We start from the raw sequence: 72,089 nt of genomic DNA, 5'->3' as shown, positions 1-72,089 counted from the left end.
GAAGGGAGGGGATCATGCTCTGCTTCAGTATGTCACAGTACATGTTGGCATTCATGGTTCCCTCAATGAACTGTAGCTCCCCAGCACTCATGCAGCCCCAGACCATGACACCTCCACCACCATGCTTGACTGTAGGCAAGACACACTTGTCTTTGTAATCCCCACCTGGTTGCCGTCACACACGCTTGACACCATCTGAACCAAATAAGTTTATCTTGGTCTCATCAGACCACAGGACGTGGTTCCAGTAATCCATGTATTTAGTGTGCTTGTCTTCAGCAAACGGCAGGCTTTCTTGTGCATCATCTTTAGAAGAGGCTTCCTTCTGGGACGACAGCCATGCAGACCAATTTGATGCAATGTGCCGCGTGTGGTCTGAGCACTGACAGGCTGACCCCCCCCCTTCAACCTCTGCAGTAGGGATGAGCCGAACACCCCCCGGTTCGGTTCGCACCAGAACCTGCGAACCGAAAATTTGCACGAACGTTAGAAACCCATTGACGTCTATGGGACTTGAACGTTCGAAATCAAAAGTGCTCATTTTAAAGGCTAATTTGCATGGTATTGTCCTAAAAAGGGTTTGGGGACCCGGGTCCTGCCCCAGTGGACATGTATCAATGCAAAAAAAACTTTTAAAAACGGCCGTTTTTTCGGGAGCAGTGATTTTAATGATGCTTAAAGTTAAAAAAAAAAAAAAGTGAAATATTCCTTTAAATATCGTACCTGGGGGGTGTCTATAGTATGCCTGTAATGTGGCGTGTGTTTCCCGTGCTTAGAACAGTCCCTGCATAAAATGTCATTTTTAAAGGAAAAAAAGTCATTTAAAACTGCTTGCGGCTTTAATGTAATGTCGGGTCCTGGCAATATGGATGAAAATCAGTGAGACAAACAGCATGGGTACTCCCCAGTCCATTACCAGGCCCTTTGGGTCTTGTATGGATATTAAGGGGAACCCCACACCTAAATTAAAAAAAAGGAAAGGCGTGGGGCCACCAGGCCCTATATACTCTGAACAGCAGTATACAGGCGGTGCAAACAAGACAGGGACTGTAGGTTTGTTGTCAAGTAGAATCTGTTTGTAATTTTGAACTGGTACATTTTTAACGTGTTTAGCTCCAGCCAAAAAGTCTATTTTAAGCTTTTTGGAAAACATAGGGAAGGGTTATCATCCCTGTGACATTTGTTTTACTGTCTGTGCTCCTCTTCAGAAGATTTCACCTCATTTTTTGTCCCAATGATAAATGTTTTTTGAAAATTTGGGGTTTTTTATGAAACAAGGATTGGTGATAAAGCATCAGTGGAAAGGAGAAACGTTTTTCGCATATTAACTCTTACAGGAGAGAATTTCCCTTCCTAGGGGTAGATTTCATCTCACTTTCTGTTGTCTCCTTCCGTTTGCAAGTAGGAGTCATTTGTAAGTTGGATGTTTGAAAGTAGGGGCCTGCCCTATATACTCAGCAGAAATTTGGGCCTTAGGTGTTGTTGTGGCCACAACACTGTAAGCCCTCACAAGGCCCTGCTGTGAAATATTAGATCAAGAATTGTAATTACATGCCCCTGTTGAACAGGGGCAGAAAAATTGTGCCTTTGGTGGTGGTGGTGCTAGTGCCACAACACTGTAAGTCCTCACTCGCTCTTGGTGGGCGCAGAAATGGGCCCTGCTGTGAAATATTAGATCAAGAATTGTAATTACATGCCCCTGTTGAACAGGGGCTGAAAAATTGGGCCTTAGGCACTGGTGCTGGTGCCACAACACTGCAACCCCTTACAGATACTCTAGTTGGAACGCAGAAACGAGCCCTGCTGCAAAGTATTGCATCACAAATTGTAAGCGATGCCGCAGTGAATCATGAGCCGTGGCGCGCCACACGAATTTGGCGCGAACGGCCCATAACGTACACAATTCGGCGAACGTTCGAACAGCCGATGTTCGAGTCGAACATGGGTTCGACTCGAAAGCGAAGCTCATCCCTACTCTGCAGCAATGCTGGCAGCACTCATACGTCTATTTCCCAAAGACAGCCTGTGGATATGACGCTGAGCACGTGCACTCTACTTCTTTGGTCGACCATGGTGAGGCCTGTTCTAAGTGCAACCTGTCCTGTTAAACCGCTGTATGGTCTTGGCCACCGTGCTGCAGCTCAGTTTCAGGGTCTTGGCAATCTTCTTATAGCTTATGTCATCTTTATGTAGAGCAACAATTCTTTTTTCAGATCCTCAGAGAGTTCTTTGCTATGAGGTCCCATGTTAAACTTCCAGTGACCAGTGTGAGAGAGTGACAGCGATAACACCAAATTTAACACACCTGCTCCCCATTCACACCTGAGACCTTGTAACACTAACAAATCACATGGCACCGGGGAGGGAAAATGGCTAATTTGGCCCAATTTGGACATTTTCACTTAGGGGTGTACTCGCTTTTGTTGCCAGCAGTTTAGACATTAATGGCTGTGTGTTGAGTTATTTTCAGGGGACAGCAAATTTACACTGTTATACAAGCTGTACACTCACTACTTCAGAATGTAGTAAAGTGTAATTTCTTCAGTGTTGTCACATGAAAAGAAAAGTATGGGAGGTGTCCCGCCGACTGCTGTCTCTTGGCTGGGACAGCTGTTATATAGGCAAGGGCGGGGTGACATAACCGAGTGACACATAACGTCAGAGGGGGGCAGGGTCATCCAGTTACACCCACCCTTGCCTATATAACAGCTGTCACAGCGAAAAGACAGCAGTCGGCGGGACGCCTCCCATGGAGGTGGAGTATTTTCATTTTTTAAATATTTTTTGGGTCCGTCAGGTGGCGTGATTGACGATGGATGTACATCACTTTTTTTAATAAAGGGATTGTCAAAAATTGTCTATTGTGCTTTTTTCCCAATTTTTTATGCCAATTTTTTTCATTGATTTTTATCTATATTGCCATGAGCAATTTAAAAGACATTTTTCCCTTTAGAAATGTCATTTTGCTGCAGCACTGTTCTACCCATTGCACAGATGCCCCACCTTAGAGGCAGACCAAGGGGACCCCCAGGCACGATATTTAAAGGAATATTTAATTTTTATTGTTTTACCTTAAGCATTATTAAAATCATTGCTCCTGAAAACAATGATCGTTTTTAAAAACTTTTTTTGCATTAATACATGTCCCCTGGGGCATTACCCGGGCCCCTATACACTTTTTATGGCAATAACTTGCATATAAGCCTTTAAAATTAGCACTTTTGATTTTTCATGTTTGTGTCCCATAGACTTTAATAGGGTTCGCATGTTTGCACAAATTTTTTGCCTGTTCGCATTTTCTGGTGCGAACCGAACCGGTGGGTGTTCGGCCATCCAGTTTTCTCTATTGGCAAAAAAAAATGCCAAAGCTCAAAAACGTGTGGAAGTCGTGCATAAAAGAGCATCAAAATCTCATGAAAAAACGTGCATAAAAACGCAGAAAAAATGATCAGCACAAATTCCCCTCCCCCGATCCCCCATCCTAGAACAAGTCCCCCCACAAATTTCCCTCCTGGCACTAATCCCCGACCCCCCCAAAAAAATTTCCCCGCTACCATATTACTTTTATAGCACAAACCCCCCAAATCCCCCCCTCCTAGTACAAATCCTCTTCCCTCATCCCCCCCTACCAACACAAATCCCCCCAAATCACCACTCCTAGCACACCTCCCCAAATTTGCCCTCCTAGAACAGTTCTTACCCTTTGCCGCCCCTCAAATTCCCCTTCTCAAAACAATTCCCCTCCCCCCAATCTCCTTGTGGTGCCCCCTCTCTCCACCTCACATGATACCGCAGATCCCATGGCAGCTGACCCTCCTGCCCACCCCCTGTCCTGACCCTTTATGGGTCCCTTGATTCCAGATGACAATGACCCTTCTGGCAATGTCACACCTTCTGACACACCAAGGCTAAAGAAAGAATAAAAAAATAAAAAAGTAATGGCAGATAACAATTTTGTATAATACCACAAACACTGAGAGGACCTCGTATTGTGTCTTTGTACCTGAACCCTGAATCTAGGGAGGTCCTAAAAAAGGAAACTAAAAAGGCCTTCAGTCTGTAGCGCTGGTAGATTTCTAATCTACCGCTTATAGGTAAATTTAATGGATTATCTGTGCTATACATTGTTCAGGTTTAATCTAAGGTTAGTTTAGCCTCTGTTCCAGCTTGGCTGTGTTGCGTGGTGTTCCACATTGTGCCTGTGGGTGTCGTTGTCATCGGGAGTCAACGTTGGAACACAACAAGCTGAAGTGTATGAGTGCTCTTCTGTCCCGGAGATAACTCGGCGGAGGTGGTCCTCCGAGTTGCATTCTGGGAGAGGCTATTTATGGGGCAGACGCCATGTTTCGGGGAGCCTTTTGCCTCGTGGCCCTCCTGGCCTAGAGGTATGTGTCAGTGAGTGCTATCTCGTAGCCCTCCGGTTTGGAGGGTTACGCTGCTGCAGCCGGGCGGGTAGGCCCAGAAGTCTGTCTGGGGCCTGCTACTGCTGGGATGGTCCTGTGCTGTCTGTCCTGCGGGAAGAAGCCGGGCAATTGAGAAGAATCCAGGGGAGGACCCGTCTTGGAAGGGACCATGCGGAGTGCTGGTCTGGAGAGGGGCCTGGTGACTCAATTGGAGGACACATCCTAAATTACCCTACCACACAAGTACTGCCAGGTCGGCTTAAAGGTTCTGGTACTGTGTTTGCTGTTCATCGAAAACTACTACATCCTGTGGCAGAGGATCGTATGAGTTTGTCCCACCAAAGTCTGTGTCAGAGACTTTTTGTTCGTGCTGCGTTCCGGTTGCTAGGTCAGTGAGAGAAACCTATCGGGGCGGGCAAAGATTTAATCCTAAGCTGAGGATACATTCATCCTAAAGATTTAAATTCCTTGACGCTACGCCAAGAAAAGGTATTTGAACACCCCTGCAACTCTCCTTCTACCTCTTTCCTGCTACTTCTTCCAGTTATCCTCATTAAAGCATTGAAAAAGTACTTAAGTGACTGGTGCCTACATTGCCTCGCAGTAAGCTCAACGGAGACCCCTATATCTGATGTTGGTGAAATTACAGGTAACAAGGTGACGGTAACAGCCTGTTTTAATTCAGCAGCTCCACCGTGAGATAGTGTTTCAATTCTTTTAAAATTCTTCCCATTGGCCAGTGTACTTTTAAACGTTGGGGCCTAAAGTTTCTGCACTGGAGCACTCATGTTTTAGTAGATCCATAGCTCCAAACTGTCCCTTATTTCAAGAGACTGTCCCTGATTTGGAGCAATGTCCCTCTGTCCCTCATTCCATCTCATTTGTCCCTCATTTTGGTATGATCTATATAGTTGTATATAAAATGGACTTTCTATCAATCAAAAAGTGTTTCCCAGTGCTAAACCTTTCATCTGATTTCTAAATTGCTGCATTTGTAAAATCCAAAAGCCAATATAAAGGAATAGTAGTGGTAAAAAATGCACTTGTGGGTTTAACCAATCTTATTTTTTTGTACAATTCTCCTTTAAGGGGGCATGGCAAGGGGTGTGTCTTATGCCTGCATACTTTTGCTGATAGGTGTCTCTCATTCCCATCTCAAAAAGTTGGGAGGTATGGTAGATCCCATGGTAAATACCCAAAGGTATCTCAAGGTAAGGCTTACCTACTTCCCTTTAGGAAGTGGGTAAGAAACTTGTGGCCAGTAACCTCTCACCGCTATGCAGTCTGAACTGGATAATGAAGTTGTGGCCCGCGGCCTCTCACCACTTTGCTGTCACCACTAACCCTCCTCCCACTCTCTGGTGTCAGGAATCGATGTGTTGGTGACAACTCAGGACCCTGTAGTGACATTCTCTCATAGAGCAGGTGATGCCTCTTTCCTATAGGTCGCTGTATTTCTCTGACAGCTGTGCCCCCCACACAGAGGTGGCAGCCCCAGTCTCTCTCTGATACTTAGGAGAAAACTCTCAGCAGGTAACCCTCCAACTCAGGAGCTCAGTCTCTGGTCATCAATCACATCCCACGTGAGACTTCCCCTAGCCCTGGCTTTTGATTTTTTTCTCCTTCTACCACTCAGCTTCTGGGTCTTTAGTCCCACGCAGATCTACAACACTAAGGCAGGCAGGCAATACATTTTCTTTCTTTATGATTTTCTTTGCCTCAACCACTGTGGGAATCCCTTCCACAGCGCTATTATGTTCTGCCAGTGGAGAGCACTGGGAGCCTTCCCCACCAGCAGAATAAAATGATCACTGTTGGTGGTTTTAACTACCGGCAGTGATCAGGCAAAAAAAAAATCTGGCAAGCTGGTTGTGCTGAAGTCAATCAATGGATTGATTTTAGTACAGCCAGTCTGCCCAAAGGTTAATTGAAACTCATCTGATTCCTGCTGAACCAGCCAAACTTCATTCTGTCTATGACTGGCTTAAATCCAGTCTCTATGGGGACTACCTACCCCACAGCCTTCCACGGCACTATTATGTTCTGCCAGCGGAGAGCCTTCCCCACCAGCAGAATGAAATGATCACTGGTGCCTATAGCCGCCAGCAGCGATCAAACAAAAAAAAATCTGACAGGCTGGTTGTGCTGAAGTCAATCAATGGATTGATTTTAGTACAGCCAGTCTGCCCAAAGGTTAATTGAAACTCATCTGATTCCTGCTGAACCAGCCAAACTTCATTCTGTCTATGGCTGGCTTAAATCCAGTCTCTATGGGGACTACCTACCCCACAGCCTTCCGCGGCACTATTATGTTCTGCCAGCGGAGAGCCTTCCCCACCAGCAGAATGAAATGATCACTGGTGCCTATAGCCGCCAGCAGCGATCAAACAAAAAAAAATCTGACAGGCTGGTTGTGCTGAAGTCAGTCGATGGGTTGACTTTAGTACAACCAGCCTACCCATAGACTAATTGAAATTCATCCGATTCCTGCTGAACAGGCCAAATTTCAATCTGCTTATGGCTGGTTTAAATCCAGTCTCCCTGGGGACTATGTACCCCACAGTCCTCAGGTAAGGGGGGTGTAGCCATTCCTCCCCAGGCTGCATTGCAGCCAATCACAGTGTCCTCTGTATCCTGGACAGTGGGCAGGCTCTCCTCCAGTAGCTGTGGCTGGAAATGCAGCCATGTCAAAGCATCCTCTCTATCTCTTTCATCCTCCAACTCACTCTGACCTGTGTGTGGGTGACTGCAGCATTGAGATTACAGCCTGGCCTTTGCAGTGGTAAGCAGGAGCACTGCCAGCCCGGGGCTACATATACTGTACATGTCAATATACTGTACTGTACTGTACATGTGTATTTAACTGTTCTGTTTTATAGTTAAACACTTGAACTCCGAAAGATTTACCCCCCTCATGACCAGGCCATTTTTTGGGATACGGCACTGCGTTACTTTAACTGACAATTGCGCAGTGGTGCGACACTGTACTCAAATAAAATCAATGTAATTTTTTCCCACAAATAGAGCTTTCAACAAATAAAACATATCTAATAAAAAGAATGTAAAAAAATTGAATTTCTTCATAAATTTAGGCCAATATGCATTCTGCCACGTATTTTTGGTAAAAAAAATCCCAATAAGCTTATATTGATTGGTTTGCGCAAAAGTTATAGTTTCTACAAACTATGGGATATGTTTATGGACTTTATATATTTTTAATTGTTTTTTTACTAGTAATGGCGGCGATCAGCAACTTATAGCGGGACTGCGATATTGCGGCGGGCAATTGGACACTAACTGACACTTTGAGGGAACCAGTGACACTAATACAGTGTTAAAAATATGCACTGTCACTGTACTAATGACACTGACTGGGAAGGAGTTAACATCAGGGGCGATCAAAGGGTTAACTGTGTGCATAGCCAGTGTTTTTGTGTTCTGTGTTAGGTGCTTTTACTAAGGCAAGAGATGAATTTTGTTCCTGGCTTTGCAGGAACACAAAATCCATCCCCTCCCCTCTGTCAGAACGGAGATCTGCCTTATTTATATAGGTAGATCACTTTTCTGTGTATTTTACCAATGATCGGTGGGTGTTGGCGGACATTCAGTGCCCAGCACCTGTAGATTGGCTTCTGCCGTGAACAATCACAGCAGAAGTGGCCCACTAGCAGTGTGCACATGCCCCCTACAGGCGGAAGTGCAGAATCACGTATATACACGTGATTCTGCACAAGAGAGCCGTCACGTAGTAGTAAGAGTCCTTTGGGGCGGTGTTTACATGGTTAAAGGAGAAGTATAGCCAAAGCTTTTTTGGTTTTGTTTCCTGTGGATTACAGAAGTGCAGTTCCTTTTAAGCTGACAGCATATGGTCAGGATCCACCCAGAAGCATGGACTGGTGTTCTGTTGAGTAGTGCCTGCACATGCGCAGGACGGAGTCAGACTTCAGCTGATTTGCCGATCAGCTGGAATGACGCGACCAGGGCGCAAGCGCACATTGTAGGAGGCACCTCTCGATGGGAGATACCATTTCACGGCCACAATTGAAACCTATACAAACAGCGGGGGTGTCACGTACCTGGTAGGTTGTGAGCCTGAAGTGCAGGGAAAGACCTCCCTTACAGCTCCCATTCCCGCTCCCCTGGAATGGAAACAGAGGATCAGGAGTGAAGAGTGGTATGGGTGCCTGGCAGGATCAACAGTTGCTGGAAGTACAGTAGTGGTGGCACCCTCTGGAGTCAGGAACCTGAAGACAGAAATTGGAAAGCAGGTAGGACCAGGAACCCAACAGGTCAGCAGGCCGGATAGTAGAATGCTGGACTGGAACCAGGAACAACAGCAGGTAGTAGCCTGGAAACTGGACTGGAACCAGGAACAACAGCAGGTAGTAGCCTGGGACGCTGGGCTGGAACCAGGAACAAGCAGTAGGTAGCAGGCTGGATCGCTGGGCTGGAACCAGGAACAAGCAGTAGGTAGCAGGCTGGATCGCTGGGCTGGAACCAGGAACAAGCAGTAGGTAGCAGGCTGGATCGCTGGGCTGGAACCAGGAACAAGCAGCAGGTAGTAGCCTGGAACGCTGGACTGGAACCAGGAACAAGCAGTAGGTAGCAGACTGGATCGCTGGACTGGAACCAGGAACAACAGCAGGTAGTAGCCTGGAACGCTGGACTGGAACCAGGAACAACAGCAGGTAGTAGCCTGGAACGCTGGACTGGAACCAGGAACAAGCAGTAGGTAGCAGACTGGATCGCTGGACTGGAACCAGGAACAACAGCAGGTAGTAGCCTGGAACGCTGGACTGGAACCAGGAACAAGCAGTAGGTAGCAGACTGGAAGCCGGTATACACAGCGGAGGGTCAACAAGCCGGTGGTCAGTAGTGGTCGGACAGCAGAGGTACCAGGGATAATGCAGAGGGATGGTCAGGCAAGCCAAGAGGGTCTGGTGCAGGCAGATAGCAGGATGGTCAAACAGGAAGCCGGGTCAGATAACAGGATACACAGATCAGATCAGGAAACACTCACAGAACGCTGTAGAGCAGACAGCGGGGATGGAGTGTGACAGACCGGTTTAAATAGCCCGCCTGACACCAGCGGGAGTGCGCGCGCGCGTGCGTGCCCGTGCGTGACCGCACCCGTGAACGCGCGCGCATGCGCAATGAAACCCGTGGCCGAGTTCCCGTGTGCCTGGGCCGCCGGTTACTGGCAGGATCTTCATGACAGGGGGGAGACCGTAGTTCTCACAGTGTGCATCGCTGTTGCGGGGCGGCTTTACAGTGTGCTGATGCTCCAGTTTTGTCTGTGTTGTAGGGCGGGTTTGCTGTGTTGAACGGCCGGTTTTGCCTGTGTGAAAGTGCAGGTTGCAACACAGACAAAACCAGCTCTTCAACATAGCCACTAGCCGCCCTCCAGCAGCAGCGATGCACAATCTGAGAACTACGGTCTCCTCCACTATTTGTATAGGTTTAAATTGTGCCTGTGAAATGGTATCTCCCATCGAGAGATACCTCCTATGATTGCACATGAGCCCTGGTTACGTCAGCCCAGCTGATCGCCAAATTAGCTGTTGTGCTGTTCCGTACGGCGCATGCGCAGTACATACTGGGCACTTCTCGATAGCGGGCACTTCTTGACAGAACACCGGCACCTAGCTCTGCCTCTCAGTGATGCCTGAGCCAGCCCCACGCCTCCTCCACAGCCAGCCGGCTTTCTGCTCAGAGCGGAGCGTTGAACTGAGCGATTAGTGGTGTTTGATCGCTCAGCAGAGTCGGCAGTACGCAGATGCAGCATCAGATCGATGCTGCATCTACCTAGGTGAGTATAAATGTTTATTTTTTTCCAAGCCATACTTCTATTTTAAAGTGGAACTCCAGCCCAAACTTTTACAGCCTCTGTCAGGCTTTATTTGCTGTGTGTTTTCCCACTTAAGAGATCCCTCGCCTTCATCAATCTCATTACCACAACAGAAAGAGAAGGATAATCCTGACTAAGGCCGGCCATAGACAAAGCAATTTTCTTTCCAGCAACAGTCAGTGTTGATGGGGGAATCCCTTCCCCGGAGCTATTGTGTTTTCCTGAGAACACAGTGATTATTGCTAGCAGTTGTAACAGCCACTAAAAATAATTGCATGTAAAATCTGACGGGCTGGCCGTACCGGGGTTGATCTATCGAACAACTTGTATACATACAATGCCCATACATGCTTCCAATCTCAAATTTTGGGCTGTCCCCAGAACAGGGATAGAGGGGAAATCTTCCATTGGGGTCAAAATTTCACTAGTTCTGGGGACCCTGGTGTTAGCTGGGGATTCCCTCACTTTGGAGGGATTTCCTCTCACTTCCTGTTTTGGCTATGAGACAGGAAGTAAAGGGAAATCTCCCCAACGGGACACAGATTGCAAAAACTGACCGGGATTACAACCCTCTATTAGGCTCCATGTACACTAGTGTTTTTTAAGCTCCTAGAAGCTATTATTAGCATTTTTTACTGCTCCTAGAAGCTAAATAGTGTTATCCTATGTGTCCACACACAGTGCATCAGGTGGCACAGTGGTGTAGTGGGTAGCACTCTCGCCTAGCAGTAAAAAGGGTCGCTGGTTCAAATCCCAACGACACTACCTGCCTGGAGTTTCCATGTTCTCCCTGTGCCTGTGTGGGTTTCCTCCGGGTACTCCGGTTTCCTCCCACACTCCAAAGACATGCTGGTAGGTTAATTGGCTTCTGTCCAAAATTGGCCCTAGTATATGAATGTGAGTGGGCAATGTATGTGTGGAGTGTTGTGTAAATTGATGGCGCTATATGGGTACCTTAACCACTTGCCGACCACCTCACGCAGATTTACTGAAGCAGAATAGCACGGGCAGGCAAAATCACGTACCTGGTACGTGATCTGCCTCCCGCGGGCGGGGGGTCCGATCGGAGCCGACCGGTGCCCGAGGCGGTCGGCTTGTGTCTGGGAGCGATGAGAGGTGAGGGGGAGACCATCCATTCGTGGCCCCCCCCTCGCAATCACTCTCAGCCAATCGGATTCTTCCTCTGCTGCTGTAAGCTAAAGAGCAGCAAAGGAAATTATGTCATCTCTCCTCGGCTCGGTATTTTCCATTCCGGCGCCGAGGAGGGAAGACATCCGAGTGAGTGCACAAACACTACACACTCAGTAGAACATGCCAAGCACACAATACACCCCCGATCACCCCCCAATCACCCGTCCCACTTACACCAAGCAGTTTTTTTTTTTCTCCTGATTACTGCATTGGTGTCAGTTTGTGACAGTTAGTGTGGTAGGGCAGTTAGTGTTAGCCCACCCCCCTAACCCCCCCTAATAAAGTTTTAACCCCTTGATCACCCCCTGTTGCCAGTGTCACTAAGTGATCAATTTTCTGATTGCTGTATTAGTGTCACTGGTTACGCTAGTTAGGGAGGTAAATATATAGGTTCGCCGTCAGCGTTTTATAGCATCAGGGACCCCCATATACTACCTAATAAAGGTTTTAACCCCTTGATTGCCCCCTAGTTAACCCTTTCACCAGTGATCACCGTATAACCGTTACGGGTGACGCTGGTTAGTTCGTTTATTTTTTATAGTGTCAGGGCACCCGCCGTTTATTACCGAATAAAGGTTTAGCCCCCCGATCACCCGGCAGTGATATGCGTCGCCCCAGGCAGCGTCAGATTGGTGCCAGTACCGCTAACACCCACGCACCATACACCTCCCTTAGTGGTATAGTATCTGAACGGATCAATATCTGATCCGATCAGATCTATACTAGCGTCCCCAGCAGTTTAGGGTTCCCAAAAACGCAGTGTTAGCGGGATCAGCCCAGATAACTGCTAGCACCTGCGTTTTGCCCCTCCGCCCGGCCCAGCCCACCCAAGTGCAGTATCGATCGATCACTGTCACTTACAAAACACTAAACGCATAACTGCAGCGTTCGCAGAGTCAGGCCTGATCCCTGCGATCGCTAACAGTTTTTTTTTTGTAGCGTTTTGGTGAACTGGCAAACACCAGCGGCCTAGTACACCCCGGTCGTAGTCAAACCAGCACTGCAGTAACACTTGGTGACGTGGCGAGTCCCATAAGTGCAGTTCAAGCTGGTGAGGTGGCAAGCACAAGTAGTGTCCCACTGCCACCAAGAAGAAGACAAACACAGGCCCGTCGTGCCCATAATGCCCTTCCTGCTGCATTCGCCAATCCTAATTGGGAACCCACCACTTCTGCAGCGCCCGTACTTCCCCCATTCACATCCCCAACCAAATGCAGTCGGCTGCATGAGAGGCATTTTCTTTATGTCCTCCCGAGTACCCCTACCCAACAAACCCCCCCAAAAAAGATGTCGTGTCTGCAGCAAGCGCGGATATAGGCGTGACACCCGCTATTATTGTCCCTCCTGTCCTGACAATCCTGGTCTTTGCATTGGTGAATGTTTTGAACGCTACCATTCACTAGTTGAGTATTAGCGTAGGGTACAGCATTGCACAGACTAGGCGCACTTTCACAGGGTCTCCCAAGATGCCATCGCATTTTGAGAGACCCAAACCTGGAACCGGTTACAGTTATAAAAGTTAGTTACAAAAAAAAAACACAAAAAAATATGTCAAATAAAAAAAAATAGTTGTCGTTTCATTGTTCTCTCTCTCTCTATTCTCTCTCTATTGTTCTGCTCTTTTTTACTGTATTCTATTCTGCAATGTTTTATTGTTATTATGTTTTATCATGTTTGCCTTTCAGGTATGCAATTTTTTATACTTTACCGTTTACTGTGTTTTATTGTTAACCATTTTTTTGTCTTCAGGTACGCAATTCACGACTTTGAGTGGTTATACCAGAATGATGCCTGCAGGTTTAGGTATCATCTTGGTATCATTCTTTTCAGCCAGCGGTCGGCTTTCATGTAAAAGCAATCATAGCAGCTAATTAGCCTCTAGACTGCTTTTACAAGCAGTGGGAGGAAATGCCCCCTCCACCGTCTTCTGTGTTTTTCTCTGGCTCTCCTGTCTCAACAGGGAACCTGAGAATGCAGCCGGTGATTCAGCCAGCTGACCATAGAGCTGATCAGAGACCAGAGTGGCTCCAAACATCTCTATGGCCTAAGAAACCGGAAGCTACGAGCATTTCATGACTTAGATTTCGCTGGATGTAAACAGCGCCATTGGGAAATTGGGAAAGCATTTTATCACACCGATCTTGGTGTGGTCAGATGCTTTGAGGGCAGAGGAGAGATCTAGGGTCTAATAGATCCCAATTTTTTTAAAAAAGAGTACCTGTCACTACCTATTGCTATCATAGGGGATATTTACATTCCCTGAGATAACAATAAAAATGATTAAAAAAAATGTAAGGAACAGTTTAAAAATAAGATAAAAAAGCAAAAAAATAATAAAAGAAAAAAAAAAAAAAAAAAAAGCACCCCTGTCCCCCCCTGCTCTCGCGCTAAGGCGAACGCAAGCGTCGGTCTGGCGTCAAATGTAAACAGCAATTGCACCATGCATGTGAGGTATCACCTCGAAGGTCAGATCGAGGGCAGTAATTTTAGCAGTAGGCCTCCTCTGGTAGGCTCGATTCACACCTATGCATGTTGCTTTTGGGCGTTTTTGGAGGGTTTTTTTTCATGCTTGCCACGTTTTTGAGCAGCGTTTTTGCTGCGTTTTTGCGGCGTTTTTGCCGCGATTTGCGTTTTTTTGTTTTTTTTTTTTTTTTTTTTTTACAGTTTTTTTTTACAGTCTAAAAAAAAATTAAAAAAAAAAAAAAAAAAAAAAAAAAAAACGGCAAAAACGCATCAAAAACGCATCAAAAACGCTGCAAAAACGGTGCACTTGCGTTTTTGATGCTTGTCCATTGAATTCTATTACATGCAAAATGCTGCATTTTGCATGAAAAAAGTCCCTGACCCTTTCCAAAAATGCAGAGAAACAAAAAGGCATTGATGTGAACATGTTCCATAGGAACCCATGTTAAAAAATTCCCGTGCATTTCTGCAAAATGCAAAATGCATCAAAAAACGCGCTAGTGTGAATGGAGCCTAAATCTAAAGTGGTAACCTGTAAAGGCTTTTAAAGGCTTTTAAAAATGTATATATTTTGTTGCCACTGCACGTTTGTGCTCAATTTTAAAGCATGTCATGTTTGGTATCCATGTACTCGGCCTAAGATCATCTTTCATTTCATCAAACATTTGGGCAATATAGTGTGTTTTAGTGCATTAAAATTTAAAAAAGTGTGTTTTTTCCCCCAAAAATGCGTTTGAAAAATCGCTACGCAAATACTGTGTGAAAAAAAAAAATGAAACACCCACCATTTTAATCTGTAGGGCATTTGCTTTAAAAAAATATATAATGTTTGGGGGTTCAAAGTAATTTTCTTGCAAAAAAAAATAATTTTTTCATGTAAACAATGAGTGTCAGAGAGGGCTTTGTCTTCAAGTGGTTAGAAGAGTTGGTGATGTGTGACATAAGCTTCTAAATGTTGTGCATAAAATGCCAGGACAGTTCAAAACCCCCCCAAATGACCCCATTTTGGAAAGTAGACACCCCAAGCTATTTGCTGAGAGGCATGTCAAGTCCATGGAATATTTTATATTGTGACACAAGTTGCGGGAAAAAGACAAATTTTTTTTTTTTTGGTTAGGTTTCCAAAAAGTCCCACACATGTGGTATCCCTGTATTCAGGAGAAGCAGCTAAATGTATTTTAGGGTGCAATTCCACATATGCTCATGGCCTGTGTGAGCAATATATCCTTTAGTGACAACTTTGTGCAAAAAAAAAAAAAAAAGTGTCACTTTACCGCAACTTGTGTCAAAATATAAAATATTCCATGGGCTCAACATGCCTCTCAGCAAATAGCTTGGGGTGTCTACTTTCCAAAATGGGGTCATTTGGGGGGGGGGGGGTTGTGCCATCTGGGCATTTTATGGCCTTCAAAACTGTGATAGGTAGTGAGGAGTGAAATCAAAAATTTACGCCCTTAGAAATCCTGAAGGCGGTGATTGGTTTTCGGGGCCCCGTACGCGGCTAGGCTCCCAAAAAGTCCCACACATGTGGTATCCCCGTACTCAGGAGAAGCAGCAGAATGTATTTTGGGGTGCAATTCCACATATGCCCATGGCCTGTGTGAGCAATTTATCATTTAGTGACAACTTTTTGTAATTTTTTTTTTATTCAATCACTTGGGACAAAAAAAAATTATATTCAATGGGCTCAACATGCCTCTTAGCAATTTCCTTGGGGTGTCTACTTTCCAAAATGGGGTAATTTGGGGGGGGTTTGTACTGCCCTGCCATTTTAGCACCTCAAGAAATGACATAGGCAGTCATAAACTAAAAGCTGAGTAAATTACAGAAAATGTACCCTAGTTTGTAGACGCTATAACTTTTGCGCAAACCAAAAAATATATACGCTTATTGACATTTTTTTTACCAAAGACATGTGGCCGAATACATTTTGGCCTAAATGTATGACTAAAATTGAGTTTATTGGATTTTGTTATAAGAAAAAGTAGAAAATGTAATTTTTTTCAAAATTTTCGGTCTTTTTCCGTTTATAGCGCAAAAAATAAAAACTGCAGAGGTGATCAAATAACATCAAAAGAAAGCTCTATTTGTGGGAAGAAAAAGACGCAAATTTCGTTTGGGTACAGCATTGCATGACCGCGGAATTAGCAGTTAAAGCGACGCAGTGCCAAATTGTAAAAAGTGCTCTGGTCAGGAAGGGGGTAAATCCTTCCGGGGCTGAAGTGGTTAAATAATAATATAATAGATGAGCATCTTAATGAGACACAATGTACAGGGATAGGGAGAATTGTAGACACGCACTCACTTAGGATGGACTGGTTTCTTTATTCAACCTTACTAACTATGTCACTATGTCCATGCACACTACTTTAGGCTGTTAGCATTTTTTGAGCTTCAGCGTCTAGGAGCAGAAAAAGAGTTTCTTGGAGTGTTTTTTTCAGTAGAAAAAACAAATGATGAATGCTCCTACTGCTTCTAAATGCTACTAACAGCTTTTTTTTAGCTTTTTTTTTTCTTCATATACTGCAAAAACACTAATTCTCCTAAATGCTCCTAAAGCCCCTTTCAGACTGCCGCGATTTTGCAGCGATTTCAGGGAATGCCTTATAAACTTGAAGGTCCATGGACCTCAACTCGCATAAAGTCAGACCAAAGTAGTACAGGGACTACTTTGAAGTCGGTGCGAATCGTTATCATTGGGAATCATGAGGTATGACTTGTCATGCAACTCTGATGTCCAAAGTCGCATAAGTGGGAAAAGGTCCTTAAAGCTTCTAAATGCTTTTAAAAGCTACTAAAATGCTACCAGAAGCTGGCACAACAATGCTATAATCAGTATTTTTTATCCAGAGATTTTTTTCTAGCCTTTTTGGAGCTTATGAAAAAGGCTAGGAGCCTTACTATATCCAAAATGAATAAAAAAAAGTTTTGCTTTTATTTCCACTTTAAGGCTGGGTTCACACTGCTGCAGTGCAAATTTAGTGCAATTTTGATCCGATTGCGTTGCAAATTTGCATTGCGAATTCTTTGTGTGTTCTTGCGATTCTACTGCAAATTTTGCAATCTATGGAGCTGAATTCGCATTGCACACGGATCAAACTCGGACAGGACCCTTTTTTTACGCAGGTTAAATTCGCAACGCATTGATGTGAACAGCACTCATAGAAAACAATGTTATTAAAATGACTTGCGAATTTGAGCGATCGCAGCGGCTCAAATTCGCAATAAAATTCGCAGCAGTGTGAACCTAGCCTTATACAAAATTGCTGAGAGGCATTGTTGTTGTTGATGGGCCCAACAGTCCTCTATGGCTGCTACTACTTTCACCTTTTTTCTGCACAGGCTCTCCAATTAACCTAAACTGCAGAACAACAAAAATGTGCTTCTTGTGTATTCCCAGACAATCTGGTGTTAGGAAACTATTAGCATGCACTCTGATCACCTGTGGGCTGGGTCACCTGCCTGCACTCACCTGAATGGGTGTGTCCTCAGCACCTATGACAGGTGACAGCTCAGTGTCAGCTCCGATGTTGCTGGGGTAAGTCCTATGCTGCACTCTTCCTTGTAAAATTCTCTGTTACTAGTTCGGAACATAGATCAGAGCTGGAAGATGGAAATATATAAATGTAGAATGTATGATAATGTAGACAAACTTTATTCTGAAAATAGATGAGTAAAGCAATGACAGCTAGGGGTCTGCACATACATTAGGAAACTAGTGCCAGGCTCCAGACATTGGCCAGAGCGAGGGCATCATTCTTTATCTCACAATGGAAACATAATAGGATGTTCTATATGATATACAGTAAAAAGGCACAGTTCATTTTGGGAGGACATTGCCTTCTATTGGTTCTGCTGTTGAAATCTGATGATTCTTAGTGAGATAATTGCTTTTTGTATTATTACATTTTGCCATACTTGCTGCTAAGCAATGACACACACTGGGGTTTATTTACTAAAGGCAAATCCACTTTGCACTACAAGTGCACTTGGAAGTTCAGTCGCTGTAAATCTGAGGGGGACATGCAAGGAAAATAAAAAAACAGCATTTTTGCTTGTACATGATTGGATGATAAAATCAGCAGAGCTTCCCCTCATTTCAGATCTTCCCCCTCAGATCTACAGCGACTGCACTTCCAAGTGCACTTGTAGTGCAGAAACGATTTGCCTTTAGTAAATCAACCCCAAATATGTGTGACTTGTATATTTTTTTTGATGCAAAAATAATTTTAAAAAAAGTCACTGCTGTGTGTTTTTTTTTTTTACATGGGGTCACCTTCACATCAATGCATTTTTGTGCCTCTGCATTTTTGGAAAGAGCCAGGGACTTTTTTAAATGCAAAACAGTGCTGTTTTTGGCTCAATAGACTTCAATGGAGAAGCTGCAGAAAAGCATGCAGTGCGTTTTTTACTGAATTTTTGCCGTGATTTGCATTTTTTAATCTGCCCTACAACAACTTGTCCCCCAAAAAAAGCATAAAAATTGCAAATCATGGCAAGCGTCCGTCCCCCCCCCCCCCGCCGCAAAAAGCACTGCAGAAACACTCAAAATCAAACTGCATAGGAGTGAATGGCGCCTAAGGCTCTTCCGCATTTACAGCGATAAAGGTAACCACAGCTCCCCCCCTCAAGCATATTGTACAGCTCTGTATGCTGCCTCTTTTCATATACTCAAGACTAATTGGGCACAGAGTAAGTGTTGTAAATTTTTTTTTTTTTTTTTTTGGCAAAATATTGCTCATACCAAAGCACAACCTTTTAGGCCTCATTCATGTGACCATAAAAAATCTACTGACAGTATTACGCTTGTGTTTTCTAGGAGAAAAGTTCCTGCATAAATGACCAGTAAAATACTCAAGTAAATTAGTCTTTTGGATTCTGTATTACGGATCTGAAAGCTTTAAACGTCATTCTCACGGCTGTATAAAAAATATACAAGTGTTTTTTAATTACGGATCTGAATGCAGCTGCATTGTTTTCAATGGAGCCATTCAAAGGTCACGAACTTGCAAAATCCAGAAGTAGCAAGGAAAGAAAGCTCTAGGAGGATCAAATCAGGAACAAACATCCCCTCCATGCTGGAAGCGACAGGTGACGGCAATGCTAGTACAATGAATTAGTGAGAAAAAGTCCTGGATAGCTGCATTCACTTTTGACTCACTACTTCACTACTTCAAAGGTCATGAACTGCTTTCAGATCCGTAACACAGAATTAAAACATCTGCATCTAGGAACATGCACTTTGAGCGCTTACGCGTATAAATGTATGTATACGCGTTTGTAAGCACATCAATTTAAGCAGTAGTAAACTCTGTGAAGAGAGAATATTTTTTTCATCCTGTAAGGCATTGTTATATTGTGCTGCCCTGTTTCCCCTAAAATAAGACCTAGCGTGATTGTCGGTGATGGCTGCAATATAAGCCCTAGTTAAAGTCCTTGTAGGGCTTATTTGGGGGGTAGGTCTTATATTGCAGCCACAACTGACAATCACGCTAGGTCTTATTTTCGGGGAAACAGGGTAGTATGCATTGCATACTAGCACATTATGTGAAACTTACCTTTAAAACAAAGCCCTCCAGCAGCACACTGTGACTGCTGTCAGGGCTTCCATCTTCACCTGGTCTTGGCGGGCTCCGGTCCTTTGATTGGATGAGGCGCGATGATGTCACTGTTCATGGCACAGGGCTCTGAAGGAATGGCACAGGTATGCCGTTCCTTCAGAGCGCATGCACCGATGATGTCACTGCCGCATTCACAAGTAAATATCTCGTAAACTAGATATTTACTGTACCTATAGGTAAACCTTAGTATAGGCTTACCTATAGGTGAACATTTTAAGTCTGAACAAGTCTAAAAAAAAACTAGTTATGTACGCATACGTTTCTTTGCGCATTTAAATGCATCTATACGCATGTATTTTACAGATCGTTATGCGGGGACTTTTATCCTAGAAAACACACGTGATGACATCAGTAAAAATTTTACGGTCGTGTAAATGAGGTCTTCACATCTTGTTTTCGGAGTCTCCTGAAATCTTTTTCAAAAGCTGTTTAGGAATAAGATGTTTTTATATATATGGTGTCTGCCAGTGGTGGAAAGTAACCAAAGAGACCCAATTTTTGGGCCCCGCATTCAACTGCTCACCAAATAAAAAAATGATTTACTGTGTATCAAATGAGAGTTAAATAGTGAGCGATGTCCAAGTCTATGTGACAATAGGAGGGGTCCCAGCCAGTAGTGTATTTAGGTTTTGTTGTGCCCTAGGCCTGACTAAATTTGTGCACCCCCTAATTTAAATATGACCCACCCCTTCCTGTCAAGGCCACATCCCTTGCTGTTTAAGACCCGCCCTGAAATTTTCAAGTGGGGACACTAGTTCTGAGGGCCTGGGGGGGCGCAATGGATTTCCTTAATTTGCATAATTTCCTCTCACTTCCTGTTTGGCTATGGGGCAGGAAGTGAAGGGAAATTTCTGCAATGGGACAGGGATGGTAAAAAATAAACTGACAGGAGTTATAACCCTCCCTTACTCTATCCAAAATGGGGAAAAAAAAAGTGTTGCCTATAGTTCTACCTAAAGCACAAATTTCTGATAATTTTATGGAGAGAACTTTGAAGATATAGCCATGTCAATGGTGCAGCAAAAAACATATAGCACAGTGAGGAAGGTTTGTGGTCCAGGATGAGAGGACAGTCAAAATTAGAAGCGGCGCCCCCCCACAGTTGCGGCATGCCAGCCGCCCGCAGACCGGAAGCAATAAGGCTGCTTTATGGGGGCGCTAGACTAATTTGCCTCTCAGCCCAGTCCCCCCCCCATAAGACTAGTGCTACACTAACTGTGTAGCGCAAGCCGGCGGGGACTCTTTCCGTGCTGCCCTAGGCCTGGGCCTTGGTGGCCTAGGCCAGGATACAGCATTGGTCCCAGCACCTCTCTGACTCACGTTTTAGCAAAAATAAACCCTGAAGTCCTATAGGGCTCTTGTGCAGCCTTGCGATCTGCAGAGATTGTATGCCCACCTTGGTATCTATATAAATGAGCTTGCATTCTGAGCATCTAACGTTCTGTCTTATTTCTGGGCAGCTAAGGACAGGGAATGCTGAGATTTGTAGTAGCTGTAGCACTGACTGAGCCCTTTAGACCTTTACTATCTCCATACTGACACAGAGCAATTCATGCTACTTAAGTCGGGTACACACGATCAGATTATCGGCCGAATTTTCGCCCATTTTATGTTGCATGCTGCTAGTCTGATATCGAAAGTGAAGAGGTTACTCAACATATGAAATTTCTCATATGACCGAATTCAACTTCAGATGTGATGTAATGTGTTGAATTATTTTGTATTTGTTCTTTTTCATTTCTGAGCATGCGCAGTCTTGCTCTTACAATTTTTAATTTTTTTTTTTTGAACGAAAACTGTGCTAGGTAAACGAAAATCCGACAAAAAATCTAGAGCCTGCACATCCAGTTTTTGTCATCCGAAAATTCGGAATCGGCTGTCGAAGGCACCATACTAACGATCAGATCGTTCACCGCACGAAATTTTACTTCCGATTTTCTAAACGTGTGTACGGGCCATTGTGTTACTTTGTGCACTAACAGACCAGTTTGTGTCACCCACTGATAGAAACTGCTGGGATCTGTAGTTCAGTTAGAGGACAATACCAATGTCTGATCTTTCCTAAAATAATAGCTAACTGATCCAAGAATGCTTGCCGTGACACTGGCTCTAAAGGGTGATTCAATTCTGTTGCGGTTCCACCATTATGTGTTGCCATTGGATTAATTGTCTTTATTTCAAAGCACAGTTCTGTCCATTAAGATAAATTCGGAATAACAAATAAGAGCTTTGGTAAATATTATGTGTGAAATAAAACAAATCTAGGATATAAAATACTATGTGATAAATGTGTAAATAAAAACACACAAACGTGTGTATATATGGCGTGAAAAATAGAACAACTCTGGTATGTAAGATCTTTCTGAATTATGAAGAAATTACAGTTATATTTTAGGAAGTACATTTATTTAATTCAAGTCAATTTAGAATAACAAATGAAAGGTTCAGTAAATTTGTGGTGAGAAATTAAACTAAATTTGGAATGTTTTTTACATAGTATTTAACAATGTGTAATTATTATTATTATTATTATTATAAAGGATTTGTATAGCGCCAACATTTTACACAGCGCAAAGGGGGACAGTACAATACAGAAGGAGTAGAGGGAAAATAATACAAAAATGTGTAAATATTATTTAAAAAATGAAACAATACTGGGGCATGTAAAAAACTCAAAATTGCAATGAAACTACTATTATATTTTAGGAAGTGATGTAAAAAAAATTCAATTCATTAAATAAGTTTAAAACCAATTTAGAGTAACAAATTGAAGTTTTAGTAAATATGTGATAAATAAAACAAATCTTGGATAATAAAGCTACTAAAACTGCTACATATCAGGGAAAACATACATGTAATATAGTTGAGATGAAATTGGTGTATTTTCAGTGCCTTTTATGGTTTATTTTCGTAGCTAAAGGCAAGAATAAAATACTCCGATACACAGAGAGACTTCCCATAGTCAGGAAACCAAATGGGTTACCAAAGACTACAGCAAAAAAGATTGGAGATTGAAAATGAGGAAAAGAAAAAAAATCAGGCTGAAAAATGTGTCTGCCTCACTGTTGTTTTGCTTTTTTCATAAAGCAAGTGATAGTATCTTAGAAAAATATGAGCAATTTTGGCGTTTTCTCCAAGACTGAACAAACCTGTTTTGTGCGTTTTTTTTTTTTTTTTTTTTTTTTTTTTTTTTTACTGTTGCATGAGAATAAAAATGTCATGACTGTTGAGCTGTGTTCAACAAAGTGGTAGGCCAGATGCTGTATATCCCATTATATTTGATATCTATTTGTGGCAGCAGGAACCATGTAACCCTCTGTTACGGAAAAAATATAAAGTGAACCTGTAAACCATATTTTAATGAGAGAAGTTCTGACCTAAGAGTAGACAGACTCCACAAGATGTTACCTTTATTAGCAAGAAAAGCTTCTTCTGTTGTTGCTGCTGAAGCCCAACTGATCGGACAGTGAAGAAGCAGCAACACAAGAGGCCACCATTTCTGCTCACTCTGCTCTCTCCTCCTGTCAGCACAAAAGCTTCCATTTCGTAATGGCTCCCCCCACAGCTGCATGTTTTCCTGTGCACAGAAACGCATAGCACAGTGCGGTTTACTTGTAGCTGCAGCTTTATAAAAAGGTACAGGACTCGGGTAAGTATTTGGGAGGTGGGTTGGGAGGAAGAAGGCACAACTAGTGGCAAAATATTTATTACCTTAATCACTTGCCTAGAGGGCGCTTTCACCCCCTTCCTGCCCAGGCCATTTTTCAGCTTTCAGCGTCATCACACTTTGAATGACAATTGCCGCGGTCATGCTGCATTGTAACCATGTGAAATTTTTATCATTCTCTTCACACAAATAGTTTTCTTTTGATGGTATTTATTCATTGCTGGTGTGTGTGTGTGTGTGTGTGTGTGTGTGTGTGTGTGTGTGTTTTTTTAACAAAAGAAAAAAGACCGAAAATTTAGAAAAAAAACGTTTTTCGTGGTTTCTGTCAGTAAAATTTTTAAATATGTAATTTTTCTCCTTCACTGATGTGCACTGAGGAGGAGGCACTTATGGGATGATTAGGTGGCACTGATGAGGAGGCACCAATATGCCTCACTGATAGGCAGCACTCATAGGCGTGCGCAGCTTATTGCATTAGGGTGTGCACCCCAAAGCTCAAACACGTGTGTGTGTGTGTGTGTGTGTATATGTATATATAATATATATTATATTATAACCCTCCTTCCAGAAGGGCATTTGCGACACTGATGTTGGATGAGAAGGCCTGGACCGCAGTCTCCACTTTAATGTGAAGGTCAGTCAAGATCCTCCACCCCAAACTTGCTCATCCATGTCTTTATGGACCTTGCTTTGTGAACTGGTCCAAATCATTTGGTGGAGGGGGGATTATGGTGTAGGGTTGTTTTTCAGGGGTTGGGTTTGGCCCCTTAGTTCTAGTGAAGGGAACTCTTAAGTTGTCAGCATACCAAGACATTTTGGATAATTTTATACTCCCAACTTTGTGGGAACAGTTTAGAGACGGCCCCTTCCTGTTCTAACATGACTGCGAACCAGTGCACAAAGCAAGGTCCATAAAGACATGGATGAGCAAGGGTGGTGGAAAATTAACTTCAAGCGCAAAAATTCACATTTTCTCTAGTCATCTTCCAGGACGGCACACCTGAGAGATGAGAGGCTCCTCCCTACAGGAAACACAATCAATTGACAGCTGTTTTAAGTCCCCACCCTTCCCCTTGATCCTCAGTTTTTTTGATTGTGTTTCTCCCTACACAGCGAAACCGTTTGTTTTTTTCCAAATGACCCGAAGCCTGGGGCTGGTGGTCCCCCCCTGGGAGCCGGACCAAATGCCTGGGGAAGGCCTACGGCCACATCACCCTGAAAGTGAAAGAGGGCGCCGCCTGCCCGATCTCGTATGATCTCGGAGGCAAAGCAGGGTCGGGCCTGGTTAGTACCTGATGGGCCTCTGGGTCTGGCCGGATATATTTATCCTTCCTGGGGGGTTCCTCTATCCTTTCCTCAGGGGGGGCAGCAGAAACTGGAAGAGCCCCCCTGAGAGCTGAAGGCCCCTGGGTACAGTGGTGTCCCCAGAACTTCAGGGGCCTTTTTCCTGTCTCCCCCCCTTACCTGTCCGGGCGTCCGTTCAGACAGGGGTGCTGGCTGTCAGTTCTTTCCAGGGCCCCCGACTCCTGGGCCCCCGGTAGCTCGCGTGGGCTGCTGGGGAGGGCGCCGCCTGAACGACCCATGTTCTTACCCAGGAGGGAAGGCTGAGAGTCAGCAGGAGCAGGCGCCCACATCCTCCTTTCGAGGAGGCACCAGTTCACTACGGTGGATGTCTGCCTAAACCACCTCAGAATGGAATGAGGAACGTACGGCATTGCCCCCCCAGGTGTATATACTGACTGGCAGGACACAGCCTAACCTTGCAGCTCCCTACGGGGACAGCAGTTGGGGGGGCACTTTGGCGGCTATCCTCCTTGCGTGTGGACCATAAGGATGGAAAAGCAAGCCCGGTGGCTGTGGAAAAAGGGGAAGACTACAACGGTGAGTACTTTCCTTTACCTTGGGAATTTAGCTGCAAAATCCCCAATCCCAGCCAGATGGTTTCTGGGCATTTGAGATAATCTCCCCTGGGGTCTAGATTCAAATAGCCCAGAAGCTTCTGCTAAAAACACCAGCTACAGCTCCCTCTTACATCAGAGATGCTGTATGGTGGACAAGTGGTGCAGAGGAGCGAGTGTGCCTAAACCACCTCAGATGGGAAAGAGGTAGGTAAGGCATTTCTTCCCCTTCCCCCTGTATTTACTAAGTGGTGCAGTGCAGGACCTGGGGTCTGCATAACAAAATAGCCCAGAAGCTACTGCTAAAACCACCAGCCACAGCTCCCTCTTACAGCAGAGACACTGTGGTTATCACAACAGTAGGTTTCCAGCCTCTCCCTACATGTCCGGTTGTGGGACATTAGTAGGGATGAATAGAGTGAAGGGGGGAGGACCTGGTAGATACAAAGAGTTCCTTACAGGCCAGGTATACCACTGAACAATTTATGGATTGTGCAATGGTTGAAGGATTCAGGAGTAAGCTCTCCTGGTCAGCAGGTGCACTAGGTTATATGGCCCTATTAGCCCAGCTGCTAGGAATCTGAAGTCATAAGCTCCAACCTCCCACTCCACCTTTACATTGTGGTTATATTATAGTGCAGGAGGTAAGAAAAACCTTTTTGTTGGTTTGGGCTACAGTCAACTCAGTGACAGATCTAAAGGCGATTTACCATAAATCGCTTCCTATATCCTTTAAGGATTTTCTGTGCAAACATATGCAAGAGCTAGATAGATACACGATTGCTTGTTTAAGGCCTGCAGGTGGCTATTTTCCTCCAGGCTAAATTGGTGATCACCTTTTCTAGAGGCTGTCCTAAATTGGTCTCTAGGGCTGGGCTCATTGAGACTTTAGTTTCTGATCAGCCCCACCTGTGTGTGAGCTGGCCAGCGTTTGCTCAGTCTACGGAGGTAAGGTAGAACAACAGCTACTATAGTAAGGTGTCTAACCATTTTTAGAATTTGTTCCTTCACTGGGGGTGAAGTGTTAGTATCTACAGCCCAGGCTATGCCTAGGGATCAAATTGCTCTGTTTGGTTATTTCATAAAGGGATACACCATGACTCCTCCTTGGTTGCACACCAGTAGACCTCAGTAGTGAAGGTTTGTGCTTGCTGGGATGTTTTGTGGCACAACAGAAATACACATTGAGATTTGTGACATCTCTGCTCATAAGGGGTATAGTGCTGTACATCAGAAATGCACTGCACTGAAGCTTGGTTGTTGTCTGTTATATCCTAAAGGTACTGCTTTATTTGGCTACAGGTCAGAAAAATACAACAGGGAAGGTGGTCTGTACTTTCTGGTCTTGTGACGCATGGCGGAAATGCACATCATTGAGTCTTATGACATCTCTGCTCATATTTGTTATATTGCTGCACATCAGACATACTCAAAATTGAGTTCTGTCTGGGGTTTTTTGTGTCCTGTATTACTGCCTTATTGGTTGTTTATTAGATAGGCAGTAGTGAAGATTGATGGTCCTGAATTGTGGGGAAATACAAATTGAACCTGTGCCAGGGGTAGTACTGGTACTGCCTTTGGTAATCGGTGCAGCCCCGCAAAGTGGTGTCAGGCTGACAGTACTATTAACGGCAAAGGTTGCCGATTTTAGGCATGCGATTTGACATGTTGAGTCGCATGCCAAATCCCTTCAATATGGATGTGCTATCTCTATTCAGATTGTTATATTGTTGCACATCAGATATATACAAGATTGAAGGTTGTCTGTCCTTTTATGTCTTACATTTACTGCCTTATTGGCTGCATATCAGAAGGGACACAGCAGTGAGGTTGCTTGTCCTTTTCTGATTTGTTTTTGCTGCCTCAGCAGGGAGACACATTGAGGATGGTGGCGTATCTGCTCAGTATTGGTATATTACTACACATCAGACATACACAAAGATTGAAGATTGTTTGTGTCCTGTATGTTCTATATTTACTGCCTTATCGGCTGCATATCAGAAAGGCACAGCAGTGAGGGGTGTCTTTTCTGTTTCTCATTGTTCTACCTTGCTGCTTCTTAGGGATACACAGCAGGGGGTTGTTGGCTGCACGCCTCCAGGGAGATACAGCATTGGGGACCCCTCGCTTGCATCAGCAAGTTACCTGCGACCTGTGTAATCTTGAGGTCTGTGGATCCAGAAAGCAGGGTCTGCTTGGTGGCGCTGCGACCTGGAGTTGCACAGACACAAATGGTTCCCATTGGAAGCCATAGTGTATGACTTTTCTCTTGCGTTTTTGCGGTTGCAGGTTGGGTCGCACAGGTGTGGGAACCCTAAGTTTCCCTTCTGGTTGAGGTTTTGCTACACACAAGAATAGACATCATGGAGTTTATTGCCTTACTTTGCAATACACCAGAAAGATCGCAGCTAGGAAGGCTATCTGTTTTTATGTGGCTGCACAGCAGAAATACTCAACATTGAAGCTGGTTGGTGCTTTCTGTTTCAGATTCCCTTACCTTACTGCACTTCGGAAAAACACAATGCTGCAGGTTGCTTGGGTCCTTTCCGTGTTGGTTCTATGTGACTGCACTACAGAACTGCATAACAGAAAAGATATTGTCTTGTTATGTTGGTTTAGCTAGCCAGTGCCATATTGATCTTATAACTGTATTTGGTGGTTCATCAGAAATACGCAACATAGAAGTTTGGGTCTTTCTGTCTTATATTTATGGCCCTGTTTTGCTGTACATCAGTTAAACTCCACCGTAAACAGGACTCCCGTCCTTTATGTATATATATCAGTTATGACCTAGCTAGCTGCACTTCAGAAACACGCAGCATTTAGGGTCGGTTCACACTGAGGCAGCACGACTTACAGCGCGACTGCCTCAGGCGACCCAGGACAAGACTCAGCAGCGACTTGCGAAACGACTTCTGTATGGAAGTCAATGCAAGTCGCCCAGGAACCTTTTTCTAAGCCGGAGCGACCTTCATCGTGCCGATTTAGAACGGCTCCATTGCACAGAACAATACGCTACTTGTCAGGTGACTAGGTCGCCTGACAAGTAGTCCCAGTGTGAACCAAGGCTGAGGGTTTGCGTGTGTCTTGATGTTTTTACAGATTGGCTGCACATCAGAAAACCAGACTGTGAGGACTGTTTGTCTACAGAAGTTCAGATTTGGGTCTCTCCCATATTTGATATGTTGGTTTAGCTAGCCACACTCAGATACACATTATTGTCTATGCTTGTGTCCTTTCTGTCTAAATCTATTGTGCTGGGTCCACAATCTATGATCTTTTTTAATTTGTGATATTAATAATGCATGTATCACCTTTTGTATTTCAGCCCTCTTTTCCGTGGAGGGGCCTGGAGTTCTGGCTGCAGATGTCACATGTCAGAAAGCCTCAGCCCCTTACATTCAGGGATGCTGGAACCATTTCCTAGGGTTGAAGCCCAGTAGGGTTATAGGACACTGGAGGAAGGCGATAAAGAATCACCCTGCTTAGTAAGAACTTGGGAAGTTCTGTTCAGAGGAGTATTATGACCTGAAGATGAAGTATAAAGATGTCCACCCGACCGAATAGGTTACGGCTCGGTGCATGGCCTTCATCTCGCCCTTCTAGCAGAACTAGATGTAGCAGTATAAGTGTTATACTCCTGCTATGAACTTTATTCTCCTGAAGTAGGCACTCAGGCGTAAGTAAAGCCACAGAGTGGGCATGCCTTAAACCCAGGGATCAAGCCTCGGTTAATCTATTACCCTTAAGTAGGCTTCCCTTTAGTCTTTGCTGATGTAAAGATAAAAATGAACAAAAAAAAAAAAAAAAAAAAGGTTGTCTGTTAGGGGCCCACCTTTTTTTGCAGTTTTAATTCCCTGAACAGGGTAGTGTTAAGACAGGCCCTCTTAGTGATCAATTAGTGTCCTTGTCTTACAACACAGGTCTCTGATTAATCTTTAAGGGTTCTAAGTAGCACCTACAGGCACAATAGGCCATGGTTGTTAGATGTGTGAGACAGGCAACATTGATAACCTACAAGTTTAACATGTTTTCTGATTCCATCTTTAAGAGCCCACTCCACCTAGGTCCTGCATCCGAAGCAGAGAAGGCAGGGACATCGGTGGAGTAGACATGCAGACCAGCCGCATGATCCAGCTATAATACCTTCATCAAGCATATGGAGTGGAGGTAAAACTCACTGCAGAACCAAGGTTCGCCAAGAGGGTCTTGCAGTGGTCCCACCCTAAGGTAGGCCTGAGGTACTTGATTATCCTCTCAGGTGTGCCGTCCTGGAAGATGACTAGAGAAAATTGACAGTTACTTACCGATAACTGTTTTTCTAGGATATCTTCCAGGACGGCAGGCCTACTTCCCGCCCGTTGGAGGAGGGAAAATGGTAGAACACTAGAAGGTGAGTACCTATGAGGAATGATTTCCCTTGTGAACCAGGTTCAGGAGTTACTTCTCTACAAACTGAGGATCAAGGGGAAGGGTGGGGACTTAAAACAGCTGTCGATTGATTGTGTTTCCTGTAGGGAGGAGCCTCTCATCTCTCAGGTGTGCCGTCCTGGAAGATATCCTAGAAAAACAGTTATAGGTAAGTAACTGTCAATTATAATAGTAATTAAAACATATAAAATTAAGTGTAACAATCTAAACAATAAAAATTCCAAAGTACTATAATGGTGTGAACCTCCCAACTAAAGAGTTGTTGCACTTGAAGTTAATTTGTATTGCAATTATCTGTAGAGGGGTTTCCACCATCCCTGCTAAGTTAAAAAAAAGTCTTATTATCATTTTGATGTGTATTACATGTGAAATCACAAATCACTGGAATTATTGCACTTGTAGTTAATCTGTATGGCAAATATCTATAGCAGGGGTTTCCACCATCCCTGCTAAGTTTCATTTATTATTATACATACATTAGAGGGTTCCACAATTATTGTTAAGTAATTGTTTAGTAAGTTAGCGCTGCACTTTTTTTTTTCTTTTTGTGGTGTGGGAACACAACAGTGCTTAGTGGCAGGCCTTTTACTGACACTTTTTTTTTAAATTTACCTCCAGTAGTTTATTGTAAATAGTAGTGTGGTTATTACCTATTATACTAAAGATCGGCATGTGGCATTAATAAACAGATGAATTTCAGCTGTGCCCCACCAGGCCAGCCCCCATAGACAATGTGCCTAGCTGCTGAGTTCAACTGCCCATCCCTGCACTCACTGCAAGGATGGGCACTGATTGGAATCACTGATAGGCAGCACTGATAGCCAGCACTGATGGGTGACACTGGCAGCACTGATTGGCGGAACTGATATGCAGCACTGATAGGTGGCACTGATAGGCTGCACCGATAGGCAGCACTGATTGGCATCACTGATAGGCGGCACTGCATGGTGGCACTGATTGTTACTGATAGGCAGCACTGATGGGTACTGATATGCAGCACTGATAGGCTGCACTGATAGCCAGCACTGATTAGGACTGATAGGCACTGATTGTCACTGATAGATGGCACTGATTGGCAGCACTGATTGGCAGCACTGATAGGTGGCATTGGTTGGAATTGCTTGGCACTAATAGGCTTCACTGATTGGCAGCACAGGTGGGCACTGATAGGCAGCACTGATTTATGACATTGATTGGCACTGATAGGCAAAACTGATGGGTACAGATGGGCAGTACTGATGGGCACTGATAGGTGGCACTGATTGGCGCTGATAGGTGGCATTGGTTGGCACTGACTGGCAGCACCGATTGGCACTGATAGCAAGCACTGACTGGCATCACTAATGGGCACTGATTGCTGGCACTGGTGGTGCTGTATTGTAATCAGGGCACTGATGATCAGACATGATTTAATGTATATTATGTAGACAAGCAAAGGGGATGGGGAAAAAAATTTAAAATATGTGGGCAGAACTCCACTTTGAGCAGTTCAGCCTAAGCTCGTTTGGCTGTACTTCTCCTGTGGATCACAAGAGTGCTGATCGTTCTGCATTCCTATGACCCGTTAACCCCTTGACGGTTGATGTCACAGAGCCAGTCCAGGTTCAGGAAAGATCGCAAAACAATAGCAAGAGAAGGGCGCACCGACCTAGCACATTACCAAAATAACTTTTATTTATAATTAAAAGCAACCAATTGTTATCACGTACAGACGGTCTATATAGGCATATCATAGCATAGCAAGTGAGATAAAGCGCCTTCAGGTCTGCTATAGTCAACCAATAGTGTGAAAGGACCCTGACGTCTGACAATTGCAGCCACTGTGCCTGTCATACACAGCCACTTGTGCCCATCAATTGTAGCCACTGTGCCCACCGACCCCCCCCCCCAATCGCGGGGCTCGTGGCTCTGGCAGCACCCCCAACCCCCCCCCCCCCCCGCGGCTCTAACAGACCCCACTTGCACTTACCGCCAGGCAGCAGCTCCTCTCAGTGCAGTGAGTGCTCCAGCGTGTGTCTCCTCCGCTGTGTCCGCTCCTCTTCCTAAGTGCCAATAGGGTGGCCTGGCGCTTTGGCCAATCAGGAAATGGGTCTGACGCCCTGCCTCCTGATTGGCGGGGAGGAAAGTTTGTGTGAAAATAGTGAAAATTAATTTGCCATCGTCGCACAATTGGGTGGAATCAGGGTGCACTCTCTGTGCCCCGAGCCCACCCTATTTTGAAGCCTATTAGAGCCTCTGGCTCTAATCAGGTGCTTCAAAAATACCGCCACCTCCATAGGAATCCATGCATCTGGCGTCCTAAAAAGGGGACGGGCGCATGGATGGGGGGGCAGTGCCCGTGCGCCCACAGTGCATGGGCCGCCACTGGTCAGATGTGGAAATCTTATTCAGCAGGCTTTAGCTCTTCGAGTGAGTTTAGATCGGCAGGACAGGTCGTCTTTTCTTTACAGGCAGGCTGTGTTAGAGTCCTACCTAAGAAAAGAGGATATAAGATGTCTGCTATTACCTTTTTATTAGCCAAAAATAAAAATCCCCTCTGTACTTCTCCCTGATCCTGATTAGAGCCTAAAGCCTCATACACACGATCGGATTGTTGGCTAACAAAGCATCAGACTTTTGTCCGAAGGGCGTCTGCCTGGATTTTGTCTTGCATACTAACGGTACACAATTGTCGGCCAACAAACACAAACGTAGTGACGTACTACGAGGAATTTCAGCTCTTGAGCGCCACCCTTTGGGCACCTTCTGCTACTGTTGTGTTTGGTGAGCATCGATTCTGAGCATGCGTGTTTGTACTTTGTACTTTTGTGTGATGGACTTGTGTACACACGATAGGAAAATCTGACAGTGGACCGTTGTCTACTGAAAATTTACTAGCCTTCCATCCAATTGCTTGATTGCTTGTCATGTCCCCCATAACCTGTGCCTCCTGGTATGCATTTTGTAGAGGTGGTGTGATGCTTTGTAACTATTTTTTTTTCTTTAACTTTATTGAAATGTCACAAAACTCTATGCACTGCAGCATTTTGAAGCGCAGTGTAGTGCGTCTGAATGTGCCTTGTGAAAATACAGCCCATCTTAAACCTAGTACACGCGGGCCGAATATTGGGTGGCATCGGCCAGTTTCTATTGGACTGGCCAATGCCGCCCGACATTCGGTTTATGTGTACAGCAGCTGGCAGCTGGTCTGACAGAAGCCAGCTGTTCCTCTGGTTTCTAACGAAGGGTTATGACCGAAAAAGATCACCAACTGGCTCTTGATAAGCGCTCTCAGCCATTGGGGGGGCATCCTCATGTCCGAGCACAATAGCACAGTAGGGGAGATTGCTCTACAAAACGTTGGATTGTTAATACAGAGGCTCAGACCTGAGTTTCAACCCAACCTCTGGGTTGAACGAAAAAAAGCTAATAGTGTGTACGAGGCTTTACTTTTATTTCAGTGTATACCTCATCCACAAAATGAGCTGGTGTGAACTAAAGCTTCGTACACACTACTAGTCTTTGGCTGAGAGTGCTGGCCGGGAGACGGTCGGCAGACCTTTTTTGGTCATGAGGCTCATTTGGCCGGTTTGTCGGGCTGACTGACGTACACATGGGCTGAATGTCTGCCAGTTTCTATTGAACCAGCTGATGCTGCCCAACATTTGGCCCGTGTGTACTAGGCTTAAAAAAAGAGGACAGAAAGGCAAATAGCTTTATCTATGCATTGGGCAACTCAACACATATGGTGTGAATGGGCCCCTAAAATCACTTGCCAACTGCCAATCCACTGTCCAATGAGAATGCCCAGTTAGGATAAGATCATTGGACAGGAGGACAGTAGTTTCCATACTAGTTGTCCATAATTGCTGTTATTTGACAACAGGCTGTGGAGACCCAATGCTGTATTCAAACAGTGACTATAGTCACGTTCTCAGAGTGCCCATTCCAGGGTCTGCCCCTCCTTCCTCCAGGTAGTTTTAGCGGGCACTGGCAGCGGGTTACTATGGGTCATCCATGGGAAACGTGAGATGAACAGGGAGGATAAACTTGCCAAGCCAGTTTTTCAACCAGTGGATATAAGTTAGAGTTTAACAGTTGGAGGGTGAGTCTCTCCTACCGGCTGAGCGCAGTGCAGGTTTGGTGTACACAACACATAAATAGGGACAGCGTGCTGACTCCAACTGCCAAAAGAGTAACTGGTAAATCTTTTGTTTCAATGTTTTTGAATGGTATCTAATCTCTTTGCTTTTTTTTTTTTTTTTAATTTTACCTTTGCATACTGTACCTCGGTTTGATCTTATGGCTGTGTGATAGGGTTTGTTGTCACCAGTACATTGCAGTAATGCATGTATGCTAAGCCCCTATACACACTATTAGATTTTCTGCAGATTTTTGTCTTCAGATTTACCAAAACCATGTAGTGCAAGGGTCTGCCTGAATGCATACAAAGTGAAACTCCTAAGGTTTGACCTCCAAATTATATGGTTTTGGTAAATCTGAAGACAAAAATCTGCAGAAAATCTAATAGTGTGTGTGGGGTCTTAATGTGTACTATTGTGCATTTAACATGGGTTACAGTAAGTTACCAAAGCTCAATGTTACACTAAAATCAGATTTGCAACATATCACAGCTAGTGATGAGCCAAACACACCTGGGTTAAAGTGGAAAAAAGTGCTTAAAGTGGAACATTAAAAATGCAAACTCCAATAATTAACATTCCTAGGGAATGCCCTGCCTATCTGTGCGATGTACACCAAAACTATACTAGAACATTGTAGCACCCTCTAGTTGGGGATGTGCTAGAGTGAGGATTTTCTAGCAGAGTAGGTAAATTTAGGCAGGCCTAGCTAGTGGCTAGGCCGATTTGTTTTCATTCTGGGATGGGAGTGGCTCGGGGTTGCAGCTGGTGACAGGCAGCATCACTGAGACCACCCTCTTCTTTCTAGAGCTTGTGAGAAAGATCTGGATAGAGAGGAGAGGTGGAGCTGCCTTGGGGTGTTTTAGGGAGCCCTGACCAATCCACAACCTGGATTGGTATGTGGCAGGCCTCATTAAAGACCTGGGGTCAGCCCAGCTGGGGAGGATTTGTCAGGTGGAAGAGCTGGAGTGAGAGAGTGTGGTGGCTGTCGGGGCACACGTGGAGCTCCCTGATCTGGGGGGGGGGGGGGGGGTTGGCTGGGGCTCAGGTGCATCCAGGAGGAGTGACAAGATCCTGGAAGGAGAGACACATGAGAGAACAAGGAGAGGACAGTGGGAGAGAACACTTCTAAGCATCTCCAGTGGTCGCAGCCGGGAGTGAGTGGCTGGTGAGTGAGCACAGTTGGGGAGACTGGCGGAGGCACGCCTGATAGAACTGGGAGATTGCAGTTTGAGATGGGTGCAGAACCAAAAGAGAGGACTGTGGGAAGGACAGTGGAGAGAGGTCATTGCAGCCAGGTTGGTTGGCAGGCCCTGAAGAGGGCTATCTGGGAGTGGTAGCTGAAATGAGGACCGCTAGCACCTGAACTATTTCTACGCCACAGGGGGCCAAGGTCCCTGCCTGCAAAAGGCAGTTCATTGAGGTCTGGTTGAAGTGTCAGGCCTACCCATGCAGTGCTAGCTAGTCTGGTGGAGTAACAGTCTGCAGCAAGGGAAGTGCTGGTGGAGTAACCTTCTGCAAAATGTGTTTGTGCTGGACTGGAGTGTATATACTTGAGTGTATATAGAAGTCCCAAGCAAGTTTGCACTGAGTATTCCTGGGCATCTCATAATTCCCAATTTCCCATCCAATTTAATCCCCTCAAATAAAAAACAAAAACAAAATAAAGCTATGGACTGTTCTGTGTCTGAGTGATTGAGATATGGATGTCTGGCTTGGCAAGGTGACAGGTGAACCACTTAGGGTTGCCACATCATCCCTTTAATCCAGGACACACATTAATTACACAGGTTATGTGGTTGATTAAGGTGGTAATTAAACTCACTTGGTGCCTTATCTGCATTAAATCAGCCTCAGAACCTGTGTCATTCATATGTGACCTGGATTAAAGGGATGATGTGGCAACCCTAGAAACACTACATTCAGCAACCCCTACGGGTGGCTTGGCTACACCCTTATCCTAGAGGAGGGTCTGGTATACATGTTAATGGGGACCCCATGCACAAAAAAAATCATGGGGTCCCCCCTAATTTATACCAGAAAATTTATGCAAAAAAAACCACTTGAGGTCCCCCAACGTTCTTTAAGTTTTAAGGAGGGGGTGTGAGTATGTGGTTCCCTGAACCCTGCCAGGCCACATGCCTCCAATGGCAAAACACCTAGTCCCCATGTTAGTGAGGACATGTACCTCTTGTACTGTCAGTGTCCTTAACAATAGGAAGCTGTCATGTAATACTGCTATTGTACATTACAATTGGCTACCCACAAGCAGGTAAATGTAGGTGCATCTGTCAGAATGTCCGGACAGCCTTCAGCTCATCCCTAACCACTGCATGCAAATCTTTCACATCATTTCAATGTTCATATCATTTTGGAATTCTCCTAACATTCTGGTTGACAATGGTCACTAGTACAGGCAGAGCGGTAAATCTTCCCAATGAGGATTCAGACTGCAATAAAAACTTGACGAGAATCTAAAACTATATATATAAAAAAAAAAAGTAAATAAGGGAATACATTTTTTAAAGCTTTAAAAGGTCAGTCCACCCAAAACTGAAATTTCAGTGCTTGGTGGATGCTAGAGAACTCTGTTGGTGAGATCTCTGCACACCTGCTGTGGCCATTATGAGGGGTCCTCACCATCCCAACTGGACTTTTAATTATGATATATATAATGGAGAATGTGGCAGATCTGGAACACACAAAGGCGTGCAGGGGCTTCCAGATGACAGATTGAGTTTATTGGGGTATCGGACATTTAGAAAGCCAGGGGCTGACTCGGCCCTCCAGGCTACATCTGTTGCTAAAATTTCATTTTTAGATGAACTGACCCTTTAAAATCCATGTTTTCTTGGGTTCTTCTTGTGAATATAATATATAACAGCTGCATTTACTTTTTGCATATGTAGGTGTTTATTCCTTCTCAGTAATGGTGCTTTCCCGTTCCTGTCTCCCTTCATGACATTTACTCCAGGAGTAGAAGATTAACCCAGTGAAGCTTCTTCTTTTTTCTCAAATATCCATCACAAACCAAGAAAATGTAAAAACGTAGGAATTTTCTCTATACACAAATGGACATTGAGGCTACACCCCTGCAGTGAGCTAAAGCCTCGTACACACTACAACCACTTTCAAACTGAGGCGCTGGCTACTTTGACGATAAAGTGCCACTAGTCTTACTAGCAGGTAGTGGCCGAAAGCGTTAAAAGCACTGCCCATTCATTTTAAATGGCAGGGGTGGTTTAGGCGCGGTGGACACACCCCTCAAAGATGCTGCTTGCAGGACTTTTTTTCCCATCCCGTAAGCGCACCGTCCCAGTGTGAAAGCACTCAGGCTTTCACACTGGGGTTGGCTTGAGAGGGGCTTTACAGGCGCTATTTTTAGTGCTAAAACGCCTGAAAAGCGCCTCAGTGAGAACGTGGCCTACTAGTTTTTTTTTTTCTTTGAACCCAGCAGGTCTAAGCCGCTGTAATAACAGTCAGGCTGAGAGCGCTGATCAGGAGGCGGTCTGCAGACATTTTTTGGTCATGACCCTTCAACAGAAGCCGGCAGGACATACAGGCTGAATGTCGGCAGGTGTCTATTGAACCGGCTGGTGCCACCAACATTCAGCCTGTGTGTACTAGGCTTAGGCGTATAGTCTGCTATTTTAGTAAATCAACCCCAAGCTTTCTAGGATGCTCATCCCTGTCTGTGCAGTCTTTCATCAGGGAGACTCCACACATGACTGTGGGCCACTGAGGGCCACTAGAGGGCGAACTTACTAAAATATGTATGAAATGCAGGAATGGAAATATGATACAGCAAGCATTTATTAAAGTCGCATAAAAAATCTGATGCTCTTTTGCACGCTCATGAGCTGGGAGGCAGTTGGAAAGATAGTCACTGTCAGACTTCAGATGCGAAGGTCTATGTGACCAAGAAGACACAGAAGCTGCGCCTTTCTGTATAGTATAAAACATTATTTACTCCAATTAAATGTTATTTTCACCTTTACCCCAAAAGCCGCACCCAGCAAGACTTGGCAGAATTTTGATTGACTATGCACTAGCTTTATATGGCATCCCTTTGCAGTTGCTAATCTCTACTTCAACTGTATGGTTATAAAGACTCTGGATGCCAACAGTTTATTTATCTCTGTTTGCAACTGCTGAAGAAATAAAAGAGATGTGTACCCCCCCCTCCCAACTCCCCCCCAGAAAATAAATGTAATACCAATAACCACTGATTCACTAGACTCCCGGGATTAGGGTTGCCACACCTGTCCAGGATTCACCCGGACAGTTTTGGGTTTGGAATCTTGTGTTCGGGTTTCAGTCTGCCTGAAACCTGGACAGATTATTTAGACAAGGCTGTGGCTCCCCAAGTAACTGAGATAGTCGCACAATAATCTGTTGCCATCCGGGAGCTGCGGGCCGCTTTCTGGGGGCAGGTTTGGCTTCACTGGAGGGGGGAGTGTGGGGCGATAATGTCAGTAAGAGTAGTTTGGCCACACCCACTGTTCACCGCAGCGCTTTGCATTACCACTCTCCTTGAGGCACCCAAAAGGTGTCCCAGGTCTTTTATAATCCTATAGTGTATACTATGGGGAAAAAAAAGGTGCCCTGTAAAGTGTTCGGGTTTGGCTTGAAGAAAAGGTGGCAACCCTACCCGGGATCCTGTTCTGTACATCTGCCTTCTAATACACGCACACCAACACGGTCACCTTTTCCAGAAGTGTATGGACAATCCATAAAAAGTTAGCCAAAGCTCAATTCCAGACATGCAGCTAACATAACAAAAGATTTCTGGCCCTGTTCAGCTAGTCTTGTTATCCATGCTTCCCTGCCATGCAGCAGCCACGACCTGCACCTCCACTAAAGTTAAAAGAAACCTTTCCTGTGAAAGACAGGAAGGCTGCCATTGCTACCTCTTATACTGAAAATGCTAGTTTCCTGGCTGTCATGTTTAAGGTGTGACTCTTACCTGGAACAAGCATAAAAATAGGGATGACAGGCTTTTTATATGCATATTTGCTTAGGGTCAGTGGCTGAAACCTTATTGAATCCAGTTGGTGTGTGTACCAGCCAAACAACTAGTATCTTCAGATGGCGATTGTCAATGCCTGCTCCCGTTTGTCTTCAAGGAGAGATTTATTCTAGCACACCTGTCATGGGAAAGTTTGTATACTGACATTGCCAATTTTAAGAATGCTTGTTCCCTGGTTGACATGCTTTGGCCTTAATAAAATGAGTCTGTTCCAGAACAAGCACATAAATAAGGAATTTTACACTTCTCTGAAGCCTAATTACAATATGGGTGTCTCGGGGGCCCATGGCTCAGTAGTATTAAATTCAGACACAACCAAGCAGGAACTGCCATTTTTGAGTTCTCATTCAATAATATTGTTACAATATTACCAGTTTAGTATTGCCAAGTAAGATAATGGTATCAGCATGATAAAATATCTGTTGCTTCTAAATTTTTGTTTGGGCTACTGTCCATAAAAATAAGAGAACAAATTTTGGATTGGTAAGCCTTTTGTGGGTGGGCTCTGAGAGAGGACACTCAAGTAGCACCAAGGTACATTGCTTTTCAACAGGCTCAGATCCAGGACTCTTCAGAAGAGGAGGATAATTGCAGCCACACTGATTTCGTTAGCAGGACTGCCTTGAGCAGAAGATTATTCACACGTCAGCCAATTTTAACCTTTTTTTTTTTTTTGCTATAGATGGAGTTGTAAAGGGTTAGAACATCAGTTGTGTCTGCTGAGAAGATTCACACTCATCATTTGCTAATTATTACTGGGAAAAAAAGTGATGGAAAGTCCAAAAAATGTACAGTTGTTACAGAAACAGGAGGTAAAGGGGAACGGTTGGGACAACTGTTCCAACAACAACTGTCTAAGAAAGGATTTCCGCTAACTTCCTGTTGTGTCTCCAGGACAAGAAGTCAAGAGAAATCTCCACAGTGGGAACACAATCCGCATTAAAAACATGGATTTTATTCTTTCACTGCCCTATCCCAAATGTCATAAAAGAGACCAGTGTGAGGCAGCCCATACATTAGTCAGTTTTTTGTTTTTTTTTGTTCAACCAGCGAGTTGAATGAAAAAAAACTGACCCGATTGCCCCATTTACACATTCAAGATGGATGGGGGAATCACTCTGCAGAACTATTGTAGTTTGACAGTGGGGAGATTTCACCTCCATCTGAATACACCAACCAGCATGGCAAGGAAAATCCAACCCCCGGGCAATACAGTGCACTTGGGCCCTGTCTACACAATCACGCACGAGAATAAAAATGCAAATTATCAATAAGGCTAATGGTGTGTGTGTGTGAGAGAGAGAGAGAGAGAGAGATTATACAGATTGCAGCAGCTTAATTCTTCCACTCCACGGCTGTTCATTTCTCCTATTCTCCTATAGTCCTGCTGCCCTCACTCCTGACTCTGCATGCAGACTAGTGGGCGGGGCTGGTGCCGCATGGGCCAGATGGAAGGAGGAGAAATCAAGCAGCACCATGGCGTTCTCCTGCTCCCCTCAGGCATATCACTTAGTTCAGTGGGCGGAGCCGGATCAGAAGAGTAGGCATTGCAGCAGCCCCCGCTGCTCTTCATTTTACTGACAGGAAACTGATCTGGAAAAGCTCAGAGCCAAAAGCGGCCCCAGGGCACTGAGTGCAGGCGGCCTTGGCTGGGGTCGCTGGGCAGGTGGGGCCCCCGGGCAACTGCCCAGCGTGCCCAAGCGAAAAGACGGCCCTGGTTGTACAGAGGTCAACTGGTGAATAGACTTCTGTACAACCTTTTTGCCCATGCATAGATTGATATTCGGGCAGTCTCTGCCCAACCATTTCAATTTCAATCCATGTATGGCCAGTTTAAGTCGGTGAAATCTAGCCTGTGAAAAAATAAACGATTTTAGTCTGAGTAACACGAGAGTTAAACTTACAAAGAACAAGCCCACCCTTGGCGAAGGTATTTGATTTTAGCTGTGATTATTCCAGAAGCAATTAACATAAATGATAAACTGCATGCTGGCCTTGTGCCCAGGCCTTCTGACTTACTGGCTTTAATTATACTGATCTACATCATATCAGATAAGACTATTTTTATTGGCTCCGGTTATAATTGGGTGAAAAGGGTCAACTGAGAGTAATGGTCTGCAACAACATTAATCAAGTAAGCTTCCCCTGGCAAATAAATTCTGATTGGTTGATCTTTATCTCATTTAACACAGCAGTGGCATTTTTTTTTTTTAGAGGTCTTTACAAAGAACGTTTAACTGTGTCCATCAGTTGCACAATGAGGCTGCATGCACACTGGGCTTAAAACATCGCCAGTCCCCCTGGCAGAAAAAACCCTCCACTGATTCATGCCCCGTACACATGATAGGATTTTCCAACGAATTATGTTTGATAGGAGATTGTTGTCGGAAATTCCGACCATGTGTAGGCTCCATCGGACATTTTCCATCGGAATTTCTGTCACACAAAATTTGAGATCTGGTTCTCAAATTTTCCGACAACAAAATCCGTTGTTGGAAATTCCAATCGTGTGTACACAATTCCAACGCACAAAGTTCCACGCATGCTTGGAATCAAGCAGAAGAGCAGCACTGGCTATTGAACTTCGTTTTTCTCGGCTTGGCGTACGTGTTGTTCGTCACCATGTTCTTGACGTTTGGAATTTCCGACCAACTTTGTGTGACCGTGTGTATGCAAGACAAGTTTGAGCCAACATCCGTCGGAAAAAAAAAAACATGGATTTTGATGTCGGAATATCCTATCGGGTGTACAGGGCAATAGAGCGTTTTTGTATAGTTTAGGAGAGCTTAGGGGTGTTTAGTGTTTTTTTTCTGCCAGAACGTGCCAATCAAAAACACAAACCAAAGAATTTTTTTTTTCCTGTCTCTAAACTCTGAGCTTAAAATATGCCTCCAAACATCCTAATGTGAGCTATTTCTACAGGCCAAATGCAAAACTCCTGTAGAAGCAGTGTTCTTTCAGCCATTGTGCATGAACCCTGAAGCTCACACCTTAATGCCCCAGTTATACACCCGTACATGAGTGATTTTGAGTGGAGGCTAATTTACTTACCAGTGTGGCTTTTGAGTTGTTGTAAGAGAAAACCAGAGAAACACACCAGGAACATACAAATTCTGAACAGTTCCCTTAGAGATGAGCCCCTGGCATCCTCCAAGCTTATTTGAAGTGACAGTTGAACCCAGGATCCAAGTGCTGTCCACAGGTTACAATTCATCTGCCTTGTCAGAGTCAAAGCACTGAAAATTCATATTTCAGCTTTCAGGGGATCTCTCTTCTCCTACTGTATTCTCTATAATATACATAAAATAATCCAGCATGAATGGTGAGATCCCCTCATAATAGGCACAGCAGGTGTGTAGACCTGGGAACTCCACACCGAGATCTTCTCAGTGAATTCTACAGGAAATGCAGTATATTATCTATATAGCCATAGAGTGGGGGGTGGCGGCGTCTGCACCTCTTCTGTAGCAGCACATACAGGGTTAACAACTTCATCCTCATGTTCTTTATAAAGTGAACTTCCATTTTACATAATATCTCGCTGTGAAAGCCAATAGGGAGAGCCAGTTCCAGCAAGCGACTGGTATTCTAATGATCCACATTCCTGCCTGTTGCTGACGATGTAACCTGACAAATAAGTCGGTTGTCATCCAGGCTAATGTGACTTGAGCACCTGTCACACAGACTGACTGAAGTCTGCTTTAGATCTCCATCATCAGGGGCCCATCTATACTTATCAGTGTTACATAAGTGAAATTCAACCACTGGTTCCTTTTTCTCAATAGCAAAGCCACGGGGTGCTGTGCCGGGTGTGCGTCATGTCCAAAATCTGGTGAGTCATATCTGTTTGTTTATGGCCACCTCAGCAATCGGAATAATAATTTTAGATACTAGCAATTTTCAGTGCACATCTCAATCTGATTTGTAGCTGTGGGGGAAATACATGCAGTTCTTTGAGAGAGAACTGTACTGTATAGTGCCTCATAATAACCAACCAGGAGCATACATCTACATCTCAAGAAATGCACAAAGCCATATTCCCATCACTTCTGGTGCAAACCCCCCTGCACTAGACTTATCCGTTTTCCTATTTGACTGCTTCTAACCTGTTTTAGGATGGTGTGAAGGTTTATAAATTGGATTATAAGAGATAAATTTATTTCTATTTATCGTGGGGATAAATATGTGGCCAATAATTATACAAGGTAAAGCTGTTTCTTTATCTCTGATGCCTCTAGGCATAAGTCAATTGTGCCTAATCCAGCTCTGCAAAGATGTGAGTTCCCGGTACCAGAATAAAAATATTTTACAAATGGGTAAGAAGCCATCAATTTCAAGTTGGATCTCTAATCTGTTTTTCTAACTAATATTTTGCAGGCATATGCCAATTGTGTGGGCAAATTCAATCACTTGCTACCACCAACACTTTACATCAAGACTGGGAAAAAATTGGAACTGGCTAGATTACCATGTGATTATTTTAGGGACAAATAAACAAACTGTTTATAGTTTCATGGTGAACTGTCGGGTATATGTGAAAGAAATATACATTTTCAGATGAGCACCTGCATGTACTGTATGTGTCAAATCAGACATCCTTATTTGTATGCTTGTTCCAGGTTAGGCTCACAAATATTGAAAAGGTAAATATGACAGCATTTGCAGAATGAAAAGTAGCAATGGGTGCCTTCATGCCTCTCTCCAGTTAGGGCTCTTTCACACGGAGGATCCGTATGTCCGTTTTTCATCCTTCCGTTCTCGGATGAAAAACGGACATACATGTATCCCTATGGAGCGTCGGATGTCAGCGGTGACCTGTCCGCTGACATCCGACCCGCTCCGATCCGAAAAGTGTAAGGGAGGAAAACCCTACTTTTCCATCCGTTTTTGGATCGGGTGACGACGGACTCTACGGTCCGTCATCATCCGATCCCCCATAGGTTAGAGCGGCGCTCTGACAGGTCCGTCGCTGCACAGTGTGCAGCGACGGACCTGTCATTTTCCTGCTCAGCGGGGATCGGCGGAGCTATCCCCTCTGAGCAAGCGGGTGTTCACGGGACGGATCATCACTGATCTGCCCTGTGTGCAAGAGCCCTTAGGCTTTCTTTAAGGTATGTCAAAGAACACAAAGCAGTTGCTTCTTTATTTTTTTATATTTTTTATTTATAAATTTTTAACACAATACACCCACAATGCAGGAAAATAGAATAATAAAACAAAACACACATACAAGAATTTCTATAAAGAAATAAAGTATAAACTCATGCCCCCTGGATTGACAATACTGCTGACCAAAGGTGTCTCTATTGCTCCTCCCTGTGGAATGGAGCTGTATTACTAGCCAAAACACCAGGAGAAAACAGAGGAAAAAAACATGGAAACCTAATGCAGCCACAACATTCTCGACTGACAAACTGCAATAAACTTATTATTTTTTCATTTTTCCCTCCTCCTCCTCTCCTAGTTTTAAATATGCCTTTCTCTCTTTCCCTTCCTTTCTCCTTCCCTTCTCCAAACTCCTTATTTATATATAAGATAACTTGGTATATAACCAGAAGGTTACCAATCAACCAGGAAATTTGCAGATAACAATACACCATTTGATCAAAAGGAAAGGGGGGAAAAAAAAGAATAAATCCTCTAATACGAAGGGAGACTGATCTTTATATAAGAGATACAGAGTCCATAGTCTCCAGTATTTCTCTCACTGTTTTTTCATTGCCATTGCAAGGTCCTCCATTTCCTGAATTTTTTGTAGTTCTAGCCAGCCAGTGACATTTATTTGGAGCGAATGGGCTTTTCCAAAGTGCTGGTATACATGCTTTTGCAGCCGCTAGAAGGTGTCTCAACAATGATTTTTTTGTAGCTTTTATTGGATAAGGGTATGTCATGAAGTAAGTAGGCTGTAGGCTATGGGCTTCTTCTCAAAAGACACACTAGTTAGTTCTTTAACCATTTGTTCATATCCCAGAAGTCTTTGTTTCAGACATTCCCAAAAAATGTGAAACCGGGTACCCTCCGATTCCCCACAGAGCCAACAGACGTTTGAGGTCTGAGGAAACATACGATGTAATAATGATGGCGTTTGATACCATCTTGTAAGGAGTTTGTATCCTCCTTCTTGATATATGCTCGCCAATGAGGTCTTGTGAGCAAATATCAAGATTCTATCCTTTTCGTGAAGGTAATTTGTAATTCTCTTTTCCATTGTTGGAGAAGGGAAAGATTCTGTGGGGCATTGGCCATTATCAAGACTGAGTACAAATGGGACAATAAATGTCTCATTGGTTTCCCTGCAAGGGAAACTTAGGTCACTTTTTTTATATTAGAATACATAGTTACATAGTTAGTAAGGTTGAATAAAGACACCAGTCCATCCAGTTCAACCTGAGTGAGTGTCGGTGCTTGTCTACAATTGTCCCTAACCCTGTACATTGTGTCTCATTAAGATGCTCATCTATTATTATTATTATTATTATTCTTCATTTAAGGTACCCATATAGCACTGTCAATTTACGCAGAGCTCCACACATGCATTGCACACTCACATTGGTCCCTACCCTCAAGGAGCGCACAATCCAAGGTCCCCAACTCGCATTCATATACTAGGGACAATTTTTTGGACAGAAGCCAATTAACCTACCAGCATGTCTTTGGAGTGTGGGAGGAAACCAGAGTACCCAGAGGAAACACACGTAGGCACAGGGAAAACATGCAAACTCCAGGCAGGTAGTGTCGTGGTTGGGATTCGAACCAGTGACCCTTTTTACAGCTAGGCGAGAGTGCTACCCACTACACCACTGTGCCGCTACCTCTCTGAGAGGGCAAAGTGTGAAGATACGCACCCAACTGGGAACAGTCAGCGAAGGAAGTCCAAAGTGTAGGAGAAATTCATAAAAATTTCATGACTCGTCATAAGCTGCTTTTCTTGAAAGAAATGCAACAAGCAATGGGACCCCTGACAAATAAGTTCATCAAATTGATGATCGTTAAGTCCAGAATGAAAGAATTGGGATTAGTGGACTAGGGAAAGGTAAAAGATCTGTATGTTTGAAAACTAATCTAACAACTTTAATGCCCCGTACACACGGTTGGATTTTCTGACGGAAAATGTGTGATAGGACCTTGTTGTCGGAAATTCACACATTTTACATCGGATTTTCCGACATAAAGTTTGAGAGCAGGCTATAAAATTTTCCGACAACAAAATCCGTTGTCAGAATTTCCGATCATGTGTACACAAATCCGACGCGCAAAGTGCCACGCATGCTCAGAATAAATAAAGAGATGAAAGCTATTGGCTACTGCCCCGTTTATAGTCCCGATGTACGTGTTTTACGTCACTGCGTTCAGAATGATCGGATTTTCCGACAACTTTGTGTGACCGTGTTTATGCAAGACAAGTTTGAGCCAACATCCGTCGGGAAAAAATCCTAGGATTTTGTTGTCGGAATGTCTGATCAATGTCCGACCGTGTGTATGGGGCATAAGAGTAGCTGCAGCCAGGGGGTGTTGGGTGACCTCTATCGGGATGGCTTCATCTGCAATCCAGGGGTGTCCAGCTAACATTATACCCACGGTCACCTGTTCTAAGTCTACCCACTGTTTTTTATCTCCTTGGGCACACCAGTCGAGAAGCCTAGATAAGTGCACGGCCTCATGGTATTTTAGTGGGTCTTGAAAACCGATACCGCCTTTTGTCCTTGGGAGTGTCAAAATGGAAGTGGCTTCTCAACCAATATTAAAGTGGTTGTAAAGCCCCGATTTGTCACTTTTACCTATAGGTAAGCCTAGAATAAGGCTTACCTATAGGTAGTGGAAATATCTCCTAAACGTGCGTCGTTTAGGAGATATCTACCTTGTAGTGATGATGTCATCGGTGCATGCGTTGTGAAGAAACGGAAGTCCTGTGCTTTTTTTTTGACTCGCAAGTGCGTGACTGATGGCTCCCGCTCCCACGGGAGTGATGTCATGTGGTTTCGGCCAGTCACAGGGCCAGAGTCCGCGGCCCCGGAAGGAAGAGGGGTGAAGATGGATGCGGCCACCAGTGGGGACAGCGCGGGCTTAGTTTGCAGGTTAGTGACACATTATGGACTAATATGCGATGCATACTAGCCCATTATGCTTTTTCTTTGCAGGGGAAAAAAGGAAGTAAAACCCATTAGGGTTTTTTTCCTCTTTAAGGCCCCTTTCACACTGGGGCGGTGGGGGCGTCGGCGGTAAAACAGCGCTATTTTTAGCGCTGTTTTACCATCGTTTTTGCGGCTGTATTCGGCCGCTAGCGGTGCGGTTTTAACCCCCCGCTGGCGGCCGAAAAAGGGTTAAACCCGCTCGTACAGCGTGGCTATAGCCGCGGTATAGCCGCGCTGTCCCATTGATTTCAATGGGAAGGAGCGGTGAACGCACCGCTCCTTCACCGCTCCAAAGATGCGGTTTGCAGGACTTTTTTTACCGTCCTGACAGCGCACCGCTTCAGTGTAAAAGCCCGAGGGCTTTCACACTGAATAAACAGCAGAGGCTGTTTAGGGGAGGTTTGCAGGCGGTATTTTTTAGCGCAATAACGCCTGCAAACCGCCCCAGTGTGAAAGGGGCCTAAGTGTTTTTCTAGCTCTCCTTCATTGTTCTTGCAGCTTGTTAAATCTGATTCTTAGTGAGTAATGGAAGAATCAATTGAGTTACAGAAGAACTTCACTCTATCATCATTCACTATTTGTATACTTCTTTAGTTATATCCTGGTTTCCATGCCTTGGCAAATTATGTAATTAATCCCAGGAGTTTTAGGAGAGGAGGAGGGGCTTCTCTTAGCTAAGCACACTCTCCTGCCTGCATGCCTGAGCTAAGGGCAGATTTCAGGAGGTAAATGCTACATAAATCATCTGCCCTTACTCAAGATGGTCATGGCCTGAAATGCTAGGGGGTGTTTTTAAAAGTGATTACTCAGCAAAATAAAGCATGGAGGCATAGATGGATGGGAGAGTTTGCTTTGAATATTAAAAATGAATTAAATGGCATTTCTGGTTTGTGGTGCTCAGATGCAGTGTTGTTCCACTTTAATATTTCTAAATACAGACATGGTTACTCAGCTTTTTTTTAAGTTGGCTCCAGTGCTCTCCCATTTTTTTACACCTCTTGATTCTAGATCAATATCCTGTTTTTTAATTAGACTGAAGTTCTTTCTGAAGAACATTTTAAGTTTAGGCTGCAGGGTACAACGAGTAGCTGCACAGTGAAGCGTCTCAGGGTGGAGCGTTGATCAATTTGCCTCTCCTCGAGGCCATTAAGAGTTTGTGCTGCAGTTGTTTGTCAGGTTCTCCACTGATCCATCTCTATAGGTTACTGCTAATGCAAAGACAGATAGGAGTCTACTTCGGTCCTCCACAGAGGAAACAAGCACAGGGTAAGGATAAGATTGCATCATGGAAACCGCTCCACTATTGTCTCTGTACTAACCTTAACAACTCCTAAAAAGATATTGAACGTAATAATAATCTGCTTTAAGCTCACCATGCATGTTACAGTGTAATTGTACAATACCATTTAGATCTGTCAGCCTCTATGTAGTGCATAGATTGAACGCAAATTGATTGGATAGATAAGTTAGGTCTTCTTATCACATAGTTTTGGTAAATCTAAAGTTGATCGTATGGTTTGATCGTAACACGTATGGTGACCTTAATCAAATCTAAACAGACAAGAAGCTTTCAAAGGAGATGTAAACATCACAACGACTGCCTATGCTCTATTGTGTAAATGCTAACTGCTTGGCTGTCACACTGATCCTCTTTTCCAATATATCCACGCAGAACTTATATAAAACTGTTTTTGTTTTGTTTTTCCTTCCTCTAGACCCAGGCAAGATGGCACACAGCCGCCAGTTTATTTGTATCCCCTCTCGTAGAATTGTAGGTCATACCAGACACTCTGGCCCTACTCCAGAAGATCCAAGGAGTGCAGAAAACTCAGACTTCTTCCCATCCGTCAGCTTGGCTGTGGTTCTGTTTCTCATTTTCATTTCTGTCCTTTCAGTTTTGTTCCAGCGAAACACAGGTTACATCGCTATAAATAAACTCTCAGATGTTAATGGCAGAGCTGTCCAATTCCATCCTCTGCTCTACAGACAGCCACTGTTGACTCAACTGATGGTGGGAAGATTAATCAAAAATTGGGATGAGGGAACAACAGTATTAGCAGCAGCTGAAGATGCTACCCAGACACTGGAGTGCTTTTCCATCAACATCATGGCAATTCTTTCAAATCAAGTTTTCATCAAACAGGTTGGGGAACACAAGCCTCCTGAAGCCATCTGGAATCATCACTTCACCAGAATTCCAAAAGCCTTCTCTGTAGCAGTCATAACTCGGACAAAGGGGGGAATTCCCCATGGAGTTATTTTGGGTCCTTCAAGCCTGGTGACAGGAAATTTTTACGTAATGGAGATAAAACTTCAGGCTTCAGGTGAGCAGTCAACTGTATTAGAAGACTCTTTGGACATAGCCATTGAGCTACTACATCATCTCTACATATCCAAACCAATCCCAGACACTTTTGAGGTCAGAAACTCTACACGACAACAGTTGGGGGTCATCAAAATTAAAGGAGATCCTTACCTGGAAAGCGGGCTAGTGTGTTAGCCTTTGTCTTGTCTCAAAGATGTTTTACAAGCTATTTCAAGCATTGTCAAAATGGGACAGCTGCGGTAGTCTCTTCAAGTTGGGAATGGAGTTTATGGGGAAATTTTAAAGTGGTTCTCCAAAAAAACTACTTCTACATGCTCATGTGGGGTTGGGCATTTACAACCATGAGACCGCCAAAGAAACGTCTCATGAGGGAAAAGTAAAAGCTGGCCTCCTTCTCACAATGCTGGTTTCCTATCTCTGGATTCTATACCTTCTAAGTAAATTATCTGGAGCAAGCATGCAGCCAGTAAAGTCTGAACTCCTGGTCTACATACTTGTTCTGCGGAGGTGACTCAAAGTATTGAAGGCAAATCATGGTCAAGAAAGCCACAAAACTAATTGTTAGGCAGCATTCATATTTATCTAATGTCAGGTTTCCATTAGTTGAATATTCAATAATGGTCTGAAAAGAGTCAGGAAATCACTTCAATCAGCTGAAATAACCAATAAGCATTTTATCATTTTGTCTACTGTGCGTTGGCAGAATAAAGGGGCTATACTGTATACGCTTATCAATGTTTCTTTACATGTCAGCTTGGTGTAAAAAAAAAAAAATATTAATAAGAGGTAATATTTTTACTTTAACAAATTCGCTTGTAGTTATATGTGTATATATAATGGCAGCCATGTTTGCTCAATATGTATGCAGGCCTGTTTCTTGCTGTGCTTTGCCACACAATGGTTGTGTTCTGCTGCTCCGTCTCACAATGCAAGTCAATATGTCAGCTGAAAGCAAAGCATTCTCTTTGTTGCTGATATCTTATCTCAACAGATAAAGTGGATTTGGCATTTAAAGCTGAATTCCAGGAATTCAGCCACTTTGTAAAAAGTGTAGGCACACTATGAGTGTAAGTTAAAGGAGGTGCATGACATCTTCTGGATTTATCTCTATTGTTTACATCTGACAAGTTTACAGCTCTGCCAGGGCATACACTGTCTATTTTCAGCCAGTTGGTTCATAGAAATTTAGCATGAGATGCAAATTTAATAATGTTTTTCTTTTTACTTCTTTTTTCTTTAAACGGGGAGAGACCAATGTTAATGTTCCTTGTACAGCACTGCAGAATATGTCACTGCTAAAATAAAGGACTAAAATAATTACAAATGCATAATATGCACATAAAGACCAACCATGAATTTGTCTTATTTGCTACCTTTTTGGTCTGATAAATATACCATTGTAAGGGTTTCATTTTATTTGTTTAACCACTTCAATACCAGGCACTTTTACCCCCTTCCTGCCTAGGCCAATTTTTATCTTTCAGCGCTGACGTACTTTAAATGACAATTACGCAGTCATGCAGCACTGTACCAAACTAAATTATCATTTTGTTCATCCAACTAGAGCTTTCTTTTGGTGGTATTTAATCACCGCTGGCTTTTTTCCCTTCTTAATAAACAAAAAAATAACATTTTGAAAAAGGTTTTTCTTTAGCTTCTCTTCTAAAATTTTGCAAATAAATAATTGTTCTTCATAAATAACCCAAATCAGTGTATATTATTTAGTCTGTAGGAAAGTTATAGAGTCCACAAACTATGGTAAGTAGCTGAAAATTGATCAATCTTGAATCTCATTTCTTGATGCCCAAACATCCCAGGATAGTACAAATATCCCCCAAATGACCCCTTTTTGGAAAGTAGACAGTCCAAGGTATTTAGTAAAAGGCATAGCAAGTTTTTTGAAGGTTTTTTTTTTTTTAATTTTTTGACCTTTTTTTGGAAAATAAAGAAATGAAAAAAAATGTTCACAATTATATTTTTTTTTTTTTGCATACTGTCACAGTGCAGTACCAGAGGTCATTATATAACTGTTGTGGTGGTGATCAGGGACACTACCTGGTGACATTTTTTTTTTTTTTCCATAAAGATTTTATTAAATATAAAGATGTATACATACAAAGCCAACACAGAAACATATGTTAGAATAAGATCAGGACAGTAGTACCTTTTGACAAATACAACTAGAAGATGTAACTTGGAGAGGAGAGTCCAGGAACCAAAAGGGTAAACCCATACATTAGCGTCTGTGGGCAGAGGGTCCTGTTATCAAATTTCGCCTCCCCCCCTGTTCCCCCCCCCTGACCCCATCAGGGGGAGGAAAGGCAGCATTTAATCGTTCCTGGATCTAAACTAAAACATGGAATGACTTGTTAAGGCTTGTGAGGTACTATAATCGGGGTATCTAATAGTGGATAATAGTGTCCAAATTCGACAGGTTCAATAAGTGAGCTTAGAGTACAAAATTGGAGTCAAAAACTCCCAGAGTACGAAAAGAAATGAAGCTGAGAAGAGAAAAGGAGAAAGGAAATAGTAAAAAAGAGGAGAAAGAGAAGAAAGGATCAAGAGACAGAGGGGGGAGGAAGGACAGGAGTATGAATAGGGATACAGGGAGAGGGGAGGAAAGCCAAGATTCCGCACCCCCTCACCCACCAACCTACCTACCCACCTACCCACCAACCTGCTGAGTGTAGCCTGTGATTCAACATAGAAGTCAAGAAGTCACCTTAATGGGTGTACTGATGATATTTATCAGTGGTTGTAAAATTAATCCAGCAAGCCCATGTATTTGGGAATTTGTGCATTCTATCTTGTGAGATATGGATCAACTCCTCCATTTCTTTTATTTTGGTGAGTCTCGTAAACCACTCACTGATCGTTGGAGTACATGTGGAACACCAATGTTTGGGGATGCATAGTCTAGCTGCATTGACCATATGCATAGCTAAAGATTTTACCTGGTGACGTTTTATTACATTTTTTCTCTTTTTTTTTTTTTTCCTGTGATCAGAGCAATATAATGTTACCATAGTATCATTGTACTACCCTGGGGAAGTGGTTAGGATTTTTTTTTTTACACATTGCTTATAGCAGCAAATTTCATTCAGTAAAATGCTTGCTTAATAGCAATTAAATGGATTCATTCTGTTTGTTTTGATTAGCTGTGATTGGCCAGAGCTACTCACATGGTACAGATGGGCTGTGATTGGCCCTGTCTGTACCATGTAATCACACTGATGACCATTGGACACAGCCGATGACTTATCAGTGTACCAGCTCGCTGTCTGTACCATGTGACCAATCCTTTCATGCCATCTATTGTATACAATTGTGTTGTTAGCTGTGATTGGTCATCAATATGATCACATGGTACAGACAGGGCCAATCACAGCTAGCAACACAACTGTACACGATGGATGGCATGAAAGAATTGGTCACATGGTACTGACAGCGAGCCAGTACACTAAGTCATCGGCTGTGTCCGATGGACAAAGCTAGTGACAGATCGCGCCACAGCGCAAGCCGTAAGGACATTATATGACGTCCACCCAGATTGACAAAAATCCCGCTCGGCTGTCATTAAGCTATAGGTTGGGTGGGAACTGGTTAAGTATAAAAATACCTGTTGATCGTGTCAGAAATTCAGAGCTGTCCTGTCTCCACTGCACTTGTCCTGTGTTATCTCATGTAGCCTAGTTAGACCACCTAGTTTTTATCTTGGACTAGAGAATAATTAGTGTATGTGGTGTAGAGATGAAGAGTAGGAGGGTTTAGGAAGTTTAGCAAAATACAACTGGGACTTAAAGTGATTATAAAGGCACAAGGTTTTTTATCTTAATGCATTCTATGCATTAAGATAAAAAGCCATCTGTGTGCAGCAGCCCCTCTCAGCTGCCCTAATACTTACCTGAGCCCCATCTCTATCCAACGATGTCCACAAGTCCCTTGGCCATCCGGGACTCTCCCTCTTAATTGGCTGAGACACCGCAGCGGTGCAATGGCTCCCACTGCTCTCAATTAAACTCAGTTAGCCAATCAGGAGAGAGAGTGGGCAGGGCCAGGCCGCGGCTCCGTGTCTGAATGGATACACGGAGCTGCAGCTCAGCTCGGGTGCCCCCATAGCAAGCTGCTTGCTGTGGGGGCACTCAACAGGAGTGAGGAGCCAGGAGCTCCAGTCAGGGACCCGAGAAGAGGTAGATCTGGGCTGCTCTGTGGAAAATCAACTGCACAGAGCAGGTAAGTATAACATTTTGTTATTTTAATAGAAAAAAAAAAAAACGAGACTTTACAATCGCTTTAAGCTGGCCATGAACTGGAACGGCCATAGATGGTTCAAAATGCAGCCGGTCCCTGCTGAAACGTTCACGTTTCCATGTATCTATGACTAGCTTTATGAGCTGAGTGCTTTCCTGGCATATCCACAGCTATTTTTCTTTACTTTCAGGAAGGAAGGTGCCACCCCACTAAAGGAAGGTTGATAATGACGATAAAGAAGAGACCAGACTGTAGTAAAATTAGCCTGACTGTCTTATTGTGGAATAACATATTGGTAGACTTTTGTTCAATACTTAGCACACGTGGGAGTGTGGACTGGACATTTTATTGACTTATTTTTATATATAGTTTGTCAACTAACAGAAATGATTTTATTGGGGGTTTCACCATTATTCATATACTGTTGCCATTAAGATTGCATGGAGTATTTATAACAGGTGTTTCTAGAGGCATAACATTCTTTGTTGCATTATTGATTTAGTGGTGTTTAGGCATACCCTGCTTGGCAGAGGGTGTCATTATTGGGGGGGGTCACTACTGTTCATATACTGTTTGTCATGGTAAGATTGCACTGAGTATGAACGGGGGTTCCTAAAGGCATAACACTCTGGGGGTTATTTATGAAGGGCAAATCCACTTTGCACTACAAGTGCACTTGGAACTTAGATTCACACTGATTCACACAGAGCGATTACAGCGCCGGTTCCCGCATCCCTCCTCACCCGCAGGCAGTTCACACTGCCTTTTGCGAACCGCTGCGGGTGTCATTACATTGTTAATGACACCCCCAGATCGCACAGGAATCGGATCGCATAGGTGAGAACACCCATGCGATCTGATTCTAGTGCGGGGAAGAACAAGTCCTTGCATTTTTTTTCTGTATGAATCTAATGCGAGTTCAGCCATACCTGTATGGCTGAACTCGCATCTCACAGACATCGCATGTGATTGGCATCGCAGGTGCGGGTGCGAATAACATGCGATGTCTGTGATCGGACTGGTGTGAACCTGGGCTAAATGATTTGGTTGGTCATTCCTCACTTCCTACTCAGACTGATTCAGGGTGATGAAAAAGGTTTTTCATAAACATTTAAAAAAAATTATAAAATATTTGGACCTTGTCTCCCTGAAAACCCCTCTGTTATTTTTAGGAAGCATTAATCTTTACAATCTATAATAGCTCCCAATGAATTAGAGCATCCTGAGAGAACAATTTTTTTTGAGAATTTGAAAGGAATTTTACCCTTACCAGAGATGTGGCATTTGTAAAGCTGTAGGCCCTAATAGTACTCATACATAACATTAGGGCCAGAAGACCTTGTCCTGTGCCTGTACTCTGGGAGTAGTAATAAAGACATCCACTAGATGGCGGCAAACCTACATGAGTGGCAGAGGACCTGTAGAATTACTCAGATATACAGTATAAACTGTAGATAGTCTGCACAAGGTCCAGGTCCCACTGACTCCAATGCATTTTGCGGTAAACCCCCAGGAAATTACCATTCCTAATTTCACTATTCGCAATGAAAACATGTCCAGGTGTTCCGAAGCTCCTGCGGTTATTTTTCACCACCACTAAATCGTATAAATTCACCTAGGAGCATCATAAAAGATGTATCAGGACTCATTTCATATATCTGTCTCTCCCTCAATTGACTGTTATTTTCTTGATACCAAACCTTCTAGATGTAGATGATCTCCTAGATCATACATCTTAAAGAAAAAAACTCTCATGATGGTCCTGATCGTCAAGTAGTATATTTTACAAGTATTAGCAAGCTGAAAAAAAAAAATCGATACATTTTAAATGACTAAATATGTTTTATTTGTTTTTTTTTGTATTCAGCATGATATGATTCAGAACCGCAGAAAAAGAACTTCAGTAAAAATAAGTAAAGAAATTCCAAATAAACTTCAGTCATTAGAAAAAGGCGCATAAAAATAAATTTAGTCGGCACCTGTCTGATCAGTGTGCCCCTGACATCCAGGGCCCCATCAGAGACCTCTCTTACCACATTATGGTTCTTCCCTACATCAGAGTCCCCCTTACATAACAGTCCCCATCAGTGTTCCCTTTATATCAGGGTCCCCATTCAAGTCCTCCCTTACATCCGGGTCCCTATCAGAGTTCCCTGTACTATAAATCACAGTCCCCCCTTTACATCAGGCCTGACCTGAAGTGACACCTGTGTGAGAGCACAGTGGGCTGACCATGAGAAGCCCCTAGCTGCGGCCCAGATAAAATTCTATAGTGGTCTAGCTATGGGGCTGTAGTTTGCAGACCCATGATCTAAGTATACTGCAGTGCATTCAACTATTATTACCTCTATTTGCCTCTGCAATGATTCTCTACTGATGCAACAGAAATGTCCTTCTGCAGTTTCTACCTTCCAGCTCCTAGGCTCCTTCTCATATCAAAGCCCAATTTGTGGGTGCGTCAATTGTTGAGAGACGGCAATGCTCCTTTCCCACCAACCCTGTGAAGTAAACATGCCTGTGGGGCGTACTTGTTGCTCTCTCCCTGACGTCATTGGCTGACATCAATCCTGCACCATTTCCAGGAGCATCCCCTCAGCACAGTACAGGAGTCTTGTTCTGGTGGCAGAAGAGCAGGCAGACTTGTCCTCTTCCTAATGCAAGGATCATGACCATGCCTGTCTCAGGGAAGTGCCAGGCATCTAAGGAAGATTAGTATACAGGTCACTGCAGAGACAGTACAGAGATTAGATATACAGGAGAAGAGATTGAAAGGGTTAACAACAAACCCATAGCTGCTGCTGCCGCCCAACAGGGACTAATTTAATGATTCATTCATTAGTTTCTCCTTCCTTGATTGTAAGAGGAATAGGTGGACTTACAAATGTGAATACTATACTGATTGGTCATTATAGCAATCACATGGTATTGAGCGGGTTGAATCAGCTCTGCACATGTGTCTTTAATTGTCCTTAATGGGCACAGGAGCCCACTAATGGTGAGTTGTACAGTGACATTTATGAAAGGCAATTCAGAAATAAAGCCTCGTTCACACGAGCGATGTCTGTATAGTGTGAATGGGCCCTTTCTTGCAGTGTCTTTAACTTCCAAGTGATGCATGCAGGCAGCCCATTGAAATCTATTACGATGCGTGGGTGCTCGGACACAGCCGCTCGTCCTAATGTGACAGCTGTGCGGGTGCATGTGAGTGGCGTCAAACACACACTGTGTTTTCAGCTGCTCACCGGCACCCACATGCCTGTCACATTAGGACAGGGGTGTCAAACTCAATTTCATTGCGGCCCGCATCAACATTATGGTTTCCCCCAAAGGGCTGGTTGTATCTGTAAGACTATATAAATGCATCTACTCTTAATTGCCTCTGCACTTACTTATTACTGGTTTTAGTAATAACTTAAAGTGTCACTAAACCCACATCATAAAAACTATTAACAAATGTTGTATTACATTCTGTTCATACTCATTCAGTCACTATGGGATTCGTTTTCTGTATTCTGCAAAAAACCTGGTTAATCCTGCTGTTCTCCCCCTTCTGTCCAACTCCCCAACTCAGCTAGGGATTTTGCAGAGCAGTGTTGGCAGCTCTGCACATGCTCAGTTTTCAGTGTATTTCCATGCTGAGCATTTCCTTCCTATCACATCTGAGCAGCCCATGTGCCTATAGAGTCACACATGTGGGCATATACACAGTCACAGTGGTAAATGACAGCCCACTCCCTCCTTCCTCCTCCATGCCCACTAACCAGCTAAACACAATGGGACGGGATATTACATGGAGATTGAGGGAGTCTTCACCTCCCTCTTACCTCTTATTCTAAGACGCAGGCTGGAGGCATGTGACACTGCATGTGACTGGCATGTTATTGCCAAAAAAATAATAAAGATTTGATTTCAAGTATGTATTTGTATGACAATGTAAAACAGTTTATTGATATTAACTACTTGCTGACCGTCTAACGCAGATGTACTGCGGCAGGTCGGCTCTATTGCACGAATTGACGTGCCTGTAAACGAATCAATATGCTAGGGGTACTGAATTAAAATTCAAGGAGGTCCGGTCGCCAAAACTTTCTTTGGGCCGAGGTCCGAACCTCAAATCTGTGATATGATTCAGAAAGATTGTAATCACTGTATGTCTATCAAAACATGAGAAATGTACAATTTCCTTAGCATTTCAACAATATTTATTGTCAAATTTCAGTTACAGCATTAAACATGTGGACAGTTGGAACTAGGATAGCTTTACATTTGCTCTTGTCTTTGTATGGAAAACAAACAACTATTGTTAACAAAAACAATCTGGAAACAAATCAATAACTCTTTAATAAAACATAAAAAGCACATCCATGTTTCAAGTAAAAGAGATAAGCACCTTCTGACTTAAACAACTAAAGGTGTCAATTTGAAAAAGTGCACAAATTATCCTCAGTTTTATTTCAATTTTTTTTACCACTCAAAAACCTTCCCTGTCTAGTGAGAAAAATGGGCTTTTGATTGTCCTGCCAGTAGTTTGAATCTTGGCTTAAACTGAGTTACTGCCTTTCTCATGCACTTATGTAGGTGCTCATTGGTGAGCCTGGAACGATACTTCGTTTTAATAATGTTCATAGTAGAGAAAGCTGACTCACAGCTGTATGTAGATCCAAACGTGGTCAAGGTGTGTAGTGTTACCTTGATTAGACAAGGGAAATCAGTCTCAGGCACAGTCTGTAGCCAGAAGTTAGTCGGATCAGTTCCTCCAAAGTGCTCTCTTAGTGCAACATTTGTTTGCAGGTCAATCCTTTCTGTCTGTAGAGATCCCTAATGTGCCCACTTGAAGGTCTGCATCACCTCCTTTGAAAACACTCTGACATCTTTAATGAGGAATGGATTGTGGATGAACAGGAGGATCTGCTGTCCAAGACTGAAGCTATCAAACCTTTTACTGAAGTTTCCAATGAGTTTATTTATTAAGTCAACAAAAGGAGAAACATCTCTCTTTCCTTGAATCTGTTCTTTCACCTTTGTGAAACTTCCTTGAACAAATCCAGTTTTCTCTGGAAGGAGCGGACAGCGGACATCAAATCACAGATGGAATTGTTCTTGCCCTGGAGCTTTACATTGAGTTCATTAAGGTGTGATGTTATGTCCACTAGGAAAGCGATATTATCCATTGTGCTCTCATCTTGTAAAAACAGTGAAAACTGTCTTGCTTTGTGACTTTTGAGTTGCACTAAGAAAGCCACTACTTCTGTTCGAATGGACAAAAGCGTTCCAATACATTGCCTTTACTCAGCCATCTAACATTGTTGTGAAGTAAAAGGTCATTTGCATTTGCCTCAACTTCTTTAAGAAACTCTCTTAGTAAAGGATGTTGGTGGGATGAGGATACCCTGCGGAAGCTGATGAGTTTCATCATTGTGCCCATGATTTCTGCAAACTTGTCTGATAGAATGGCACACAGGACAGTCTGCTGAATAATGCAGTGGTAAGAAATAAGGTCAGGGTTGTGCTCTTTCAGTCGTGCCACTGCTCCTCTCTTCTTTCCTATCATGGCAGGGGCACCATCTGTGGCAACTGAGACCACTTTTTTCATATCTATCTTCCTCTTTCTCAGAATCTCCTTAATGGCCTCATATATGTCTTGTCCTCTTGTGTGTGTCTCAAGTGGTGTTACACCTAACAGGCCCTCACAGAGTTCTTTTTGTTTCTTTGTGAAAAAATGTTATATACACCAAAAGCTGGGCATTATCAGTTATATCGGTTGATACATCAATGGCTAAAGAAATGCATACTGCACTCTGAATTGCTGCATCAAGTTGTCCCAATACATCCTCTGTTAATATTTCAGTCTTTTTCATTGCTGTTGATGCTGACAGTGGGATCTGGTTGATTTTTTCATACAGCTCATCTTTTTGTTTACCTTCAAGTAAAGTTTTAGCAACAGCAATCAAACACTCCTTTACAAATGTACCATCGGTAATTGGTCTTTTGTGTTGCCCCAAAATCCATGCTACTTTAAGTGAACATTCATTTGCACGCTGCTGGGCTTTAACTGAACGTGAGAGGACTTTGGTGGATCTGTCATACTGGGCTTTCAGTTCCGTTATTTTACGTGCCCTCACCTCAGAATGCTGTGGATATGTTTGCGCAAACGAACTGTGTTTTGTTTCGTAGTGACGCTTCACATTGCTACTTTTTATTAACGCCACGGTTTTGTAACAAATGAGACAAACTGGTTTTAAACTTCCCATCGGAAAAATGAACATGTATTGGTCTGTCCATTCATCTTTGAAGACTCGGTTTTCAGTGTCATCATTTGCCCCTATTAGAGTAATTAATTACATTGGGTGCCCCATCAGACTACCCTCAAAAATCAGTTGCCAATGGCAGAGTACTCTCTTACATCAGGTATTCTTGTCAGAGTGCCCACTTACATCAGGTTTCTGCAACAGAAGGCCCCCTTACAGCTGGTCTCCCATCAGTGTGCCCCCTTATATAATTTGTCGTCATCAGAGTGCCCCATTATATAAGGTGCCCCCTTACATTAGGTGTCACCATAAGTGTGCCTATTTACATCAGGTGTCCCCACCAGATCAGGTGTGCCCATCAGAGTGCACTTTAAATTAGGTGCGTTCATCACAGTGCCCTTTTACTTAAGGTGTCTCCATCACAGCGCTCCTTCAAATCAGGTGTCCCCATTACAGTGCCCCTTTACATCAGGTGTCCCGATCACAGTGCTCCTCTGCATCAGGTGTCCCATCACAGTGCTCCTTTACATCAGGTGTCCCCATCACAGTGCCCCTTTACATCAGGTAGATAGGAGGAATTTAGTGGGACTTTAAATGAGGGTACGTCATGTTAAGAGAAAATGACAACATAAAAATGAAATTACAGTACATGGTTTATTTATTACAGTCTAGAATACATATCACTATTTTGTATTAAATAGGTAGTCACCAGACTTGCACTAAATATGCTGCTCATAGCATGCAATACAAATAAAAAATTGACATGGCAAATATACATGGTATAATAAATCAATTGAAAGAGGAATGTAATAAAAACAAGTAACTGTTGACATCTAGTGGCACTCAACACATTTCCTGGCATTACAGCCATTCATCAGGCGTGTTATGAAGTAGTATACTGAGAAAGAAAGAACAAGGGTTAATGATAATGCCCTTAGAATAAGGGAGGACAGTGGAATTATGTCCCAACAAGGTGGAGATGGATTGGGATACTTACTAACAGCCTCAAGGCCAAGTCCGGTATCAACCAAGGAAGACGGGGGTAAGAGGCATGATGTCTCCCCCGGGGTTGAAACGGGGGAACTCTCCAAGGATGGAGAACAGCACCGGGAGCCCAACATGGTGGTCACAGCATGATCCAATAGACTATGTGTACACCAAAAGTGCATGGTGTTCCTAGAAAAAATGTGTCAAAAAGGGGAAGTTGGAACTTAAATGTGTGACAGTGTAGAGGTAATGGGGCAAAAAACATTTTCAACCCCGGGGGGAGACATCATGCCTCTTACCCCCGTCTTCCTTGGCTGATACCAGACTTAGCCTTGAGGCTGTTAGTAAGTATCCCAATCCATCTCCACCTTGTTGGGACATAATTTCCCTGTCCTCCCTTATTCTAAGGTCATTATCATTAACACTTGTTCTTTCTTTCTCAGTATACTACTTCATAACACTCCTGATGAATGGCTGTAATGCCAGGAAACGCATAGTGTGCCACTAGATGTCAACAGTTACTTGTTTTTATTACATTCGTCTTTCAATCGATTTATTATACCATGTATATTTGCAATGTCTATTTTATATTTGTATTGCATGCTATGAGCAGCATATTTAGTGTAAGTCTGGTGACTACCTATCTATTTGATACAAAATACCTGATATGTATTCTAGACTGTAATAAATAAACCATATACTGTAATTTCATTTTTATGCTGTCATTTTCTCTTAACATGGTGTACCCTCATTTAAAGTCCCACTAAATTCCTCCTTTCTATCTACCAAATCAGGGATGGAGGCCACCCTGTTTTTTATATAGTGCGTGTGTCAGGTCACGTCCATTTACTGCATATCTTTACACCAGGTGTCCCCATCACAGTGCCCCTTTACATCAGGTGTCCCCATCACAGTGCCCCTTTACATCAGGTGTCCCCATCACAATGCCCCTTTACATCAGGTGTCCCCATCACAGTGCCCCTTTACATCAGGTGTCCCCATCACAGTGCCCCTTTACATCAGGTGTCCCCATCACAGTGCCCCTTTACATCAGGTGTCCCATCACAGTGCCCCTTTACATCAGGTGTCCCATCACAGTGCCCCTTTACATCAGGTGTACCATCACAGTGCCCCTTTACATCAGGTGTCCCCATCACAGTGCCCCCTTATATAAGGTTCCCCCATCACAATGCCCCCTTACATAGCATGTCCTCAACAGAGTGCCTAATTACGTCAGGTGTCCCCACCACATCAGGTGTGCCCATCAACGTGCACTTTAAATGAGGTGTCCCCATCACAGTGCCCCTTTACATCAGGTGTCCCCATAACAGTGCACTTTTACATCAGGTGACCGCATCACAGTGCACCTTTAAATCGAGTGTCCCCATCACAGTGCCCCTTTACATCAGGTGTCCCTATCACAGAGCCCCTTTACATCAGGTGTCCCATCACAGTGCTTCTTTAAATCAGGTGTCCCCATAACAGTGCCCTTTTACATCAGGTGTCCCATCACAGTGCCCCTTTAAATCGGGTGTCCCCATCACTGTGCCCCTTTACATCAGGTTTCGCCATCACAGTGCCCCTTTACATCAGGTGTCCCCATCACAGTGCTCCTTTACATCAGGTGTCCCCATCACAGTGCCCCTTTACATCAGGTGCCCCATCACAGTGCTTCTTTAAATCAGGTGTCCCCATAACAGTGCCCTTTTACATCAGGTGACCGCATCACAGTGCACCTTTAAATTGGGTGTCCCCATCACAGTGCCCCTTTACATCAGGTGTCCCTATCATAGTGCCCCTTTACATTAGGTGTCCCCATCACAGTGCTTCTTTAAATCAGGTGTCCCCATAACAGTACCCCTTTACATCAGGTGCCCCATCACAGTGCTTCTTTAAATCAGGTGTCCCCATAACAGTGCCCTGTTACATCAGGTGACCGCATCACAGTGCACCTTTAAATCGGGTGTCCCCATCACAGTGCCCCTTTACATCAGGTGTCCCTATCATAGTGCCCCTTTACATCAGGTGTCCCCATCACAGTGCCCCTTTACATCAGGTGCCCCATCACAGTGCTTCTTTAAATCAGGTGTCCCCATAACAGTGCCCTTTTACATCAGGTGTCCCATCACAGTGCCCCTTTAAATCGGGTGTCCCCATCACAGTGCCTCTTTACATCAGGTGTCCCCATCACAGTGGAATGAAATCTCCAAATGCAGCGCACATTCTCTTCTGTAATGGGATAATAATGAAGCTGCTTTGCTTGTGATACTGATGGAGTTATTGCAAACAAATTTTAAAAGGCTTTTTTTTTCTAGTGATATCAAAAATAACATTATTATGGTTTTTTTTTTTTTTTTTTTTTTTTTATATTTGTGCAAGTTACCACAACACCATTAATCCCGTAGTTTATAAGATCAAAGTTACTAACTATGTTGATGTCCCTTGTCAATTTTACATTCTATTTTTCAAAATGTAACTGCCAACTCCCAAACTGTCATTTTGAAGTAAAATTTTTTTATTGTATGTAGCAATAACTCTCAGCGGAGCTGCTGGTTTAAGCGGGCTTGTTACCTTCACTCTCCTTCCCTCTGTTTTACCGGCACCAGGTCTAGGGTTCCGTTGAGTTTACCTCTGGACGATACACGCACCAACACTTGAATAAGTTTTCAATGCTTTATTAAACGATTTACTAAGGAAGTAGCAGGAAAGAGGCAGAAGGGAAACTGCAGAAGAAACTCAAATATCTTCTTGTAAGATTCTTGACAAATGTCCTGGTAGAATTTGGATATTACAATAGAATGCGCTCCCCTCATGGGACACACTCTTTGCTCGCCTGGATAGGCCTCTCTCACTTGCCTTGCAGCCAGTACGTAGCACGAACAAAAGTCTCTGCCACAGACTTGTTTGGGATAAACCTGTACACTCCTCTGCCACAGGATGTATTGGTCTTTCTGCAATGAATGTCAGTCACAGTGCTTGAACCTTTAAGCCAACCCGGCAACACTATGCTGTATAGTTACTTTTAGGATACGTCCTCCAGGCCCCTCTCCAGACCAGCACGCCGCGTGATCCTTCCATGACGGGTCCTCCCCTGGGATCTCCTCGGTTGTCCAGCTTCTTCCCTCTGGATAGACAGCTCAGGACCATTCCTCGGCTGCTGTGGTAGGCCCCAGACAAGCTTCTGGGCCCACCCCTGTGCCGCAGCGACGTGGGCCTCCGGAACGGAGGACCACGAGATTGCTCTCTAACGCATACCTGACGGCCAGGAGGGCCAGCAGGTGGCTGTAAAACGAACCCCACAATATGGCGTCTGTCCCATAAATACCCTCGCCCAGAATGCAACTAGGAGGACCACCTCCACCGAGTTGTCTCCGGGACAGAAGAGCATCCATACGCTTTGACACATTGCCCCTCCAACACTGACCAGTGATAACAGCGACACCCACCGGTCAGTATGGAAACACACACAACGTCAGCCAAGCTGAAACAGAGGCAAACCTAACCTATTTAACGAACAAGTTACTAAACTAACATATGGTAGATCGCAAATCTACCAGCGCTACATGTACATAAAAAAAAAAAAAAATTAGACATGCTATCTGCCAATAGAACTTAACCAAAAAGTGCATTCTATGCATCCAAAAATATAGAAAATATACCAAATCAAATCATTATTCAACCAAAAAAAAAGTCAAAGCAATAACTTGAAGGCCAATAATAACATGTTATCTCCTCCGATTCCGCAACATGTCTGGTTGACGAACGGCCGTTCACAAACAAACTGAAAAGTACAATATTAAAAGCGCAAATCAACACTCACCAAACTTCTACTAACACAAAATTAGCAGAAGGAGCCCAAACGGTGGCGCCAAAGAGCTGAAAAACCACGTAGTATGTGTAGTACGTCACTATGTTCGTAATTTTTGGCCAACATTTGTGTGACCGTGTGTATGAAAGACAAGTTTGAGCCAACACCATTTGGACAAAATTCCACGGTTTTGTTGGCAGAAAGTCTGATCGTGTGTACGAGGCATAAGACCTAAGCTGTGAAGGGCAGGTGCAGATGATGCAAGTCTGAAAGGAGGGGCACACAGCGCGTGTACCATCCACAAGAAACTTTATTGGAGACTGCTCAGACAGAATATGGTTCTGCTGTGGTGTTCTGTCTGAACAGTCTCCAATGAAGTTTCTTGTAGATCAGGGATATGCAATTAGCGGAACTCCAGCTGTTGCAGAACTACAAGTCCCATGAGGCATAGCAAGACTCTGACAGCTACAAGCATGACACCCATAGGCAGAGGCATGATGGGACTTGTAGTTTTGCAACAGCTGGAGGTCCGCTAATTGCATATCCCTGTTGTAGATGATACGTGCGCTGTGTGATCCTCCTTTGAACTGGCACAGAATTGTATTCTCATAATAATTATAAGTAGATGTCCAGAGCTCCTCATCCCATCTTACATCAGATGTCAAGAGCCCCCATCATCAAAAGTCAAGAGTCCTCCACCCTCCCTTACATCATAGTGCACCCCCCTTGTGCTGCTGCCAGGAGTTTGGGGCCGAAATGGGAAGCAGAAAGTGCAGGGTCTGGGGGAGGACCAGAGGACGAGGGGGTGCTGCGGCTGTAGCGAGAGCTGCAGGATCTGTAGGAGGAATTCTGTCCCCTCTCTGCTGCTGACTGCTGAGACAGGGCAGAAACAAGCTTCTCCGTGGCTGCACAGAGAAGCGCAGAATCTGGCGGAGGAGTTCTGTCCTCCTTTCTGCTGCCGACTGATGAGACAAGGTGGGGGTGGAGTCAAAGGGGGTGCCGCAGCTGCAGGACAGGTGCGAGGGTCACATGAAATAGCCTGGAGGGCCAGATTTGGCCGTGAGCCTTGTGTTTGACAGACGTGCATTAGGACATTACAAAAGCTCAACAAATAGCCTGTTCACACTAAACAGACATCGTTGCCTGTGTGATCAAGGCCTAAGCACCCACTACTTGCCACTGAACCTTAAGTGGAACTTCACTCTCTCAATCAACTATTTGGAATCCTTATGCTCCTAGCATTAGTAAATAGGTAAGTTTATCATATTATTTGTTGTATACTGTTTTTCACATTTATTTAGTCACTTCCTAGTTTAATGCCTAGGCAAATAATGTCATACATCGCTGGAGTCTTCAGGAGGGGAGGAGGAGTTTTCCCAGCTAAGCACGCCCTCCTGCCTGCATGTCTGAGCTAAGGGCAGATGGATTCCAGGAAGTAAATGCTACATGAATCATCTGCCCTTACTCAAGATGGCCACAACTGGAAATGCTAGGGGTTGTTTTTCAAGCGTGATTTCTCAGAAAAATAAAGCACAGAGACATGGATGGAAGGGGGAATTTGCTTTGAATATTAAAAATATTAGAAGTAAAGAAGTAAATAGTGTGTTTGGTTTGTGGTGCTCAGATACAGTTTAGTTCTGCTCTATTACACTGCTGATCAGATTGTATTAATATGGTTAAACTTTTTCCAAAAGAATCAGGAAATACTATGTGGCCAAAAATGTGTGGACTATCACACCCATATGAGCTTGTCATCCGATTTCACAATCATGGGCATTAATATAGAGTTGCAAAGCTATAAAAAGCCCTCCACTCTTCTATGAAGGCTTTTGACAAGATTTTAGAGTGTGTCTGGGGGAATTTGTCCCCATTTGGACAAAAGAGAATTTGTGAGGGCGGGTACTGATGTTGGATGAGAAGACCTGCCTCACAATCGTCATTCCAATTCATCCCAAAGATGCTCAGTAGGGCTGAAGTCAGCGCTCCGTGCAGGATGTTCACCTTTCTGCATAGAGCCAACGTTCGCTCATCCCAAAGGTGTTCAGTAGGGTTGAGGTCAGGGCTCTGTGCAGAACATTTGAGTTCCTCCACACCAAACAATGTCTTTATGGAGCTGGATTTATAGACAGGGGTTTATGCTGGAACAGGCAATTGCCTTCCCTAAACTGTTGCCACACGGTTAGAAGCTCATACCTGCCTAAAACAACCTTAATCTTTTTTCCCCAAAGAAACCCTTGAACTAATTTCTCAAGGAACCCCTTCTAAAGTTAGTTCAATGGGGATTGTTTGGGAAAATCCTTACATTGATGGTAAGAGGGAAGAATGCTCTTTTCATTGGTGGTCAGTGGGAAGAATGCTCTTTACATTGGTGGTTAGTGGAAAGAATCCCCCTCTTACAGTGGTGGTCATTGGGAAAATGCCTCTTACATTGGTGGTTAGAGGGAAGAATGCCCCCCTTACAGTGAAAAAGATCACTGGAGTCATGCTGCTGGCTTTACCAAAAGGAATTTGTAACTGGAATTATGCAGGCACTATCAGATAGGAGGTCAACTAGCCACAGCTCATAGAATCCTCAGCAACTACTGGAAGAACCCTAAGTTTTCCCAGAACCCTGGTTAAGAATTGTTGGTCTTTTGTATGGTGTAGCATTAACATTACCCTTCACTGGAAACACCTGAATGCAACCACTTAGAGGGATGCCTACATAATTTTAGTTATTAAGTGTCATGAGTTTGAAACGCAAATCCAGGGTCATGTGTGGGGACTTGAAACCTTTACAATCACAATGTACTATAGATGATGAAGGGGACCAAACACCATTCGTGTCTACAACTCACAAATGCAATGTTATATCACAGGCAGACTTCGTTGTCTTTCGCTGAAAAATATCTTTACAATGGAGAACATTTTTCCTTCCAGTTGATGCATTCAGAAACGAATTGCAAGCACAGATGAATGGATATTAATTTTAGATTTATTACAGAGTCTTGTATATTGTCCTGGAATTCACTCTTAAAAAACAAGTATGGCTTTTTACAAAAAAAATAACAACCATACTCACCTAGCAGATGATCCGGTATGAAGAAATGTCTGGATGGCCACACTCCAATAAAATCACCTTTATTGAATCAAAAACATATGACACCCCATACAGCAAGCGAGGGAATGGATACAGCATACAAAACAACTAACGCGTTTCACACCATACTCGGTGCTTAATCATAGCTGAAATGATAAGTTAACACACAGCTATATATACGTACATACATACATACATGTTATACTGGCCTTGATCTATCTAACCTTCAATCCAAAATTAGCCATGTGCAGCTAATGAGGCACAGATGCTAGTGATTAAATTAACCATCTTGTCTCACCTCACAGACCCCTGATTTGAATAATCATTTATAAAAGAATCTGAAAAACAGGTAAAATTGTTACATATATAAAAACAAAGGGAAAAAAAAGAACAAAAACATAGACAGGAAAATAAACCAAATGTCATACAATAGTGACAAGTATGTATATAACACAAACACATGTAATGTATGTGTTAAATCCATGCCCATTAAATACCTGACCACAAATGCATCAGTCACTGGCTCTCTGCTCTACCCATCCAGCACTCACTGAAGCGCTGGGCTGTGGAGGGGGGCTCTAGATGGTCATACATGTGTAAACGAATTGCATTATTTGGGATTATAGGGGAATGCGGGTTCTTCCACGCCTTTTCAAAATTCAACAGCATGATGGACATGCTACTTCCAACTCGCACAACTAATCTTGATTTACTATGCTATCAGAGCCAAAGGGAAGATAAATTTGGCTGCCTGGCAAATATAAAATATCAGACTTATTTTTGACAAATACTGGCCATATATCTATATCCATGTAGCGTTACTCCCGTAGGAGCCACTGGAATATTGTCCAGGTCCTCCCCAGATGTTTGCCCTACAACCAAGCATACTAGATCATTCACACATTTCTTCAATGACCAGTCTAGGGGTGTTTTTTGTTTTTTTTTTGTTGTTTTTATTTTTGGGAGAACTTTGATAGGGTTGAGAGAGTTGAGTGGGATACTCCAAAAACGGGAACTATATACAATTGAGGAATATGTATTCTTTCTGGAAAAAGCTGTAGTAAAGTCCGTGCTTGCAACAAACAGTGGACTTAGCTTTGAAGTCGATGTAGTTAAATGCAAACTCCTTTCTTTAGAGCCACAAGAGCAGTGTCTCATTGCAAAGAACTAGGTGGACTAAGCTCTTCAGCACACCAGCTGTAGTCCACTTTACCAGACCCAAAGCTGACTGTCTCTAACACCCAAGGGCTGGCAGCAGCCCAAACGTCTCTAAGGTCTCTTATAACTGTCTGTACTCCTTCCAATTTTCAAGTGATGTCTATCTCCAGTGATACCAGACCAGATCTTCAACAGACAGCCCCTCAGTCAGCTCTCTCTAGTAACCCAGCATCCAGGTCTCAGGTCGCCCCCCTGAGGCCTCACAGACAGCAAGCACATGGCTGCATTGCCCTGGAGGGCAGCAAGCCCTCCAGGCTGGACTGATCCTCTCCAGGAAAAGACCCTGAGACCTAACTAGTCAAATGCAGTTGCACTGAATACAGTGAGCAACTAAATTTACCCAACACAGTAATTACAGCCACATTGAATACATAAATATAAAGTATCTCACAAAAGTGAGTACACCCCTCACATTTTTGTAAATATTTTTTTTCTATTATGGGGCGGCACAGTGGTGTAGTGGGTAGCACTCTCACCTAGCAGTAAGAAGGGTCGCTGGTTCGAATCCCAACCACGACACTACCTGCCTGGAGTTTGCATGTTCTCCTTGTGCCTGCGTGGGTTTCCTCCGGGTACTCCGGTTTCCTCCCACACTCCAAAGACATGCTGGTAGGTTAATTGGATCCTGTCTAAATTGTCCCTTGTATGTATGAATGTGAGTTAGGGACCTTAGATTGTAAGCTCCTTGAGGGTAGGGACTGATGTGAATGTACAATGTATATGTAAAGCGCTGCGTAAACTGACAGCGCTATATAAGTAATGGAAATAAATAAATAAAAATAAATTCTATCTTTTCATGTGACAACACTGAAGAGATGACACTTTGTTAGAATGTAAAGTAGTGAGTGTACAGCTTGTATAACAGTGTACATTTGCTGTCTCCTCAAAATAACTTAACACACAGCCATTAATGTCTAAACCACTGGCAACAAAAGTGAGTACACACCTAAGTGAAAATGTCCAAATTGAGCCCAATTAGCCATTTTCATTTTCCCATTTTCATGTGACTTGTTAGTGTTACAAGGTCTCGGGTGTGAATGGGGAGCAGGTGTGTTAAATTTGGTGTTATTGCTCTCACTCTCTCATACTGGTCATTGAAAGTTCAACATGGCACCTCATGGCAAAGAACTCTCTGAGGATCTGAAAAAAAGAATTGTTTCTCTACATAAAGATGGCCTAGGCTATAAGAAGATTGCCAAGACCCTGAAACTGAGCTGCAGCACGGTGGCCAAGACCATACAGTGGTTTAACAGGACAGGTTCCACTCAGAACAGGCCTCACTGTGGTCGACCAAAGAAGTTGAGTGCACGTGCTCAGCGTCATATCCAGAGGTTGTCTTTGGGAAATAGACGTATGAGTGCTGCCAGCATTGCTGCAAAGTTTGAAGGGGTGGGGGGTCGGCCTGTCAGTGCTCAGACCATACGCTGCACACTGCATCCAATTGGTCTGTATGGCTGTTGTCCCAGAAGGAAGCCTCTTCTAAAGATGGTGCACAGGAAAGCCCACAGTTTGCTGAAGACAAGCAGACTAAGGACGTGGATTACTGGAACCATGTCCTGTGGTGTGATGAGACCAAGATAAACTTATTTGGTTCAGATGGTGTCAAGCGTGTGTGGTGGCAACCAGGTGAGAAGTATAAAGACAAGTGTGTCTTAGCTACAGTCAAGCATGGTGGTGGGAGTGTCATGGTTTAGGGCTGCATGAGTGCTGCCGGCACTGGGGAGCTACAGTTCATTGAGGGAACCATGAATGGCAACATGTACTGTGACATACTGAAGCAGAGCATGATCCCCTCCCTTAAGAGACTGGACCGCAGGGCAGTATTCCAACATGATAATGACCCCAAGCACACCTCCAAGATGACCACTGCCTTGCTAAAGAAGCTGAGGGTAAAGGTGATGGACTGGCCAAGCACGTCTCCAGTCCTAAACCTTATGGAGCATCTGTGGGGCATCCTCAAACGGAAGGTGGAGGAGCGCAAGGTCTCTAACATTCACCAGCTCCGTGATGTCGTCATGGAGGAGTGGAAGAGGACTCCAGTGGCAACCTGTGAAGCTCTGGTGAACCCCATGCCCAAGAGGGTTAAGGCAGTGCTGGAAAATAATGGTGGCCACACAAAATATTGACACTTTGGGCCCAATTTGGACATTTTCACTTAGGGGTGTACTCACTTTTGTTACCAATGGTTTAGACATTAATGGCTGTGTGTTGAGTTATTTTGAGGGGACAGCATATTTACACTGTTGTACAAGCTGTGCTACTTTACATTGTAGCAAAGTGTCATTTCTTCAGTGTTATCACATGAAAAGATAGAATAAAATATTTACAAAAATGTGAGGGGTGTACTCACTTTTGTGAGATACTGTATATCCACTTCATTAACATTTTCGATTTTGTGAGAATTCTGAGCCACCAGTGTACCAGTTTGATATAGATACATAAAAATTTGAAATTATCATATAGGCATGAAATTATAAAGTAGAATATAGAACCGTATCTGTCTTTCCATCACACTGAAAACAGGTCTGGCATCTGTGATCTATTCTAGTGAGGAATCCAACAAAAACAAAGAGTACAGGGGTCAGGAGTAAGTAATGCAAAAAGTGCAGGGGTCAGTGGTAAGTAATGCACAGATTGCAGAGGTAAAGACTGAGTAATGATAGAAATTTAGTGTATTTAGTGCTTATATGTTTAATACATAATAAAAAATAATAGCCATACATATGGCCATTTGTACTGTTCCTTTTCACTGCAAAGACAGGCTCTCAGAGTGGGCATTTTACACCTGAATGAAGAAAGCAAAAAAGCTGTAAATTAGTTGTAATTGCTACTTCCAGTGGCTTGTCTCTGCTCGCTTGGTGGTACATACGGTATACTGATAACTTGTAGAACATTACCCAGTCCTGAAACACATGCGTCCCCAGTAAAATTCCCAGTGGGGAAGTCCAACCTGCACTATGCAGGGTCAGTTGGCCACCCCAGCGTGACGCTAAGGGACCATGTAGCCAATTGTGCATGCATGGCAATACTTCTGTAGCAGATTAGTTTTCCTTTTCTGGCTTTTCATTTCCAAATGCCAGAAAAGGAAAGCTGACGAGCTGCCCAGCGATTGCTGTACATCTGCAGTTGGCTACAGAATCCAATAACGCCATACTGAGGTGGCCAACTGAGCCTGCACAATTTGGGTCACACCGTTGGACTTCCCCACCACGGATTTTACCCATCCCCAGACCCCCTGTATCAGCACAGCAATTCATTGATCATCCATGTAGAGTAGCTGACTGATTTACACACTGCCTTTTATTAATAATCGTGTAACAAATACTAATATTTTTTTTCTCTTTGTTACATGCATATATTGCAGAGAT

General features: G+C 43.7%; 1 long non-coding RNA gene across 1 annotated transcript; it reads left to right on the top strand.

The window, feature by feature from the left end:
• The first annotated feature begins 17,379 nt into the window (after positions 1–17,379).
• LOC141108250 (uncharacterized) lies at positions 17,380–50,479 on the top strand. Its single transcript, XR_012236040.1, has 2 exons — positions 17,380–17,443; positions 48,520–50,479. It is a non-coding gene; the product is annotated as an uncharacterized lncRNA (long non-coding RNA).
• Positions 50,480–72,089: the final 21,610 nt, after the last annotated feature.

The sequence above is a fragment of the Aquarana catesbeiana genome, linkage group LG09 (assembly GCF_042186555.1).
Source record: "Aquarana catesbeiana isolate 2022-GZ linkage group LG09, ASM4218655v1, whole genome shotgun sequence".
NCBI classification, from domain to species: domain Eukaryota; kingdom Metazoa; phylum Chordata; class Amphibia; order Anura; family Ranidae; genus Aquarana; species Aquarana catesbeiana.
This window is presented reverse-complemented; position numbering and strand designations above follow the sequence as displayed.